The sequence below is a fragment of the Castanea sativa genome, chromosome 12 (assembly GCF_040712315.1).
Source record: "Castanea sativa cultivar Marrone di Chiusa Pesio chromosome 12, ASM4071231v1".
In the NCBI taxonomy this organism is placed as follows: Eukaryota; Viridiplantae; Streptophyta; class Magnoliopsida; order Fagales; family Fagaceae; genus Castanea; species Castanea sativa.
In genome coordinates, this window is record NC_134024.1 from 33,489,898 (window position 1) to 33,561,986 (window position 72,089).

General features: G+C 34.3%; 3 protein-coding genes and 1 non-coding gene across 4 annotated transcripts; all 4 read left to right on the forward strand.

The window, feature by feature from the left end:
* The first annotated feature begins 7,480 nt into the window (after positions 1-7,480).
* On the forward strand, positions 7,481-8,613 carry LOC142620558 (uncharacterized). Its single transcript, XM_075793916.1, has 4 exons — positions 7,481-7,571; positions 7,657-7,781; positions 7,974-8,118; positions 8,273-8,613. The coding sequence occupies exons 1-4, from the start codon at positions 7,481-7,483 to the stop codon at positions 8,611-8,613; spliced, it is 702 nt and encodes a 233-aa protein (XP_075650031.1).
* A 476-nt stretch (positions 8,614-9,089) lies between these two features.
* LOC142620559 (uncharacterized) lies at positions 9,090-10,205 on the forward strand. Its single transcript, XM_075793917.1, has 2 exons — positions 9,090-9,314; positions 9,468-10,205. The coding sequence occupies exons 1-2, from the start codon at positions 9,090-9,092 to the stop codon at positions 10,203-10,205; spliced, it is 963 nt and encodes a 320-aa protein (XP_075650032.1).
* A 9,176-nt stretch (positions 10,206-19,381) lies between these two features.
* Positions 19,382-24,170, forward strand: LOC142619877 (phosphatidylinositol 4-phosphate 5-kinase 1-like). Its single transcript, XM_075793226.1, has 8 exons — positions 19,382-20,844; positions 20,936-21,100; positions 21,306-21,471; positions 21,675-21,785; positions 21,875-22,068; positions 22,170-22,300; positions 22,394-22,487; positions 23,273-24,170. Exons 1-8 carry the CDS (start codon positions 19,700-19,702, stop codon positions 23,580-23,582), a joined length of 2,316 nt encoding a protein of 771 aa, XP_075649341.1. The 5' UTR covers positions 19,382-19,699; the 3' UTR covers positions 23,583-24,170.
* A 32,448-nt stretch (positions 24,171-56,618) lies between these two features.
* TRNAN-GUU (transfer RNA asparagine (anticodon GUU)) lies at positions 56,619-56,692 on the forward strand. Its single transcript has one exon. It is a non-coding gene; the product is annotated as a tRNA-Asn (tRNA).
* Positions 56,693-72,089: the final 15,397 nt, after the last annotated feature.

Here is a 72,089-nt window from a genome sequence, read left to right on the forward strand (position 1 = left end):
TATACACCCAACCCAATGTTATTCTTTTTTTCTTTTCTTTTCTTTTTCTTTCTAAAATGTAAACACCACACTTTTTTACTAGGAATGGCAACGGGTCGGGTTCGGGCCTGGTTTTTGCATACCCGGACCCGACCCGCGGGCCAAGACCCGGAACCCGGACCCGGCTCGATTATTAATCGAGTTTTTTTCCCGGGGTCCATACCCACCCCGCCGGGCCCCACGGGCTCCGCGGGCCCCGTTTATCTTCTTGGCCCCAAATCTAGCCTAACAAATTTTTTTTTTTGAAGCCCATTAAATTTTTTCCCTAGATTCAAGCCTATTCAAGCCATTTAACATGGCCCAAATGCCAAAATTTGGCATTTAGGCCACATTATAGGGCAACCAAATCAAACCAAATTATAAGTTAATCATAAATCAATAAATCACAACTAAGATTTTAAATCAACAAATCACTTAAAAAGCTACAAAATAAATCCCACAAGTCTAGGAAATTACAAAATGTCTTATCCTCCAACTAACAAATGAAAAAGACTAAGAAATTCTTACAAAATGTCTTATCCTCCATAACCGGGTTTTTATCCGGGGCGGGTTTCGGATTTTTTTATAAAACCCGAACCCGCTTCGGGTTTTTTAAAAAAAAACTCATACTCGACCCTATTCTTTATCGGGCCGAGTAAAATCCGGCCCATTAGGGTCGGGCCGGGCCGGGTATCCGCGGGCCGGATCTAAATTGCCATCCCTATTTTTTACCCATATGTATTTCAAAACACTACAAACAATATTACTCAAATTCCTCTACCGAATGTACCCTAAGTGAACACAGTCAAACAAATTAGGAATTAGAAGAACAAATGGGTCAGCTTAATTGAGAGACACGTGGAAAGTGTTGGCGAGGATTACCGTTGAAACCGGCAAAGTTGGGGCAGAGGACAGCGTCGCACATTATAACTGACTGTTGGAAAGCGACACTGCCTGTCCCAATACAAGACAGCTAACAACACCTGGTCAAGTCGGGCCCCATCTCAGCCCAGACCAGCGGTCCAATTGTTATAGCGACAGTTTGGCCTCTATTATAAACCCTTTTTTTTTCTTTAAAAAAAATCAATTTTAAAACTGTGGGATGTAGACTTGTAGTTAGTTTAACTAGTACAAGATTCAATTTCTCTACCTACATCAAAAATAAAAAATAAAAAATCAATTTCAAATAAAAATTACGTAAGTCATTTCTCCCTCATTATTAATAAGAAGCTGAAGACATTAAGTTGATTAGTGCTTTATTTTTTGGGATGATTGATTAGTAGTTCGATTTATATAAAATTGTTGATCAATCAAATATTTGGAGGACATAAATTTATTTAAATATTTGAATTAGCTATCAAAGATCCCACGACGTACACTTGTCATGTTTCATATATGTCATTTTTGAAGCTCTATACCAGGAAAAATTATAAAGTACATATTACAACTATTTATGAAAATTTATTTATTTTTGAATATCAGGATAATATAAATTATAGAAAGTCGTTGTTGAATGATATAAGTGATAACAATGGCAGAGACACGTAGGGCAAGAGACCATTTTCTTCCAACGTTTCAATTAAAAAAATTATAAGATAATAAGATTGTATAGGTGTATACGAGAAAGGTTTGATGTAGTCAGCTCAACTTGTAAATTCTTTGATGGTTGAATAAAAGATTTGAGATTCAATTTTCGGCTACACAAAAAATCGAGTGGTATCTTGGTTTAATAATAAAGAGCAATCTCTTGATCTGACAATAAAGCTCTATCATAAAAAATAGAGCACATACCTAATTCAATTGAAATACAAAAGAAAATTAGAAAAACAAGCACATACCTAGGGTCTGCTATTTTATGTTGTAATTCACGCTGTCATGACTTCAATAATTGTAGCTCACGGTGTTATTTGCTTTTAGAGTAAGGCACATGAAATTCATGGCCAAAGAACCATGTCAATGAGAATCTAAGAGCTTGTCTGACCGTGAAGAGGAGGAGACGAGGAGTTCCTTCATCTCTTTGCATTAGTTAGACAAATGAGTTAGTAAAAGGCCAAAATGGGCAAATGCCCATTTCGCGCAAAATATACAGCGTTCTGCCCTCATTTTCTAAACTAATTAGGGAAATGTCTTTGTTTTGAAACTCGATTTTCTAAAAATTGAGTTTCAACTTAAAATTCGATTTTTAGACTATCAAGTTATAACAAACTGAAAATTATTTTAAAAAAAATTGCTGGAACTCGAGCTCCATGAACTCGAGTTCCATGCAATTTTGTAAAGCCCTATAATGGCGTTTTAAAGCCCTATAGTGTCGTTTTAAAACATGCAAGTTTTTTCTTAAGTCTGATCACTCCATCAGGAGCCCTATAGTGGCGTTTTAACATGCAAGTTTTTTTCTTAAGTCTAATCACTCCATAAGGAGCCCTATAGTGGCGTTTTAAACACCTATAGTGACGTTTTTTTTATGGAACTTGAGCTCCTTGAACTCGAGTTCCATGGAATTTTTTTGTTTTTTGTTTTTTTTTAAGTTCTACCTATAGTTGCGTTTCATAGAGGCCTATAGTGGCGTTTTTTATGGAACTCGAGTTCCATGCAATTTTTTTATTTTTTATTTATTTTAAGTTTGATCACCCCATACTCGATTTTGAGAAAATTGAGTTACAAATGAGGGGCATTTCCCTAATTAGTTTGGGAAAGGGGGCAAAACGCTGTATATTTTGCATGAAATGGGCATTTGCCCATTTTCCCCGTTAGTAAAACAAACGTATTCGTTACAAAAATGGAGTTACAGTGTTACACCCCCTTTTGTAACACACCCCCTTTTGACTCTATTCACCTCGTTCTAACCTTTGTCGCACAATTAGATTTGGAGCTCTTCCAAATGGATGTGAGGACATCTTTATTAATGGAGAATAGAATGAGGAGCTCTATATGAATCAATCTACTGAGGTTTCGGTCAAATAACAAGAGTACAAAGTATGCTGCTTTAAGCATTTCACTTATGGTCTAAAGAAAGCGTCTACAAAATGGTACTACCAATTTCATTAGGACATTGTTTTGATTAGCTTGAAATGTTGGAAGAGGATCATTGTGTGTATGTTAAACGATCGAGGCAGAGTTTGCTTATTCTTCTTTATATGTTCATGACATCTTGTTGGCTTAAAATGATATGGAGATGATTGCCACCACCAAAGGGTGATTGTCCTCTACTTGTGAAATGAAGGGCATGGGAGACGTAAATTATGTGCTTGGAGTTGAGTTTCTAAGGGATCGCTCTGGGAGGCTTCTTGGATTCTCCCAAGAGAATTACATAAAGAAAGTTTAGAGCAATTTCGTATGCATAATTCCAAACTCCTAAGCACTTCAATTGAGAATGGATACACAATGAGCCTTGACTATTGCCTTATATCTAACAAGGAATAGAGAGGCCACTAGAGGTTCCTATATGGATGCAGTTGGAAGTTTGATGTACTCTATCGCTATGTTAGGTAAGAAAGATATTTGGTTTAGGAGATACTTGCGCCTAATATTTGATTTTATATTATTATGTTAGCTATGTATGCACCAACAATGCAAACCATTTACCACATAAACAATTCTTGTTAATGAATTAACGGTAATTACTAAATTGACTACACGTTGAAAATAATAGAAACCAAATTGATTGTAACCCCAAAATGTAAGGACCAAAATAATATTTTTCATTTTGTAAAAACTGATACCGTATACATTAATCTTGTTTATTGCCTAGTTCTATTCTCTTTAGCTTTATTAGTTTTACATTAAATTTCTATTAAAAGCTAAAATGAACAATTAGGACCTTGTATAATATATACTTCTCTATTCTTTTTTCTTTTTTTTTTGGTAATATATACTTCTCTCATTTCATACTTGAAGTTATCATAAAAATGTTAAGAGAATTGTAACTCAATTGGTATTTTTTGGTGTTTTCAATAGAGACATTAGGGTTAAAATCTTCCCACCCTAACTATCAATGTATTAAAAAAAACTATAATAGAATAATTATATTAATGAGCAATTCAACTGGTAAAGTCTTCGATAGTTAAATAAAAGATTTAGGGTTCAATCCCTACTTACAGCAAAAGCTAATTAGTGTCTTGGTCTGATGATAAAAAGTTATCATTAAGAGCGGACGCCGTAGGTTGAAACTTTCTCTCTCTCTCTCTCTCTCTCTCTCTCTCTCTCTCAATATATATATATATATAAGATTGGTTCAAGTTACACCTGATGTAACTTTAAAAGAATTACACATTTTTTACGCCATTGACTTTTATTAGATCTAAGGGTGGAAAAACACTAATAGTCATATCATTTATTGTCCTAAAAATTAGTGATTAACTGCATTAATTCTCTCTAGTATTTTAAAAAGTAATAATAAATAAATATATATATATATATATAAAAAATCTCTCCAGCCTCGTTATCTTTCTTCATCTCTCTCTTTTAATTTTTTTTCTTTTTTGAATCTTTATCTCATAAGCTACTTCCATCAACTCTAACTTGCTTGAAAAATTTTGGGACCATGAAAAGGGGGTAAGTAGTCTTGGCGATTACCTGGTTCTCTTCGCTAGCAAAAGTTGGGCTTCCATCTTCTCCTAGGGTGTAGAATAGCCGTCCCTTCTCTCGAAGGAGTCTTTGTCCCCCAAGGTAATAGGTTTACCTTGAGGCTTTGATGTTTTTTTTTCTTTTTTCAGGGGTTTGGGAAATAGATACTAGTATAGGATGGAAGAACTTGCAAAATCTTGGAGCTGTCTAACTCTTTCAGAATGTGAAGGATCAAACTTTCGCATAAAGGAGGAATAGGCGGCGACAGAGTTTATTTTAGCAGCAAAATTCTTGAGTAAGCATGCTCTTAACATAGACGCTATAGCTAAAACCTTCACACCTCTTTGGAGATTGACAAATGGTTTCAAAATTAAAAAGGAGGGTGATCATGCAGTCTTGTTTACATTTGATGATAAGAGTGAGATGGACAAAGTCCTTGCAGCTGAGCCTTGGAGTTTTGACAAACATCTAATGGTGCTACAAGGTTATGATAGGGAAAAGGATGTGGGAGATATGAAGTTTAATAAGGTGACATTCTGGGTGTAAGTGCATGATCTCCTAGTCAGATTTCGAACAAGACGGATTGTTGAACAACTGTGTGAAGCTATTGGAACAGTGAATGTAGTGACGGAGGAAGAATAAACAGATGGAGAAAATTTTATGCGAGTCCGAGTCATAATATATATATATCTCAACCGTTATGTAGGGGACGAGTTTTTTCACTTGACAATGGTAAAGAACTGTGGGTGTGTTTCAAATATGAATGGCTTCCTAACCTATGCTTCTAGTGTGGATGTATGACGCATGATGATCGTGATTGTGATCTATGGATTGAAAGAGAAGGGAGTCTCTCAATTGAATCTCAGCAATTTGGTCCTTGTATTAAGGCAGCGTCATTTGTGCTGACTTGAAGAAATATGATCAAAATTCCTGGTTTCTTTGCTAGTAAAAAATCTGGTGCGTCGACGACAAACTCTAGATTAGCTTAAGAAGCCACCAGTGGTGGCAATTCGTATAGGCAAACCTTCACCGAAGATCATAAGGCCTGGAAAGGAAAGCTTCGATGTCTCCCACGCTAATAATATGATCCCAGATTTTCAGGAGGAGAATCCGCTGAATTCAAGGTTGTTACCTAACGAGGGAATTATGGGGGATTTGAATTCAAATCAGAAGGATTCAATGGAGAAAAATCTATCAGCAGAGATCTTTAAGGAGGTAATTGGGGAGATTGATAAGGAAATAAATAAATTTGATTCAGTTACCACAGTAATACCTGAATTTGGAGTTGGTACAGGTAAGGAAAATTGCATGGAATTCCTACGCATTAGTGACTCATGTGAGCCGAGCCACACAGCATGTGCACCCCACATTCCCTCTTCACCATGAGTTCCACTATCAATGCTACCTGCTTCACTCAACAAACATGTGCAAGCTGAAGGTACATGGAAGAGGTTTACTAGAACAGAGGTGGGATCAGATGTTGTTATGTCCGAAGCAGTGGGGGAAAAAAATGTAGGAAGTACATCAAGCCAAACTAAGTTACCAAAGAAAAGAAGGGTTTCTTAGGGAGGTGCAACAAAAAATAAGATATTGGTAGAGGCCAGTTACTAGCCTTGCCAGAAGCAATGAGTCTATTTTTGTGGAATTGCCGTGGGCTTGGGAACCCACGTATAGAGAATGAGCTTGTTAGATTGATATAAGCAAAAGATCCTTTTATCATGTTTATAGCCGAAACATGGACAGATGAAGCAACGCTAGATCGTACTTTGAGTAAGATTAATTTTGACTAGAAGTGGGTGATCCCAAGGCTGAATAGAGGTGGTGGTCTAGTTTTATTCTGGAAAACTCTATTAACATTGATGTTGTTGATTCCCACAGTTATTATATTGATACGATCATTAATGGAAACACTGAAAATGCATGGCGATTCACAAGTTTTTATGGAGAGCCCGAAACTCATAGGAGGAGTGAAGCATGGAGTAAATTGAGAAGCTTGAATTCTAGAATGAACATTCCTTGGCTTTGTGGTGGTGATTTTAAAGAAATTGTTTGTCAAGAGGAAAAGTTGGGTGGGGCACCAAGAGACCATAATCAAATGCAATAATTTAGAGATGTGATCGATGAATGTAGCTTCACAGAGTTGGGTTATGTGGGTCCTAAATACATGCGGGCTAAACATTATGATGATGGTCATTCCATAAGAACAAGATAAAATCAGTGCATGGCTACAAATTCTTGGTTTCAAAAATTTCTAGGAACTAGAGTACATCACCTTTAATGCATGTCTTCGAATCATACTCCTCTATTGATTAATTTGTTGGGGCTGACTAAACCTAGGAGGAAGAGATGTTTCAGATATGAAGAAATGTGGTTATTGGATCCAACTTGTGGTGAAACGGTTGAAGAAGTTTGGAGTAGTACATGGGAGCCGAACCTAAGCATAGCCATTCTAAAACAAGTGACTAAGTGTGAACAAGAATTAACATGGTGGAACAAACACAACTTTAGGCATGTGAGGAGAGAATTAGAGATTAAAAAGAAACAGCTTGCTTTCATCGAGAATGAAGCTATTATGAGTGGGAACAAAGCTTGTATTAAAAGTTTAAGAACTGAGATTAACTTGATGCAAGACCGTGAATCAAGGATGTGGTGTCAGAGATCAAGGGTGTTGTGGTTGAGTAAAGGTGACAATAATACAGCCTTCTTTCATAGCAAGGCTAAAAAGAGATTTACGAAGAATTTGATCAGAGGAATAAGAGATGGTAATGGAGCTTGGCTGGCCGAACAAGAAGAAATTGGGCATGTGATGGAGAATTATTACAAATACCTTTTCTCCACCTCCAACCCGAATCTAGATGTTGCTTCTCTTGAGAAAATTCCATGCTTGGTGACTGATTAGATGAATGTTGATTTGGTGAGGGAATTTATAGAATTGGAAGTAAAGGAAGCCTTGAATCAAATGACACCTTTAAAAGCGCTAGGTCCTGATGGTATGCCATCGTTGTTCTATCAACATTTTTTTGTCAATAATGCAACATGATGTTACTTCAGCCATTCTTTCATGGCTTAATTCAGGTATCCTACCCAAACCCATCAACCATACACTTATTACTCTTGTTCTTAAAGTAGCTAATCCTGAACTTGTATCTGAATTCCGCCCTATTAGTCTTTGCAATGTCCTTTCTAGGATATATTCGAAGGTCTTAACTAATAGGTTGAAGAAATTTTTACCTTCCTTAATTACAAAACATCAATTTGCTTTTGCTTAGGAAAGACTTATTTCAAACAATATTAAGGTTGCTTTTGAGACACTTCATCATATGAAACACCATAATTCAAGAAAGCATGGTTTTATGGCTATTAAATTAGACATAAGTAAAACCTATGATCAGGTGAAATGGGTGTATTTCGAGAGGCTTATGGAGAGAATGGGTTTTTGTTCTAGATGGATTACTCTTATGTTGAGTTGTGTGAGAACGGTAACGTACTCTATCATGGTGAATGGGGAGCCTATTGGAATGATCCACCCTAAAAGAGGTATTAGGCAAGAAAACCCCTTATCTTCTTTCCTTTTTCTCTTATGTACAGAAGGACTTCATGTTGTTATTAAACACTGGGCGAGGAATGGAGATATTAAGGATTATTCCTTGTGTAAACGATATCCAAAACTAACCCACTTGTTTTTTTGCAGATGATAGCTTGCTTTTCTGCAGGTCAATCTTTGAGGATTGCAATAATGTGTTGAAGTTGTTGGCTGAATTTGAGTTTTTATCAGGGCAAAAAATCAACAAAGATAAGACCGCAACCTTCTTTAGCAAGTCAACCACGGATGAAGCAAAAACAAGCATAAAGAATCTCTTCCAAATTCAAGAAGTGAAGTCCTATGAGAAATATTTAGGCCTTCCTTCCTTTGTGGGTAGGGGGAAGAAGGCTAGTTTCAATTATATCAAGGAGAGGGTTTGGATAAAACTTCAAGCGTGGGAGGGTAAATTGCTATCACAAGCCGGGAGAGAGGTCCACATCAAATCGTGATCCAAGCTATCCCTACTTATGCTATGGGTTGCTTTAAACTACCTTTGGGACTTTGTGATGACATTGAGACAATGATAAAGAAGTTTTGGTGGTGGCAAAGGGGAAATAGAAGGAAAATTCATTGGATTCGGTGGAGTGAATTGACTAAGTCCAAAATGGTAGGTGGTATGGTCTTTCGTGACTTGGCTCACTTTAATGATGCTTTCTTGGCAAAGCAAGCATGATAGCTTTTGCATAACAAGGAAACTCTCTTCTATAAAGACTTCAAGGCTAAGTTCTTCCCTAATTGTTCCATTCTAGAAGCTAAGGAATCAAGCTCAGGATCCTACGCTTGGAAGAGCATATTATAAGGTCTTGATGTTATCCTAGATGGTGCTTGTTGGAGGGTGGGGAATGGAAAATCAATAAAAATCTGTCAACACCATTGGCTGCCTCGAAAACATCCGACTAAGGTACTCTCCCCTATGGTGGAAACAATGGAAGTTGCCACTGTGGATTGCATGATTGATGAGGGAACTAGAACGTGGAATGCTGAGATGGTGAATGAGATTTTTGCACCACAAGAAGCTGAAGAAATAAAAAATATTCCTTTGGCTAGAGAAGCTACTGAAGAATCTCTATATTGGCCTTGGGAGCATGATGGGAGGTTTAGCTGCAAATCGGGATACCGTTTTTTGAAGGAGGATGAAGATGTTCTTCAGGTGGCAGAGCAACCAGACCATGAGAAAGGCCTTTGGAAGAAGATTTGGGCTCTTGAATGCCCAAATAAAATAAGGAACCTAATATGGAGAGCTTGCTGCAACTCACTTCCTTCGAAATGCAACCTACTACATTGAACGATTATTGCAGAGTAGCTACGTGATCGTTGCAAGGAAGATAACGAAGATGTTGTGCATGCGGTTTGGAGTTGCAAAGAATTGGATGGCGTTTGGGGGATGAACAATATATGGAGTCTTCGAAACCAACAAAGATTTACTAGCTTCAGTAAGCTCATGGCATGGGTGTTTCAACATCAACGAAACCCGGACTTGTTTGCTTTCTCCATATGGTCAATTTGGCATCAAAGAAACCAGGTGAGAACCCAACAAGCCTATTGTCCTCTCAATCAACTCTCTCAACTAGTTCATGATAGATATGCAGAGTATAAAGCCTTCAAACCTCCACCATTTCCTAGCAGGCAGAAGAGGAGAGCTTGGTGGAAATCACCTGACCAGGATATTTTCAAAATTAACTTTGACGGTGTCATTTATGCTGAAGAGAAATGCTCAGGTCTTGGTGTCATCATTCGAAATCAGGAAGGCCTTGTTATTGCTTCCATGTCTACTCGGGTTCCTCAGCAGCTCCAGCCAATAGAGATTGAAGCCTTAGTAGCCAGCAGAGCACTCGAGTTTGCTAGAGAGGTGGGCATCTCTGAAGCTGTTCTGGAGGGAGATTCCTTACTAGTGATAAAGGCCCTGGAAACCAAGGATGCTAAGTTGGCCCCCTTCTATTTGCTGATACAGGATTCTATAAAACTCTCTTCAAGTTTTTCCAAATTGTCCTACTCTTACTCTAAGAGAGAAGGCAACCTAGTTGCGCACAGTGTGGCTTAGTTAGCAGTTAATAATCCAAATTGTGTAATATGGATAGAAGATGTTCCATTGGATGTACTTTCTTCATACCAAGTTGATTTAGCTGGTAGTTCTTAATAAAAGCATTGCAATGCTCCTTCTAAAAAAAAAAAAAAAAAAGTAGTCTTGGCGATTGCACCAATGGTTAGAAAGTAGGGAGGGAAGTTTTTGTTGATGCCCAAGCAGAGCAACCCATGAGAGATAAGTTCTAGAACAAGAATTAACCATGGGGAGATTGGGGTCTTTTCGTAGTTGGTACTACTTGTGTTGAACGGAGGAAAAAAGGACCGTGAAGGACAGAAAAACTGAAAAAGATTACAAGAAGCAAAACATTACCAAACTAACAACCTCCACTATTAATGTCACATTCTACAATTGTCATGCTTCAATTGTATTTTAAATTTAACCTCAAAAGCATTAACCTCAACAGTTTCATTTAAGGTACTAATAATAACATTTTCAAATTGGCTCCATATCTTAGCCTCGACTCTCATCAGCTATCTTATAAAAAATGTCATTTTGACACACCAAAAGCCTACTTTATTATTTTAACACACCATTTTACAATTCACCATTTATCACATCTTCTATTCTTTGATTCTAAACATTAAAATAATATATACAAATATTAAAATAACATTAAAAAACTAACAATAAAAAAAATACAAAAAAAAAACCATTTCAACTACTTACCGCCACCCCCACCACAGGCCTCCCCACCACAGCCAATCACTGTTACAAACCCATCACCATAACCCACAACCCACCATTGTTACAAAAAACAACCCAAATGCAAAACAAAACCAAAATCAACCCAACCACATGCAGCAAACATAAACCCAGCAAACCACAATACCACCGGCCAAAACCACCACTAATCACCACCACCTCAAAATACCAAACCTACAAAACTACAATCCAATTTCTCAAACCAAATCCAATCCCCAAAATCAACCATAATAAACAATCCAAACAAATAAGGGAATTTGGATCTTAGTGAGATCGGGCGACGGGTTGCTTGGCAAGCGCATCGCCGGAGGCGAAGAGAGTTGTTTGGTGAGTAGCAAGCGGCGTTGGCGTCGGAGGAGATGTGAGCTACTTGGCGAGTGGAGGAGGCGAGCTCTAGCGAGTGGAGGAGGCAAGCTTTGGCAAGTAGAGGAGGCGATCTCTGGCGAGTGGCAGAGGTGATCTGCTGGTGAGTGGCAAAGGCGAGCTACAGGTGGAGAGCACTGTGGCAGATTGTGAGAGGCTGAGATAGAGAGAGAGAGGAGAGAGAAGACAGAGATGAGAAGACAAATGATCGGCGGCGCCTAATGGTGGTCTTTGGTGATATTGGCGGTGTCGAGTGGTGGCCTTTGGTGATCGGCGTGCTGTGGAAGAGGAATAGAGAAGACAGAGATAAGAGAGGTGAGAAGACAGAGAGAGAAAGAGATATCTGTGATGAGGAGAGAGAAAAAGTAAATAAAATAATAATATAAATTTTTGTCATTTCTGTCCGTATTGTACTGTAGCGATGTGCCAAAATTTTTGGCATTTAAACACTTTATGATGGTTTGCTTTTTGTGTTTGGTGTGCCAAATGCCAAATATTTGGCATTTGACACACCTGATGAGAATGCTCTAAGGTGATAAAATTGCTACCAATTTCATCAAAAGAATATAAGAAAGGATGCTTAATATTCGTATTGTGTCTCTCAAGGTTGTGGCCTTTGACGAAGAAAGGCATTAGGATAGGTAGTTAGGATAGGTACCAGCTGCTGTTCATTATTATTATTATTATTAGAGAGAGAGCCGATGGAGGTAGGAAGCCATTTGTGATTTTTTTTTGAGAAACCAGCCATTTGTGATTACGAGAGAGAGAGAGAGAGAGAGATGATGAGAGATTTTTATTTATTTATCTATTATTATTCAAGATAAATGCTGGAGAGTAAATGCAATTTATTACTAATTTCTAAGAGTAATAATGATTTGACATGAGTGTTTTTCTACCTTTGGATCTAATAAAAATCAATGGTGTAAAATAATTCTCATTAATGCTAATACTCTAATTGATCTTATTTATTATTCCTTATTTATGACATCCATACTTATCTCTAAACCCAAAAGAAGTGTTTACCTCTCTCTCTCTCTCTCTGCATGTTTAAACCTTGAGTTTGATGAGAGGGAACTTTGATTTGCAACTAATCCTATAATCTCGACCGTGGTTATTTTTTTGAGTAATAGACACATGTTGTGGTTATTTATAGCAATCGTATGTCCAGGTTATTTGTAGCTATTTGCAACTAATCCTACCAATGACGCTTGTTTATGTCCAATAACTTTGCTGGAATCACTTTGACACATGATCGTGGTCACAACAGGCCATAACCTTATTGTTTGATCATGACGGTAGTAATGGTATATAAACCTTTATTGCATATAGCTGATTGTGAAAGACTTAAAACTTACACTTCATTTTATTTTGCAGGGACTAGATTGGTCATTGACAAAACTCAGAAAAAAATTTATAAACTCAAAAAAAATTGAAATTGAAATTGAAAGGAAAATCGGTGGAGGAGAGAGAGAGAGAGATACGTATACACTTTTCTTGAGTTTAGAAATAAATATGAAATGTCATAAATAAAGAATAATAACTGAGATCAATAAAAAAATATTAGCATTAATGAGGTTTTTTTTAAATATTTTATTATTAGATCTACTTAAATCCAATGGTTTAAAAAATGTATAACTCTTTAGAGTTACACTAGGTGTAACTTGATATATATATATATATATATATATATATATATATATATATATATATATATATATATATATATATATCTATATATATATATATATATAGTTAGCATTCTCCATATATATAAACACATCTTTTTTGACCATGACTAAAGTCCACGGAAGTAGTCATTATGGATGTAAAAAATAGTAACTAGAAATTAAAAAAGATAAATTGTATAAATTGGTTAACGTAAATGAGTATATCATTAATCCCATTTATATTCCTTAGTTAAATACTTGAAGTTATAGTTGAAAGATTATATTTATGAGCAACTAAAATTAACTTTAATACATTTTGCAAGAATTGAAATCCAATAAGTACCTTTCTTGGGTGGGTTTGTTGGTTTTTAACTGGATGGCTAAGTCCATAAGGTTCTTCTCAAAAAAAAAAAAAAAAAAAAGGGTCCATGAGGTCATTATGTTAATAGATACAGCGAGCTTATTCAGTTTCTTGTTTTGTTTCCCATTATTTTTACCTTTTTGTTAATTATTTTCCCAGTTTTTCAATAGATAGTTAAATACAGAGGGTCTCCTAAATAATATAAATTACCCCCCTCCTGCAAAAATGGATTAATCTTTTAAGGGACTTAAATTTTTTTTATAATATCTCATAAAAAATAATAGCACTGTTAATAGATTATACAAATGAAGTTAACAAATAATTAACAAAAAAGTAAAAATAATGGAGACCATATTTTTACGGTTTTCATACTTGATGGGTTCGACTTCGGTTCAAATGGTTCCTTGCATTTTTGGCATATAACAATTAATAGAGTTAAAAACTATATTGGTGAGAGGTTCCTGGTTAACTGAGTAAAACCGTATGGTTAGATCCGAGTTTGAAAACCTTGAGATAAAAAAATAAATTGAATCAAGAGGTTCTCTATATTTTTAATTTAGTTTATATTCCAACAAATATGAAAATTTTCAATAATTTTTCAAGCCAATAGAAAAGTAATACATAATTATGTTTGAGGTTGTGTGTCTATATGATTTGAGTTTCATACAATCTTATCTTGGTTCTAAAGTTTCAACCTCCACCAGAAAAGATTTTCAGTTCCATCCCTAATTACAATAACGAAAAATGGAGAGTTTGAACCATAAATGCATTAGAAAGTGTCAACTCTTGGCTCACACACTTATAAATAGTAGAATTTCATCTCTTTACATTAAAAGCGTAGAAAAGCACCCCCTAAATATAGGTTATCTGTATCTAGATTTTGAAAAGTAATAACATCTATATCCTTATTCTTGTTAAAGAAAATCACGTATCTCATCATTCATACAAAATAAAAAATGACATATCATCCATTCAGGGGGGAAAAGGGAGACCTATGTCATCTTAATTATTCTTGCTACAATGTTTGTTTCACATTTCTTAAAATATCTCACAAATAAAAATTTTAATGACACATCATTTTCATAATAATTTCAAAAACGAATCTTGAGTGGCAAACTGTTTGTTGTAAGTAAAAAAGTAGTGTTAATAGTAGACCAAAATAAAAACCAATAACAAATTATCATTTTACTTTCTTGTGAAAATATTGTGAACATAACAATTCTCATTTCACAAATTGTGACCCAGTAAAACAATTCACAAATCATAGCCTAGTAAAACAAACCAATATGAGTGGGTGTAATTTAATTATTGGGTAGTTGAAAGTAAACATCTAACTTCATTCTTTGCCTCATTCTAGAAAGAGAGAGAGGGAGAGAGAAAGAGAAAGATAGAAACCTATCATTCTTTGGCTCATGGTCACAAGGCAATGCAAGGACATTGTTCATTGGGAGATTCACAAAGAGTAAGTTGACCCCTTCTCCTGAAGAAGGAGATGGATTGGACCGCTCCTCTCAATGTATTCCTTTTGTTTTTCCTTCAATAAAACCTTTTTTTTTTTTTTTATAATCCTAAGGGGGGAAAAAGGGGTGGTCATAGTCACAAGGCAATGCAAGGACATTATTATTACTTTTTTAATTCGGGCGATTCACAAAGAGTAAAGTAGATTGATAGCAATTTATGACTCACAAAAATACTGTGAGAGGGAAACACGTTAAAAGGATGATGCATGGTTTAAAGTTTAAACGGGTCGGTCATCAGTCAAGAAATGGTGTAAAACCTTCCTAAAATTGTTGGACCTAATTTGTCTCTTCCTCTTCTAGATTGATTAAGATTTAAGATTACAGTATAAACACGTGCAATGAAATACAATAGCTGATCAAAAGTCAAAAGCAAACGAAACAAGTATGATATAATTTCTTTACCAAAATTATGCACACAAGGTTTTCTTTGTTCATGATGGAGGATTTAATTAAAGAATGAGTTTTTAGAGATCGAGAAAATCGACCATGCATCAATTGATGCATGTAATACCACCAACTAGGGGTCATTTAGGAACATGACGTGATGAATCAATGCCAAAATTCAAGCTTTGAGAAAACTTATATATGGATTATTGCCTTTCAATCTATTCTTTGAAACCATTGGTGCTATAGGTGGAGCTTAGTTTTTTTTTTTTTTTTTTATAAATAAAAATAAGGAAAAGTTGAGCTTAAAGTCGTGGGATGATTCAACACATTGGAGGGGAATGTTTGTGGTATAAACTCCAAAGTAAAGCAAACTTATATCGTTCCGGTTTAGTTGCGAGAATGATATATTTGTTATAAATACAATATATTGTTTCAGGGTTGTCATTGTATATGAGACGTGTCTAAGTTACTTTCAGTATTATTTCACAAGAGTTGCACAATTTTCAAACTATCTATATTTGTATTCAATCAGAAGGAATATAATGAGTGACTATGTAACCCCTACAATATTACTGGCTAAAATAACAAAAAAGAGACAATTATTTTTAATTTTCTTTTAAAGAAATATGCTCTCATAAACTGAGCTAACAAGTCCCAACATATCTCATTTTTCGCTTGTAATTAAACAATCTCCCTTTTTTTTTTTTTTTGCTGAGAATAATTAAACAACCTCAAATCATAAAATCTTGGCATTGAATTATCGTCCTCTACAACACCATCGGCTTCGATGTTATGACCACCAGCCACTGAACATGGTTCTATTTGGGGTTTAAATAACTTTATATTTTCCCAAAAAAAGTTATATACATTAAAGAAGAAATTTTATTTATAGACAAAATAAAATTAATTGGGATTCATATATATATATATATATATTATTTTCTTTTAAATTTATAATTATGATCTAACCTCTTCTAGTATCATTGTATCAGTTCCTCAATAGGTGGATTAGTTATAATGATCACCCCCCTAGGATTGTCATGACTGGTAGCTTATCTCATTATTTTATATTAAAAATAAAATAAAATAAAAGTACGTTTTTTGGCCCTTAAAGTTGAAGCTGCTGTTACTTTGATTTTTTACGTTTTAAAATTTTCATTTTACCCCTCATTTCATAATGGTTCCACCATTAATTTTTGTCAATAATTTGATGAAACTTGGCATTATATGAACAACATTTTGTAATGGGATTATTCACTTAGTGATTTGATTATGAGCAAAATGAAATGTATGATTAATATAAAAATAAAATCAAACATAAAAAAGTCAAAATGAAAAATTTAAAACTTGAAAGGACAAAATAAAAATAATTCCAAACTTTAAAGACAAAAGAATATTCTCTAATCCAAAGAAAGCCAGGGGAAAAAAAAGAAAGAGAAAAATTATGCCCATATCACCAAATAACTTTTGTATACTACAACATAATATATAACGAGAAATTATTGTGTATTTTCGGAATACCATAAATACATACACACTCCTCTCACATAAATGGTAGTTTCACTAATTAAATTTATAGTGAAACCCACTATTTATATGAGAGGAAGGAGTACGTATTTCTGATACTTCGAAAGTACCTAATAATTTTCCAAATATAACATATTTAGCCATTTATTTACTTAAGCATCATTCAACATTTTGTTTAGTAAATTAAGAACGAAGTAAAGATATCTATTTTATTGAGGGGGAAAAATGAAATTACTTATAGAAGAAATCAATACAAATGAAGACCTTGCGTTAAAGAAATACCGTAGCAAATTAAACACATTGTTCCAATTTCCAAGGTTTGTGGGCTTAGGAGGATCCTCATCCCATAGAATAGAAGGTTATCTAACTTGCACGTAAGTTTACGTCAATTACCTATAATAACAGTATCGAACATTTTGGTGACAAAATCATTCCCTTATATATATACATACACTCATGCAATGGTGAATAGAGAAAGAAAATGATGTGTTCTAGACGTGTAGTATTGTTGCCTGACTCTCATATAAAAATCCGATTCCAAATTTTGGTCACGAACGAAACGACTTCACTCACATTCACAGCACAAGTCTAATTGGCCGACGCACTACTTCAAATTGGGCCCAGAAAGTGGGCCACGCAAGCTACCTAAGGTCCACGCCTTTATGATTCACCTTGCACCACCATTTCCAATTTCCAAAGCTCAATCACCACAAGTGGTTGTTGATCAGATCAGCCTGCACTGTTTTTGTCTAATTTCTTTAATTTATGATTAGCATATTTGGTGTAATTTGAACTACTTAAATCACAATTATTTTCCACAGTCCACGCGTATTTGTGTATAATGAAAAAATAAAAAAAAGGTTCGGATTTGGTTTCTAATTTTTTAAGCACCCCTCCTCATGAACTCACAATTTGTAGAAGAATATCTACCTACCTGATATTATTTATTAAATACCCAACTTCCCAAATCAGATTGCAGTACGAAATTATAGATATTCTTGTGAGTTTGCATTGTTGCAAACCAAACAACATCTAATTAATGATAAAATTTAATACACTGAAGTACTATCAGATTCAGAAAAGAATGCCATTACGGTGGGGCGATACTATTATTTGTACCAACTTAAGACAAGTAGGTTCTAGTTAGCTCAACTGATAAAGTCTCTGATGATTGTATAAGAGATCTGGATTCAATCATCGTCTACACCAAAAACTGATTGGGGTCTTGGTCTAATGATAAAAAGTTATCATTAGGAGCGGACACCATAAATTGAAACTCTCTAAAAAAAAAAAAACTTTAGGCTTAATAATGTATTATAAAGTCGGTTTAAAACACTATTGTTAGTTTCGTGTGTGTTCTCATAAGTACTACTGTTTACTAAAAAAAAAATAATTCTTACTTCTTATTCATCCAAAAAAAAATTTCATACTTCTTAGAACACTCATATCATTCAATATAAACTTGTATAAATTTAGATTGAACGCTCATATTAGTCAATGGCAAACTCGTGTAAATTTAGATATAATACTCATATTAGTAAATGCAAAATAAATTGTGTAAATTTAGATTGAATACTCATATCAGTCAATGTAAATGTAAACTTGTATAAAAATTTAGATTGAACACTCATATCACCTAATCCAAACTTGTGTAAATTTAGATTGAACACTCATATCAGTCAAACTTGTGTAAATTTAAATTGAATACTCATATTAGTCAATATAAACTTGTATAAATTTAAATTCAACACTCATATTAGTCAAACTTGTGTAAATTTATATGGTTGTTACCGTAAAACTTTCTAAATTTACAATTTTACTATTTATTTGCAATTCTATTGATAAATACTTCTTTATTCATATATATATATATATATATATATATATATAAAGCAATAGATGATTTAAAATAAATAATAAAATATAGTTTAAAATAAATAATATGATGTAAATATTTTTAAAAATAATGATACAAAATAAAAAAATTAAAAAACTAAAGTAAAAATTTTAGCAGCTAATGCAAATGTTCTTAACCAAGAATTTTTTTTTTTGGGGAGAAACAACCAAGATAATTTGAAAGCATAATAATTTAACAAAAAGTTATTGAATCGTCAAAGCCTTGGACAGGTCACCGGAACAGTAGAGGGACCACAAAGAAGCCCTTTTTGGAACAGAGAAAAAGGAAAATTATTATAAAAAAAAAAAAAGCTGATTAAAATGAAAAGACAAGGGTGAAATGAGAGTAAGTCCAAAATTACATGCTAATACCCTTTCTAATACTTAGGTGATTCCGTCACGTCACGATGAAACCGGAGGAAGAAAAACGAACACTTACTATTGTCTCAGACCAAAAAAAGATAACAGATACACACGAGGGTATATTCGTCATCGTGTTTTTTTTAAATTTTTATAAAAATATATATTATTGCAAGCGAGACTCAAAAAGCTGAGCTGGTGGTATATTACTTGCATTGCATTATAGCAACGTTTCCCTAGACAAAGCCGGCTCTCATTAATTTCTCTCTCTCTCTCTCTCTCTTTTTTACTTTTTTAATAAAATTTTTGGCTCAAATATTGATATGATATAGTCACAAGCCCATTATTGTCTCTCTCTTCTCTTCTCTTCTCTCTTTCTTTCTTTCTTTTTTTTTTCTCTCTCTTCTTTCTGTGTTAGTGTATGTATGTTTTTGGATTCCCACCTATTTTTCCCAAACACAAAGCAGGTGGTACTAAAGAGAAAGTTTTGGAGAGAGAGAGAGAGAGAGAAATAGAAAAGTCTAGAGTCGCCGGAAAATGTTCAGCCAAAGCTCCGAACTCAGGCGAGTGAGTCAATGCGGCGGTGATTAGTAATTTATTTTATTTTTCGAACAAAAGAAAGTTAATCTGGAAGTGGGTTTTTGGTTTTATGAGCCAGAACAAAAAATGCGTGAAGCACTACTGTGTGATGAGCCGAACGACGTCGTATCGACCACCACGAAGAAGAAGAAATCCGACGAAGTGATATTAACAGTCGCGCGTAGTCGATCCCAAGCTGGTAGCACACGAAGGGTAACGCCAACGACCTTAACTAGCTCTCCTTCGCTAACCGCCGCCGTAAACGTGGCCGTAACTGTGGCGGAGAAGCCACTCGCAAACGGAGATCTGTACATCGGGGGTTTGTCAGGGAACGCGCCGCACGGATCTGGGAAGTACTTGTGGACGGACGGGTGCATGTACGAAGGCGAGTGGCGACGTGGCAAAGCGTACGGGAAGGGCAAATTCTCGTGGCCATCTGGGGCCACCTACGAGGGGGACTTCAAGTCGGGTCGGATGGAAGGCTTCGGTACTTTCATCGGATCCGACGGGGACACCTACCGCGGCTCGTGGAGCTCCGATCGGAAGCACGGCTACGGAGAGAAGCGATACGCCAACGGCGACTTTTACAAGGGGTACTGGAAGCGGAACGTGCAAGATGGGCAAGGGCGTTACGTTTGGAAGAATGGGAACGAGTACGATGGGGAATGGAAAGACGGTGTGATTTCGGGTCGCGGGGTTTTGCTTTGGGCCAACGGAAACCGTTACAGCGGCGAGTGGGAAAACGGGGTTCCGAAAGGGAGCGGGGTTTTTACTTGGCCTGATAGTAGTTGCTATGTTGGTAGTTGGAACAAGGACCTCAAGATTCAGCAAATGAACGGCACCTTTTATCCGGGAAGTGGGAAAGAGAGGGGCTTGAAGAGTGACGGTAATGGTAATGGTAATGGTAATGGCGGTGGGTGTGACAATTTGATGATCACGATGCGGAAAAGGTCGTCGGTGGACGGAGCTAGAGGGAGCGTGACGGAGAGGAATTTTCCAAGAATCTGTATATGGGAATCGGATGGGGAAGCAGGGGACATAACTTGTGATATAATCGACAATGTGGAGGCTTCCATGTTTTATCGCGATGGTACTGGGATGGATCGTGAAGGGTTTCGCCAGTTTAGACGGAGTCCGTGTTGTTTTCCCGGGGAGGCGAAGAAGCCAGGGCAGATGATTTCAAAAGGCCATAAGAATTATGAGTTGATGCTTAATCTTCAATTGGGAATTAGGTATTGTTGCTTTAAATGGATTGAGACGAGGTTGTTGGTTTTATTTGTTTGTGGATCTATCTAATAATATATGTTGATGATTGTTGTGTAGGTATTCTGTAGGGAAGCATGCTTCCATATTGCGTGATCTAAAGGAGAGTGATTTCGATCCCAAGGAGAAATTCTGGACGAGGTTTCCGCCAGAGGGATCCAAGATTACGCCGCCCCATCAGTCTACTGAGTTTCGATGGAAAGATTATTGTCCCATGGTGTTTAGGTATTGTTTTATTTTTCTGTTTACTTATCTAGTATGTGTGGTTATGATTAAACGTTTGTGGGTTATGTACTACGTAAGAGGATAAGAATGCTATGTTTTTGCCGCATTGCTTGCTTTAACATGTTTAATACTAGTGCCATTTTTTTTTTCTTTTTTTTTTGTGTGCGGGCTATGGTTGTAAGGAATATGTATCTATTTATTTCAGACGTTTGAGGGAGCGGTTCCAAGTAGATCCTGCTGATTACATGCTGGCTATTTGTGGCTCCGATGCCCTTCGGGAGCTTTCTTCTCCGGGGAAGAGTGGAAGCTGCTTTTACCTTACACAGGATGATAGATTTATGATCAAAACAGTGAGGAAATCAGAAGTCAAGGTCTGTTGCCACTCCCTTCTCACTTTTGTCTTGTTAATTTTGAAAATTTGCCTGACTTGAGTTATAAATGCATTTTGATAGGCTTTGTTAGCATATTGGAAATTGTTTTTTCGTAGTGACCACTCTACCTTAATAATTAAAACGAGACACGTTAGAGGTGGGGCAATTAGATTGAAATCTCAAGTTTGGTAATCTTTTTATAGGTGCTAATAAGAATGCTTCCAAGTTATTACCAACATGTGCGTCGGTATGAAAATTCCCTGGTGACAAGATTCTTTGGAGTGCATTGTGTCAAACCGATTGGTGGCCAGAAGGTAATGTGTTGTGGGGACAAATTTGAGTTCGTTTTGGTTCACATGGGTTGTTTGTTTTCTGATTTTTGTGTATTGTGATTGGAAAGCAGACCCGGTTCATTGTAATGGGCAATTTGTTCTGCTCAGAGTATCGGATCCATAGGCGATTTGACCTAAAAGGATCATCTTTTGGCCGCACAACTGATATGCCTGAGGGTGAGATTGATGAAACCACAACCCTTAAGGACAACGATCTTAATTTCGTGTTTCGCCTTCAACGAAGTTGGTACCAAGACCTCATCAAGTAAGTTCACAGTGTATTTGCATCTCCTACTTCAATTTGCTTCATTCAGAGTCTCCATCTGGTTCTTGCATCTGTTTTAATGTGCTTCAAACCTGGTTCAGACAAATTGATCGAGATTGTGAGTTCTTGGAATCGGAGAGAATCATGGACTACAGTCTTTTGGTTGGTCTTCACTTTCGTGATGACAATACATGTGACAAAATGGGTTTATCGCCGTTCCTTTTGCGTACTGGTAATCAATTATAACATCGCTCCCCAATTAATTCATGAATAGATAGATTTGTGGAGCCATAAGAATGTTGTGCTGAATGCGTGCCCTTTGCAGGTAAAAAGGATTCTTATCAGAATGAAAAGTTTATGCGTGGATGTCGCTTCCTTGAAGCAGAGCTGCAAGACAGGGATAGAGTTTTATCTGGCAGGTATGTTCTCTGACCTTTTTCTTTTGTTTTCTAGTTTGAGCTAAAGCTAAGTATCAAGTGTTCATAATCGTGGTCTCTAGTTCATTATTAATGCTTCACAACACTGTCACAAAGAACTGTGAGAATGGATTGTGGTTGGGCTTTATCTTCCTATTTCTTATGGTATAAATGGTGGCCAATAATTTCTTCGATTGTATTTGAACGTGTTTGATGGGGCTATTGAAAGTGACCTGGGGTGTCTTGGCGATTCTGTGGGGGTAGTTCAGTAGACAACAGTTGTATGTGGGGGGCATTTACAGGGTATGGTCCTAAATTTTATTGATAAGAATTAAAATTTCCTCTATGTGTTTTCTTTGTGAATGGTTGATAAAATTTGTTGTGATGGATGATCAGAGTACCGATTTCATTTCATAGTTGCCATTATTAAAAGCAATTATATTGGATAGAATTCATTCTAACTGAGCTGAGTTTTTTCAATCAAACAAGATTAGCATTTACAATTATTCATTCTTCCCCCTTGTGTTTACTTATTGGGTAGAAATGATACCAGGGGATAAACCTATTTATAGGGATGTAAAAAATTAAAAGGGATCTTTTAATATGCATTGGCACGATGTTGTCTTCTTGTTTACTTGTATTTTTTTCTAGTAATGACATGATTTGATCTTTCATTTCAATTGCATGTTTATGTGTTTATATTGGTTAGAAAATGAAACTTTCATGTCTATTTTATGGAGGAACTGGGGAAATCATATGTACTAATTTAAATTGAAACTGTCTATCAGGAAACCTTTAATCAGGTTAGGAGCAAATATGCCTGCAAGAGCAGAACGGATGGCTAGAAGGAGTGACTTTGATCAGTATACCCCAGGTGGAATAAGCCGTTTGACACCTTCACGCAGTGGTGAGAGCTACGAAGTAGTCCTATACTTTGGGATCATTGACATTTTACAGGACTATGATATTAGCAAGAAATTAGAGCATGCCTACAAGTCCTTACAAGCTGACCCAACTTCTATTTCAGCCGTTGATCCGAAGCTCTACTCAAAGAGGTTTCGGGATTTCATAGGGAGAACATTCATAGAAGACAGGTAGCTCTAAAAAGGAATATTGGTAATGAAAACCAGTGCCAGAGGATTGAGAAGCATCCTCACTTAGATCTGAACCCCTCTAGAAAAAAGGCTGTGAATTATACAGAATTTCCAACAGCTGGAGCAAATACTACTTGATGGGTCAGAGGCCAGGCCACTGCAAGCGGCTTATGGAAGGTGCTGAATTGCTAATGGCTGATTTTGAAGATACAGCCGTAGTAATGGGATATTGGAAGGTCAGAAAACATGTACATGCGAGGGGAGGGGAGGGGGGGGGGGGATGGGAAATGTGGATTTTGATATGCCTTTTTCTTTTTTGGTTAAATTTTTGTGGTAACCAAGGAATGTGAAGATTTGAAAGATAGGTATGGGGAACTGAGAAAAATGTTCCCTAGAGAAAAGATTCAAAATGGGAGGGGAGACTTGGAATAAGTGTACAGTATCATAGAAAGGATCGGATAGTTTATGGAATTCCATATTTTCCATAAATTCTTTTTTTTTTTTTTCTTGTAAGATATTTTTAAAAAATACTTATTTTGAATCACATTGCCAGAGAGGACCCATGGGGTATTTTCTCTCTCTCTCTCTCTCTCTCTCTTTTATCAGCTGTTTATATATAAATGGACTCTCTCTTACATGTGTTTATAGAAATGGGGTCATTGCCTTTGCTTTTGCAATGAAAGGGTAAAGACATGAAAAGGAGAGAAAGCAAGAGAAAGATGCGCTGGCGTTTCTTGTTTCTACTCACTTTTGTTTACTCTCCTTTTTTAAATTTTTTTTTTTTTTACTGTTTTTATAATCAAAACTTATTTTCAAAGGCAGAGAGTAAAAATTAAATAATGGCGGTAGTAGTACACTTTGGTTTGGAAAGAACTGAATATGTTACTATTTAAATAAGGTAAAACTAAACTTGACAACGCAATTGAAGTGTCGGAACAAAAACTATTTGGCCAAACAATGGTCCCCTCTCCATCTTCATTCTCGTCTTCCTTACTAAGTTGAGGAGGAATCTATACAGTGCCAAACAACGTGACAAGCAGTCATTAATAAATTGTTATTGTTCAGTGTTTAGGAGGGTAACGAAGTCATTTTGTGAGAGTGACACGATTAGGGCATTGGGACTGGTGCAAGAGTTTTTAACCTTTTACTGCATAGGTCAAAGACAGTGGCAGAGAGGTGGGGAGAGAGAGAGCTCTTCCAGTACCGCCCTTTGCTTCTCTTTTTGACCTTGTTCTCTTTTTGGGAGCTTCTATTGTCTGATTGCTGAGATCCAAAGCACTGGTATATCATCCATCACCGTGAGATTCATTACACTATGGATTGCAATTTGCTGCCCTGCAGACGCCCTTCTTCTTCATCAAAGTCGACTCGGGTCTTTTACAATTTTTGAAAAACAAAAAAAAAATGCTGTCTTTATAGTTTAGAGATTAACAACTTATACCTCGATAATTATGAGATAGTGTTAGGAAATGGTAATGACGCGCTATTGTGTGTGTGTGTGTGTTTTTTTTTATAATGATTTTCAGCCATTTAAATGTGTCAAAAATTTCATGCTTCTAGAGTTTTATATTATTTGATGAATCGATCAAGCAGCCAAAGTTTATTTTATTGTTGATTGGCATTGTGAAACAGGATTTATTTTTAATAATCAAGGTATAACTATCTTTGTATACTCTATTGCGACTTCAAATTCTATTTGTCTGATTAAAGGAAAATTGTTAAAGAACATTCTTATTGCCTAATCATTAAAATATTGAGTGCAAATTCTTTTGATCTTGAAAGGGTACATGGAGAAGAAGCCAGGAAATGAAATGAAACATGAACTGTGAATTTTTTTTTGTTGAGGAACAACATGAATTGTAATTAATAGTGAAAGTAGAGAAACTTTTTTGTAAGTCACTGTGTTTTGATTATATTTGTTGTCAATCCTGTAAAAATGGCTTTAGAGAAATTGAAGATTAAAATCGTTCTTGGAAAGATTGTCCATCACTGTTTGCCTGAATGAATTCTACCTTTACATTTGAGTCACACCCTTGGGGTTCGAAGTTAAAGACTCAGGCAAAGTTCCACACACCTTGACCAAGATGAAGTTTGCATTTCTCCAAAAATGACACCCTAGACAAGCTTTCCTTTTTGTTTGTTTGTTTTTATTTTTAATGTGTGAGTGTAGCTTATGCAATACCTTGTATTTTGCTCCAAAGTAGGACAAAGTTGACCCCCCAAAAAAAAGGAAGGAATGATGATACACCTAATCTCTTATATTTCTTAACATTTAAAACTCCATTGAGACTTTTATATATTTTTTAATTATTATATTGAAGACGATAGCTATTGAAGCTTATTGATGCATATATTAAATTAAAATCCGACCAAATCAATGCACTTTTATTTGGATTGCTTAGCTATGCAATATTTTGGAGTAATATATAAAAAAAGAAAAGAAAAAAGAATTGCATTGAACCACACCAATAGGAGATATATAGGAAAGATTATTATTAGAACCTCATATTTTAGAACTTTGTCTTTTTTTTTTCTTTTTTTTTTGTGTGGTGCCTAACACATGTTATAGCAGAACTGAGGTAATTACAAATAGTATAATATATCAGTAGAAATGGCATTTTGTTCTCTATTTAAAATAAAGCTCACAGCTGAACGTGGTCGTCATATTCAAGATAAGAATGGAAAATTATGGACATAATAATAAACTAGTGTGACTTTGTAATATTTAAATTTTTTTGAGTCAAACTCTCACTGACCTCCTAATCTAAAAAAGGTCAGGGAGGTGGGTATTTTTTTTTTTTTTTTTGGTGTTGAAAATGAGTCATTTTGGGAGGTGGGGATTCGTGGAATAGAGAAACATAAACATGGATTAATGCGTTCAACACTTGAAATGGATAGAAAGTAGGTTGCATTACCTAGTGATGCAGTGGGCTACTTGTCAGGAAAGCAATAGATTTCATCAGTAGTAATGTAATATAATTCTTATTTATAAATAAAAGAATAGATTTCACCAGTTTTTATTAGAGCATTAATTAATTTTATCAAGATAAAAACTTACATAACATAAAGTTTCAATATAAAGTGTTACCATTTTGTTATTTATTTTTATGGAAATATTTTTCATTAGCATGCCTTTGAATGTGTTTTTCTGATTTGTTTATTTTTACTCAAAATACCATCTTAGACTTTCTTTAAGACCAACCAGAATAAAGCTTTAAAAGAAATGGCCTTTTGAGTTGCCAAATACACAAGTCTAATTAACGCATGTGTCTTCTTCTTTTTTTTTTTTTTAGATAATAGGTAGGAAAAAATACATAGTTGAAGGTATGGTCACTGTGTTCCTTCACCACTTAATACTTGCGTTGGATTATAGCATGGGATCATTTGGACTTACTTAGACTCACAATTCTCTCCTGTGCATGTGTGATTAGGCAAAAGTACCTCCTACAACTAATGCTTAACCTACCATGCATTCGTCTTTACATTACTGTTTTTTTTTTTTTTGTTAAGCTTCCGTCACACTAGCAAAATTAAGGATTCATTTGGAAATAGTTTATTTAGTTGAAATTGAAAATTTTTTAGTGAAAATACTATACATAAAGATAAAAGTTAGTAGAAATAAGATAGTGAGACGCATAAATAGTATCAAAAAGTGTAATAAGACTTATGAATAGTAACAAAAATAAACTAAATAATAAAATAAACTGGTTTTATAATCCATTCTCAAACATAATCTAATATGGTTTGTAGCAAATTCATATATGTCATTGATGTTTAAGGAGTGTTTAGTATGGTTATTTAAACAACAATTTTCGTTGCTTAAATTACACAATACCTATTATTATAACATTTTTTCCTTCAGGCGTATTTTCAAAAAACATAAACAACGTTACTTTACCAAATGGAATTTTAGTATTTGTAAATTGTCAGAGCAAAATTTTTTTTTGTTTCTCTTGTTTCTCAACAGTGTTCTTGACATCCAAACAGTAGACTAGGCAGAGAGAGTAGTAAAGAAGCGTGGTAGCACAGTTCTCAAGAAACTGATGGGTGGGTGGGTGGGTGTGGTACTGAGATTTAGAGTGGCTGAGTACATAGTAGTAGGCCTGCTATGTATCACAGAAGGTTTACATTGCTAGCTAGGTGGACAATACATGCCTTAAAAGCGCCAAAAGGAAAAGAAAAAACCATATATCCTCACATAGTCTTTTGATTGAGAGATCAAGTTTTGGTCCGACTTTGGGTGCATGTGTTGGACCATTGGAAAAAGAAAGAGATTTTATTTGTTTATTTTTATAATTGTACTATCTGTCGTTTTGATTCAGACATACTCGCTGCTTCTGCCCAACATGTATTGCGCTTGCACCCTTGCACGTACTCAAGTTTAATGGCTCTGTTGGCAAATTAGGCTGGCAGCATAGTTTTAACATATTTTAAATAATATTATAAATTTTTTTACTCATATATATATCAAAAATATTTATATACCATAGTTCAAATTGCTCTGCCTAACACTTCTTTAGTGATTAAAAATAATAAACTAGAATAAAATATAAATGGTGAATTTATATGAAAATCAATAACAATTTATTAACTAATCAATTGTAAGGGAAAAAGAATGTATGAGAAAAAGAAAGAAAGATAATAATGTGTAAAAAGAAACTTTTATTTTTATTTTTATATTTATAAAAATGTATGTAACATTAGGCATATGCATTAAACCATCAATCCCACAAAACCAATCCAATCAAACTCAACTCTCAATTGTAAGTTGATTTTTGTTGGTTGTTGGGTTAAGTTGGTTTGAGTTGTAACTCTTTTTTTAGGTCATGGGTGGTTTTTTTTTTTTAAGCAAAAGATAAGTAAGATTTATAAATGAACTAAAGCATTTTGAAAACTATTTTTTCAGGTCTTGGGTGGGGTTTAGGTTGATAGTTTCTTCAAACTCAACTCAATCCAATGGTAACAAATACAAGTTAATTTAATTACACTTATTTAAATAGTTTCTTTTGATTTATATTGGTATTTTAGAATTAGTTTTGATAAATTTGACAATTTAAAATATAATTTGAACATATCATGTAAATTGTAATAACTTATTAGGAAAAACAACTTATGGTTAATAAAAACACATTCTTTACTAGAGACTAGAGATGAATTTTTTTTTTTTTTTTTCCTGAGAAGAGACTAGAAATGAAATAGAGAATAGGATATAGGGTGTATTAATTATTAAGGTGATTATGTAAAGTAAAAATAATAATAACTTTTTGGTGATCTAAAATAGAGAATTTTTGCAAAACTAAATGGGGGAAATGTCCATTAAATGCAATCACTTTCCCTTTTGTACCCAAAGTTTTCTACTTTAAATTCTATAGAATTTAAGACTTGCTTGATGGTGATTGTTTTTTATCCTCATGACAATACATGACTTGCTACATAAGTAAGTAACGGTAAAAGTTATGATTCTAGCATTTGTCAATAAATATATTTATGAGAGAGAAGAGAATCAAAACTTGCTAATAGTTAATACCTCATTGAATACCAGTCTGAATTGGGGGCACAGAAAAGCTCTTAAGTCTGGAATTTAAAACAGAACTACCACAGTTATTACTACGAGTCTACGATTCTATGTAGCTCCGTTCTTATACTACCTAGCGTTGAAAGCAGCTGAACGGACTTTTCTTGTCTTGCTTTCAAGTTTCAAATGCTGGGAAGGTTCCACCCTACAATAAGAAGCTGCAAAACTCAACAGTCCCAAGCAGACTAATAATGCTAACTGAGGACCTGCAATTTTCATATTCTCTGTTCTTTTCTGCTGTTCTCCTTGGAACCAGACATGCAGAACAGTTTGTTTACATTTATGAAAAAAATGGTCCAATTACATTTGTCTGTGTCTGGCCAAGCTAGTTTGTGCCTTCATAAAGTGCCTGTGTCCTTGCTTACATTTTGATCCGCACCCTAACTACAATCCCTTCAGGGAAAACAAAGATCTTCACACATAAAACCATTTTTAGCCCTTACTCCTAATCCACCAAAACATTTATGATTCAAGTACGTTGCACGCAACCAATCAAGTGTTTTCCACGCAAATATGGAAACATTTCTGAATTGTGACTTTAATTGGCCTACGTTCGGTATGTAATCTAAAATGACCAAGGCTCTCTAACTTGTGCTGTCTACTTTGTTCAGTAAATTGTTTATAGTTTGGAATAGCTTTTGTGCTGATTTGTCCTTTTGACAAAATTAAGATCATGTGGGTGGTGAGAGAGGAAAGATAATATATAAAACATAGATATTTACAGACAACTCGTAAGTAGATAACAAACGAGAACACCGTCCATTCTTTGGGTCTGTTTGTTTGGAAAGATTTTAGAGATGATGGAGAATTGAGAATAGAAAAGTAGAGAGAAAATATTTTTAGTGGGTATTTGATTGAAGAGATGGGAGAAATAAAAAGTGGTGGGGTTTGAGTGTTTTCTTCTAGACCCACCAAAATATTTTCTTTCCAAAACAAAGAGAAAAACTCATGGAAATGAGTTGCCAAAAATGTCTCTGCACTTACATATTGTTCTTCTTTGCCGACTTCTCCCCCCCCACCCCCCCGCCCCCCCTTTTTTTTCCTTTGATTTTGTCTTTCTTTGTTACTAAGCTTTTGGATGTGTTGGGCATGTTGGCTTTTTTTTTTTTTTTTGGGAAGTCTTTTGCTAGGAAAATTCTTACGAATTCCAGAGTATAATGAAATGGTATTTCCTCTTTTTATATTCATATTTCATTGTGGACCATACTATGAATTTAATAAATGGATCCCACTATCAATATGAGAAGAAATAACATCATTCTTCGTGCTCTAAGAGTACCTACAAATTACTCATTTTGCTAGCGTTATCAAATTGTTTCCTTCTTTTTTTGTTTTTTGTTTTTATAAATCTTTGTTGCTCATATGTTTCTTTTCTCATCATTTTTTTTTTATAGAGTTTCAACCTATGATGCCCGCTCTTTATTATAGCTCTTTATCATCAAACCAAGACACCAATTAATTTTTGGTGTAGGTGAAAATTGAACCTCCAGATCTCTTATTCAATTATCATAGACTTCACCATTTAAACTAATTGAAACTCATAGCTTTTGTTTTTTGTTTTTAGAAAATAGTTTTGGCATAATTTCTCGTTCTCTTTTTTTTTTTTTTTAATGAAGTTTCTATCTATACACAATATAAAAAAAAAAGTATAATGTGTTTCCTTTTGTAATATGGACATGATAGTAAATTTATATAAACTCTATTTTCAATTCTCACATTTTTATTCTCAATTAAATAAAAAAGTTTTTCATCCCTCCACTTTTCTACCCTTTTAACCAAACACAAATGAAAGAAACTAAAATATAACTCTTGATTTATTTTCAATCCCTGATTTATCTATCCTCCCATTGTGGGATAAATCCAACCTAGAGTATAAATAAATCGGGGGTCTAAGCCCAAAAACTCAAGGTTGTTGGGAGAGGACCTCCACAATCACTATGCCTCACTTTTTAGTAGTGAGGTAATGTAACTTTATTTATATTTTAAATGCAATTGGTGCACCTAACAAGCTTGATAATGTGATATGGTCCACATATGATTTTTGTTCTTCTATTCTTGTGTGGTGTTGACAAGACTAGTGAACAACTTTGGGTTGTAAGACCTTAAGTATTTTATATATTATTTCACTTGGACATTGTAAATTTTAAATTTTATGAATTATTTAACATTTTATTTTATTTTTGTTTAAATTTATTTATTCTCTTATTTGTATTAAAAAAATATAGATAATATAACTAAGTCTTTATGAAAAAAATAAGGGTAAATTTCACTAACTACCCCTAAGGTTTGGGGTAATGCCAAGCAAGTCCACAACTTCTCAAAACTAACTAATTTAATCCTAAGTACAACTTAAACTCTAAACAGACTTAACAGAACGTTATTTTTTAACTCTTCTTTCTCTCACTTCTCCTTTCTGACCCAAACACCATCACAAACGTTTCTTCTCTCTTCTCACTCTATCTCAACCCACCAACATGACCACCACCAAACCACAACACCATAGGCCCACAACCCATATACGCCGCTGATTCATGACACAACCCACAAGTCCAAACTCAAATTGCACCCAAAAGAAAAAAAAAACACCACCACAACCCACAAATCCACTTGTTGAGACCATAACCACCGCCTCACCACCATCGTCACAAAGCCCACCACCACAAACCAACACCATAAATAGGAGCCCAACCGCCACAGATTTACAGTCACAGCCACCCAAATCAAACCAATTCAAAAACCCAAGGTTGAACCAAACCAATTTCAGCCACCCAAACCACTAAACCCACGCACCACAGTTCACATACACAGAAAATACCCACAAACCCAAACTCAAAGTTCACAAACCCCACCCCAGAAACACCAGAAAATTCAACAAAAGCCACCTTTTCTCAAACTCAAACCCATAATCAATGAGACCCACAAACAAAAAATCACCACCACCAATTCAAAAAAATAAAAAAATCCAACCCACATAGAAAATACCAAATCAAACTTGCAACCAAGATTTACCACCAAGATTGATGAGAATCAGCAAGCATTCAAGGATCTATTGCATGTTCTAGTTGGGCCTATTACAAGAGCAAGATCCAAGAAGATCAAAGAAGCACTTAATGGGCTAATTCAAGAGATTTGGGTTGATTCTAACACAGGACATTCCAAACTTGGCCCAAAGGAAGATAAAGGCGTAATAAATTTAATCCAAGCTATTGAGGGCTGATCTGGCTTAATTGGGCATGATTTATGGCGTGGATTAATGGCTGATTGACTTTCCAGCTCTATATCAGTTAATAGAGATTTTTCCTATTCTGGAGCTGCTATTTCAGACCAAATCTACCTGAATTTAGGGCTTTTATTATTTAGAGCATTTTTTTTAGCCATTTTCCTATTTTTGATATGCTAATTTCAGACCAAATCAACTTTTAATTAGAGTTTTATTATTTAGTACGTTTTTTTTTTAATAAATATTTTCTATTTTCAATCATGCCTTATAAATAGCATGCACTCATTGTAATAGAGGATTATTGAATAAAAATCAGAAAATGTGAGGCTTTGCTCTTCTTTTGGTTCTTCAGGAACTGTGAAGTTATCAGGAATTCTTCATTGTGGCGTTTAAACTTCATACCTTCGGTTTGTGATTCAATTATAATCATTGAGTCAAGGTCTATTACTTAAACTTTTGGTTCGCGTTTCACTTATAAACGTTGGGTTATGGTTCTATCAAAATCTGAATTTTAGCTTTCCTGGGCAAATATTCCAATATTATTTGTTAGGTCTCAAAGCATGTCGATTGAGGTTCGCATCAAAGATTCGCCCATATCTCTAGCAAAAAGTGACATCACCGATTGGATCGGCGAATTAGAGGTAGCTCATGCATGGCACTCCTTGCTCACGGAGCGGCATATTGGAAAAAAAAAATCAAGAAGAAAAAGCCCATTCCGCAACCTTCTGCTGTAGGTCTCGTTGATTATGTCTCGGTGGTTATAGTGGTAATTTGAGAGAGAAAAGAGCTTTGAGTCAGAGAGGAGAAGAGAGAAGAAACGTTTGTGGTGGTGTTTGGGTCAGAGAGGAGAAGAGAGAGAAGGGAGAGTTAAAAAATAATGTATGTTAAGTCTATTTAGAGTTTAAGTTGTACTTGAGACTAAATTGGTTAGTTTTGAGAAGTTGTGGACTTGCTTGGCATTACCCCAAACCTCAGGAGTAGTTAGTGAAATTTATCCAAAAAATAAATATGGGTCACTCATATTGGATGAACTCAATTCTTAAAAGACAGTGTTAGGATTATAGATTTGATAACCCATTTAGGATTACTCATTTCTAACCCAGACTCAACCAAGTCAAATCCGATTGCGACCCAATTCGTTTACCAGATCTACGTGTGAGATGGTGCCTTACAAAATGATTCTAAACTAATTTGTTATGTTGATTGTGTGTGTGTGTGTATATATATCAGCAGCACTTATTTGTAGTCTAAACTGCTTTTCAACTTCAAGCATAAAAACCCTGGGCTTACAATTTACTCTAGTTCTACAAAGTGATTTCCTTTTCCACCCTCCCTTCGATAGTTCGATTTTTATTCTTGAAATTGCTGTGTGTGATGTCTGTGTGCGACTGACTATATAGATGTGGTCCCTTCGATGACATTCGAGAAAATTAGTACAACTCAGAAACACATGGATATGACATATATGGTATATATATGCCAGTGCACGCGTTACGTCCTACAATATGGATTCATAATTCACATGCCCATTCTTTAACAAAACGTGCGTGCATGCACCTCTCTCTCTCTCTCTCTCTCTTCTCTGACTGTGTCACTATCAATATATATTCCGCAGAATAAGTTCTTCTCTCTCTGATGCGTGCTTTGGTAACCACGTATTAATTTGGTACTTGTCTACTTGTACACCGAAGCCATACATGTATTCCTCTACCTCTTCACTCATGTACGTTTATGAGTTTCCTTCATCACAAATCTTTTTGCATTCGGGGATAATATATAAGCCTTATCACACAAGTTCCGCATGTGCGATGAGATTTTTATATTTTTTAAGTTTAATGTAATTTTTCAATTTGAATTTATCTATTGTTAGTGATCTTACAAAAGAATAAATTTTTGAGAAATTAAAAAACTGTTGGGTTTAGTGTGTGCTAGTTTTTAGGAAAAAAAAAATTTTATTGGGTATTTTTTTTTTATGAATTTTGTTGAATTACAATTTTAACTATATTTTTTTATTTTTTAAGAATAAATATTATCTAATTAGATTAGGGGTATTTTTGACATTTTTTAAAGATATAACTAATTTTCTAAATCCTTTTAATACATGGAGATATTGTCTCAAACTTATATTGATTGTGTGTTCTACGGGTGGGAATATAAAGTACCTTTTTATTATGAGTAAATCCCTTGTTCTCATGTTCAATAAGTGGCACTCATTGTAACCCGTGAGACCTTAAGTAGGGAGGGGGATTGAAATCCAAGTTTATCCATATTTCATATTAGCTACCATGTTTGTAATTATGTCAATTAAATTCTTAAACTTGTTAAGCTATTTTGATTTGAAGTCCTCTTTTTTTTTTTCTCTATTTCTAATTCATTCCTATTCACTACTAAAAAATACTGCCTATAGCAGCCTTTTTTAGTGGTGTTTTTAGAAAACGCTGTTATAGCCAATATTTTTTTTTAAAATATAGAGGTTTATAGCCGCGTTTAAAAATAAATAAATAAAACCCTAAATGAAATGCAAATTTTAATTCATCGTTTCCCGTGTTCATTTGCTATGTTACTGCCCAGAGTAATGGGAATGAATAATGAAAATTGGCAAATGCTTCGAATTTCATAATTTCATAAATTTGAATCTTTATTTAACAAAATTACTAGGACCTAATTTGAAAAAAAAGATAAACTTTGAGCCCTTTTATGTAACTTCCCCTAAATATTATTTCACTCTAAGTCACACTTTGTTGTTTAATTTATGCATGTTTCATAACGCTCTATATATAATAGGCGTGTCATTTTAATTGAAATTTTTTAAATATCGGGTTTAATTTGGAATAAATTTTAAATTACGTGACAAACCTTAGGTGAAAAAGGAATTTTAGTTCATGGTTTTCAGCTTTTCTCTACTCAATTACTTTTTTTTTAAATAAAGGAAATGAATAGCGAAGGTGGACAAATATTTCAAATTGAATTGATTTGATAACTTTTAGAACTTCAATTGACAAAATTATAATCCTTACATATAATTTGAAGCAATGTATTAACTCACGCCTTTTTACGTAATTTTTCAGTAAACACTAGTTCACTCAAAGTCACACGGTGTAATCTAATTTAAATATAAATATTTTATCATTCATTTATATATAATAGGTTCGTAGTTTGAATTGAATCATTTTTTTAAAGTATAGAGTTTAAGTTGAAATAATTTCGAAACTATGTGGTTTAAAATATTGTTTATCATATATATCTATATATATATATATATATATATATATATAGCAATATCCCTCATTTTATAGATTAAGAATGTTCGACAAATCAAAGCTCTCACCCTAGTAATTTGACAAATGTAATTGGCCAAGCTCTTAAAGTTCTTATTTAGTGTGTGTGTGTATATATATATATATATATTATCTATGCTTTTCGAAATATTTGCCATATATCTTCCTGTTAATTTCGGGGATAAATTTTCTTTGTGGGGCCATGTGTATTGTACACTTATGAATTATAGAGAGAAAGAAGATAATTTCTTTGATACAAAAAAAAAAAGTTCAATAATGACGATTGAATAGGTTGAATGAATGAGATATAACTGGATTAGACTACTTATTCCAAAATAACTGCCAAGAAGTCAATATCTATGGTACAAAGCAAAAGCAGAAGTCTGTTTAAAACTTTTAGGACATTATTATAGTTTTCATGCAGATCAATAAATACAAATGGAACACTGCATTATAAAGGTTTATTTTTTTGGAAGAGAGAGAGAAAGTTTCAACCTATGACGTTCACTCTTGATGATAGTTCTTTATCATCAGACCAAGGTACCAATCGATTTTTGGTGCAGGCGAAAATTGAACTTCAAATCTCTTATTCAACTATCAGAGACCTTACTAATTTAACTAACTGAAATCCACCCTGCATTATAAAGTTGTGGGATGAGTTCAACCAATATTCACGGTACAACCAATATAAGTTTAACTTATTACAGAAACTCGGGTGGTTGAGCTTAATTAAGGTCACGTCACGTGTTTCCATTCTCAAAAAAAAAGTCACGTGTTTCAGTTGATGCAGTATATTTTGTAGCACTAATCAGTCCTATTGATTACAAATAATTCGATTTAATAATTTAATGAAAGAAGTCACGTTATAGAATAAAGATTTAGCAAGATAACATAAAGAAACCTAGGAAGGAGATGTTATATATGTTCTCATTCTTTAAGGTCATCCATACAAAACTATTGCTTCTTATGTACAAATGTGTTTGCATTTGTAATCAGAAGTCGACTCCATAGTTCATAGATTTAAGAATGAATACGTTAAAGTCTGAAAGATTGTTTATTAAACTTTACATTTTATTGTGTTGTATAAAAACACACTATGTATAGTACAAGCAGTATAAATATATGTGGTAAATACGATAGTACAAACACAGTACTATATATGTATAATGTAATTTCATGAAACTTTAATGCATTTATAACACGTATAATTTTTTGCAAATAATTTGAAAAAAATTGGGGTCGAGTATGAGAAAATGAAAGCAGACCCCCCTAGTCCACTCTATAATTAAAGATAAGCTTACCAAACGACAATGATGAGCCCCTATCAGTTCTTGGCCTCTAAATTTCTTAAATTGGGTGCGGCCACATGTCGGGAAAAGGCATAATCATACCCAACATGGGGCTTCTTTGAAGGGGAACAAGTTCTTTTTCATAATTAAATACTTTATACTGAAATTATTATTCAATTTCCCCAACGAAGATCGTGAAAGAAAAGTAAGTATAAGCCCAAATTAATTATGGTGTCTTAAGTTTTCCAAATGGTAGGTTTGTTATATCAATATATACTTCTATTATTAGGTAGGGTGGCTTGGTAGACACAATGGATTTCCTAGGATAAAAAATAATTTTTACATGTACTTCCAATGTACTTTTCAATGTGGTTAAACGTAGTTGGAATAATTTTGCATGATTTCATGGAAGATTTGATTGATTTATTATCTTCTTTTTATGTTTTCAAATATGAGACACATAGTTTACCAATATATATATATATATATATATATATATATATATATATATATATATATATATATATGAGACACAATAACATTTGGACATTTTCTAGAACATGCTACTTCATTCTCATAATTTACCATCCTTTTTCCGCTAATGCTGTTGTTGTTTTGATAATTGAATTAAAAAAAAAAAAAAACGATTTTACCTCAAACAAAATTCATTAGGTTGAATTTTGGAGCTTACGCATCATTTTGCTCAATATTAACGTCAAATGGTCAAGTTTTGCTGTTGGGAAATAATTGAGATCAGAGAGATTTTCTAACTGAGTTAAAACTTAACCCACAAAATGTTATCATTTTGCAAAAAAAAAAAAAACCTAAATTTTCTTCTAAATTGTTGCAGCTGGTACAAGAAAGTTGATTACCGTATGTGCCATGAAAGAAGGTGGTTGATACTTGATATTGATAATCATGTCAGAGAACAACGTGATTTGCAGCTAGCTAGCAATAACCCACACAAGAAGTAATAATAAAATGTGGGGACAGAATATATATGCCATTGTCATCAATAAGAAGTAAATTTATAGTGTCAAATTGTCAATGATCCTTGTTGGACGTATATACTTTCCTTCATATGCTGCTTCGAGGAAGATGATAAGAGAAACATATATTCTTGATAGAAGAGTCAAGCCCACTACTATCATTAAGGATCTGCGCAATCTGTAGAGAAAATTACTTGAGTCCCAGCCCTTCTGAAGAGGCTATGGTCAAAATGATTAAGTGGGAAGTGAAGAACAGAGTTGAATATAACAATTACTAAAATTCTTTCGTCAATCTGTGTTGACGGGTATACTTTCCAGGCCTAAATGGATTAATATATGCCGAAGATTAAGTGAAACTTTGGTACACCTTCCTTCTTTCTTTCTTTTTCTTTTTCTTTCTTTATATTATGAATATTTTCATTAGAAATATCAGAAAGTGTCAACGTTAAATTATAAGATTCTTAACACGTGACATGTAAGAAAAAAAGAAAAAAGAAGTCAATTTCTTGTCTTTACATAGTAATAATAATAATAATAATAATAATAATAATAGTAGTAGGTGAAGCTGAGAAAAACTTAAATTAGAATTTCAAATTGAAGTTATAATTTTGGGTCATGTGTCCTAAATTATTTATTCTTAAAAAGTTTTATTTCTTAATTTTAGAATCAAATGTGAGACTACATCATAAATATTCATCCAAGTGAATTATTAAGTACAAAAACTAAAGAGTCTAAAATAAATAAATCATAAAAAAGTATTTCATAATAATTTTAAAAAAACATGGACAATTTATATTTTATACCTAATAATATCCTTACAAATTTTTTTAAAAGAGTTAACGAAAATATTATAAAAATGACTATCAATAGTATTTAAATTATATATATAGGAATTATATTATGCATTTTATTATATACATTTAAGTGTATCCATGCATATACATGGGGTTACAAGTTAGTAATAATAATTTTTAGGAATCAACATTGTTTAGGAAAATCTTAATTTGTTTAATTTTGCATGGGGCCGGAACTCTGAAGTCCTGGGGCCTATTGATGTGGCCACAAGATATCGATCTTGCTTTAAAAATTAGAAACACATACTTGCTAGCCACCAAACTATGCAATTGATCACACAGAGATTTTGCCTTGATTTTCTTTTATTTTCTTGCTGATTTTTTCAGAAAGCAATTTTAAAAAAAAATGCATCTTTCTTTCACAGCCTCAAATTTGTTGAGTTTCCAACCTCCAATGTTCATCATCATAAGTATCAATGATCATAACATAATTCAGATAGACGTACAACTTAAAAACCTCCTGCTCTCTGAGAAACTTATATTGCAATTTACAAATTAACCTAGCACTTGAAACTTATAAAAATAAATAAAAAGGGTATGTACGAGTATGATTGTATTCCCTCTTGGGCAAGCTGTCCAAACTTCGAAATTAGAAATGCGGCCATTGGTCAAGAAGAGGTCCATATCATGCCCAACATTAGGTTTCCATTGGAGGGGACACTTACCCAACTATTTCTTTCTTTCAGTTTGTAGGTCAATTTTTTAATTAATTCCTTTGTTAATTAATTATTAACCAACCTTTATACGCTTATAATTTCTCTGCACTACCTAAACAAGTTTAGACAATACAACGTAAGTTTAACTATTTTGTCTGAGACTCTGAGGTTCCTTAGAAAGGTGTGCTCTAGCTCTCCTAGAATTCAAGTTTAAGATAACAATAGTGATATTAAACCAAAAACAAAAAAAAATCTTTTGGGAAAATTCAAAACTTGACAACTAACTGCCTAACTTAGATAAGTTCTGAATTTCTAAAAGCTTTATGTAACGTCAATTATAACATTTGATATCCAAACAGAATAAAGTTCTGTGTGACAATTAGAGACTCCATTAGTCCATTTATACATAGCATGAATTGATAGAAAACATTTGTTTTTCCTGGTCTTAAATTCTCAAGAAGCAAGCCATTTGAGTGGCATTAACACATAGACAATTTGAGATATATGATTTTATAGGATTGTGAAAGGAACAGAACAGTGGCTTTTGTGGTTCATAATTCGTGGAAAAGAAAGGAGGTGTGGACCATGGCAAGTTGATAACTAGCTTGGACATTGTTGTGGTCTTTTTAATTTTTATGATGGATAGTGATGGAAGTAGCTTAAGTGCACTACTTGAATTCGGACCTACATGTCTTAACTCAGAGTGTATGGTCACAATTATTCAATTTTTTCCAAAGTGATAAATACGAATTTCTTCTACTCTTCTTTTTAATAAATTAAAAAAAAAATCAATTTTTTTGGTTATGTTATTTAATTTTTTCCTGGAATGTAAACTGCAAAGTAGTTTTCTGATGGTAAAGAGTTTAGTGTATGTGTTTCGGATAGTTTATTTTTATTGGTTTACTTTGTTTGAAGTGTTTATTATGTAAAAGTAAAGTCATATTTCATTTCATTTTTTAAGCTTAGGCAAATGAACACATGCAAACATTTTGAAGTGGTATCATGGTTCATAGGACTGTACGATACGGTTAGTCTCTTTGTTCTCCCATGAAACCCTTTATTCCTCCGAGTACAATATTTGACCTGAGCTGACTAGCATTTAACACCAAAGAACTTTGTTAACTAGAGCTAGTTCGAACCTCCGAATTGCATTTCAATGGAGTTTATATTTATTTTCTTTATCCTTTATCTCTCTCTTTTTCTTTCTTTTTTTTCCCCCTTCAAATCAGAGTGGAGTGAAAGAGATTTTTTTGAGATTATAAACGGCAGAATTTGTATTGCTAAAATCAACAACAATATATGTTGGGAGAGAACAAAACTCTCAAAGAAAAATTACATATAATAGAATCAAAATCTCATGATAAAGCATCAATACAAATTGAGAACCAAAAAACCAAAGCTCTCCTTAAGAGGAACCCATAGATGCTCGGTAGCCACGAGGAGGAACCCATTTGGTGCTTGAACTCCAGCTTCTAAATCCAAACATTTTGGTGCAAAGGAACTTAGATCCAAACCGGTCTAAGGCATATCTAGACTGAAGAAGCATAGATCTGGACCACCACCTACGAGAGAGAAACAACCCTACAAGGCTGGCTCAAGATCCACGAAGAGGACTACGAAAACTAGCACAAAGGACAGAAAAAGGCCCACAGAAAGGGTAAAAAAAAAAAAAAAAAAAGATCACAGTAAGTGGCGGAGCTAAGATTTTAGTCTAGAGGGGGCAAAATTAAAAGACGATATTAAAAGTGAAATTTATCTAAAAAACATTAATCAACAATAATAACAAGATAAATAAACGATTGTAAGCAAATATGAATATATTTCATATTATTAAAATAAATAAACAAAAAAAACCAATTCATAGCTACTAAAATGTTTGAAATATGATTAGTGTTACTTAAAAAATATAATGAATAGATGTTTGAAATTATTTTTTGTGATTGATAACATGCCAATTTGTAAGACATAAGTAGTAAAATTTGTAATATCTCTAGCATCATTCAAAGATAAAATGCTATGCAAAGTATCATAAATAGTAAAAATTGTGTAAATAATGATATAAAATAAAAATAAAAAAATAATGAAATAATAAGTGGTTTGGTCACTTTCAAGTTTCAATAAGTAGAAGTCTTTTTTTTTTTTTTTTTTCCTCCATGTGACTACTAATACAAAAAATAAAAAAAAAAGAGTCGGGGGGGGGGGAGGTGCCCCTCGCCCCCCTCTGGCTCCGCCAGTGCCAACAGGGAACAGAGGGGCTCACGCTTGTCCAATGCAATAAAATAAAGAATAGAAAGGAAAAAAGTGCATGGTTTTAATTTTATATCATTCACTTTTTATTTGTCTTTTTTAAAATAGGAATAAAATTGACACTTTACCTCAATCCCATTAATATAATGTTTAATTTGAGAAATTCATAGTCCCTTGGCATCCAAATTCTCAAAAATGTGGTGCACTAGAACTTAGATGTTCAAGAATGTAATTATACAAATATTAAGTTCATTCTTAAAATTTTGTAAAATGTTATGTTCATAACATTTTTACAATAAATTTTAAGTGGCAGTTTGTTACATGTTGTTATTACTGTGGGAAAAAAGTAATGTTAGTAATAGATTCAAATTATAACTAATAATATAACTAAACACCTATAATTTGTTGTGAAAATATTAGAGACATAACACTTCTCTAAAATTTTATAGAAATTATTTAATCATCCAAAAATATCTTTAGGTTTATATATAATGTAAAACATGTTACCCACAACCTTTATGTAGCTTTCTACCAGAAATAATAATAATAATGACGATGCTGATGATGATTCATAAATTAAATCAAATCACTTAAAATAATATTCTCACATAGTCACCTCAATCACGTCAATTTCTTTCCTCCACCACTTAACGGCAGAAGCTATTTTAACACAATTTTAAAATGTTAGCGACAAAACTGACACATGAAATGTTAGGAACCAAAATGTTAATTAAAACAAATTTTTATATTAGCAAATATGGAATGTTTATGTTTGCAAATTTTTTATTTAAATATTGTAAAAAAAAACGGTTCTTAATTTTTACAATTCTAACCTTTAAAAAAATTAAAATGTTATATGAAACACAAACATGATTCGTTAAAGTTTATTACACATATTATGGAAAAAGATTACAACAAATTAAACATTTAACTATTAAAAAATAAATGTCATATATATATGAAAGTTAGACTAAACTGGAAGATTCATTTGAAATAAAGCTTTATATCTAGCCTTTGCTTTAAACCCAAGGAACACTTCATGTTAAATACCCTATAATCAATATAAACGTTTTCCATATTGTGTAAAGAATTACAACCAAATCATCCAAATGATACACAAACTTGTAGCGCTTTCTTTTGCCAAAAAACTATATTCAAATCTAAGGGGGGTATTTGGTACATGCATGGTTTTAAAAACCGAACCGAAAATAAAACCGTTTTTTTTCAAAATTTCCGGTTTTTGACCGGTTGTTGACCGGTTTTGAGGTATTTAACCAGACTGGACTGCACCGGTTTTCCCGGTTGAACTGGCCGGACCGGCCAATCCGGTCCGGTTTTTAAAACAGTGGGTACATGCACTTAAAAATTGAAAACATGTGTGAAAATACGTGTGGGTGAAAAAGTGTGTGGAAATACGTGTAATGTTGTTTAAAAACTGAAAATATGTGTTTGAGTGGATGTACTAAACGGGGCCTAATTCTCTCGATTTCTTTTAAGAAAGATAATGATTAAATAAAAACTAGTTGATAGATGTCTACAGATACTGGTTGATAATGGGTCATGTAGATAGAACACGAATACTGGTTGATAGGTGTATACATATATTAAATTTAAAAAGCTATCAAGGAGAATGAGTGTTTAAAACACTCTTTTCCATTATTTGTTTCAATTTAATGCTTATAGAGATAAAGTTGTTATACAAATAGAGACAATAGAATGGTAAATTTTTTTTTTTTTGATATTTACATCAATTTTCTTATTGATGTGATTAACAAAGAGATTTGAAATCCAATTTGTTAGGGGCTAATATTGCTGCCAATACTCCTATACCAAGGTAAATAGAATTCTAAATTAAATATCCATGACACCATGGTTGTCAAAATCGCAATCAAGATTGTAGGATCGCACGATTTTACGATCCCACATCACCAAAACGTTTAGGATCGCACTAGGATCGTAAAAATGATAGGATCATACGTAGGATCGTATTAGATTCTACCAATCCTACCAAAAACATAAATGTTTGGTTTTATTTATGGGATAATTTTTTTTGTTTTGATGAAGCTGTAAGGGTTTTTATTTTTTCATATTGTGATGGTATGACTTTTTTTTTATATGTATAAAATTATATTAACCTAAGCAAATATTTTCTAGTTTCTAGTTCACTTGTAATCAAAATGAATGAATAATTCATGATTTTCAAATGAAGAATTTGATGTTGGCTTTGCTGTCTTTTAAGTTATAATGTTGTTAAATTTGTTTGACCAATATACTAATTTGTGTTCTAATATTACTAAAATATTTTTTTATATATAATTTTATCAGTTATGCTTGTATTTGTATATTGATTGATTGATTTTTTTGAGCATACTCTTTAATTGTTGCTGAGTGGTATAACTTAAATAGTTAAGTGTAAAATTGTATTTTGATATCTTTTGCAGTTTTAGTATACAAATATATAATGTCTAAATAGATGATGAAATGGATGATGATGATTAGGAATTTAGGATGGTGGTTATAAGAACCTTAGAATGTGAATAATTAAATATTCACTTCACTTTAGTATTCATCTTGCTTTTAGATTTCACATTGTAGTTAGCTAGTTTCTATTTGCTAACTTATTTTGGATTTCAAATTTGGAACTTAGAACTTGGAAAATATTTTTCATATGTTTTGATAAATATTTTGGTATTTGGTTACTAATTAAACATTTATTGAACTTTTTAGATACATTGGATTAAAACTTAAATATATCTGTTTCGTTAGTTTAAACTTAGCGAGGTATGACATGCAAATCACATCATGTGATGCAAATCTTAGTTTTTTTATGGATGAATTTATAATTTACGTGATTATTCAACATACAAAGTCATTATTAATGTGTTTTTTGCTTTAAATATATAAATATGTAGGATCTTACGATTTACGATCCGATCCTCTGATCTATGATCCTACCTACCTTCATCGATTCTACGTAGGATCGCGATTTTGATAACCTTGCATGACACTGCCTATATGATGGATTTAAAAATAATAGATGATATATAAAAGTAAATGATAATGTAGTTACATCAGCTTTTTTATCTACCATTTAACAACAAGATCTATTTGTACACAATACTAAAATATTAGGGACTAATTTGACATATTACTAAAATGTTATGGACCAAAATGATAACTAAACCTAATTTTTTTTTTTAAAATATCGTTTGTATGCATATGCATATGTAGATATATATTTTTTATATTTATGTTTATTTTTATGAAGTTTTAATTTAAATTTTATAGAATCAACTAGTTCTTATTTAATTATTGCATTCCTAACCGTTTAGGATTTTTAAAATGGTATATGGAAAGTAACCATGATTCGTTTAAGAAACTTATAAAAAAATATTGCCACAAAACATTTAAATATTGAGAAATAAAATTCCATTAACCACAATCTTAGTTAAATTGCATTATCTATAAATACTATAAATTCGAAGAAATTTGACTATTAGTTGACTTCCTCATGTTATGAGCCTTGTGACATATGCTTTGAAACTTCCACAATTTTCTATATTACCAATACTATTTTGCTTATTTATTTTAAATTTTGTATTTTTTTTTCAAAATGCAACCCATCTGTGCTCGAGATTACTCTTCAAACATGATTTTCATCTCTCCCTCTTTCTTTTCACATGGTACACTGAGAAAATCCTTCACCTCTCACCTCTCTCCCTTACACAAAGCCCTTCAACTCTCACATCTCTCTCCCTATCAATCCCCTCAAACCCTTCTCTTTCCGTTCCACCAACATTGACATGTTTCCGCACCAACCATTGCTACAATTTCATTCTCTCTTTTCCTCTATTTGTTGAGTTGTCATTGAATTTTTTTTATAACATAAGTTTTACTCTCACTCCTGGAAAACACAAATGCAAATCCAATAGATACACACACACTCTCTCCGATGAAAAAGTATTTTGTGTCAAACGATACCATGTCATTTGTGTCAAAATTCAATAAATGTGAGATATGTGTACAAAAATAATTACTCACTAAGAGCAACCACATCAGCTCGTGTAAAAGATTCCGTCTATTTTACACAAAAAACCTACTTTTAAGATTTTACACATTCACTTTTACAAAACACCCACATCAGTTCATCTATTCTACCACCTCTATTAATTAAATAATCAATTTTCTCACTTTTTTATTATTTCTCACAACTGCCAGACTATATACGCGCGCCTCTCTCTCTCCTTCTCTTCATTTTTGATTCATTTCTCTTTCGCGCGCTCTTTCTCTCTCTCTCTCTCTCTACCCATTTCAGATCAACTCTCCCTCTCGATCAACTCTCCGATCCGCCCCGATCCGCTCTGATCCATAAGCTCCGAGCTCCGATCTACTCTCCCTAGCTCCGATCCACTTCGATACGCTCCGATCCACGCTCCAATCTACTCTCCCTAGCTCCGATCCGAGCTCCGATCTACTCTCCCTAGCTCCAATCCGCTCCTATCCACGAGCTCCGAGCTCCTATCTACTCTCCCTAGCTCCGACCGCTCCGATCCACGCTCCGATCCGAGCTCCGATCTACTCTCCTTAGCTCCGATCCGCTCCGATCCACGAGCTCCGAGCTCCGATCCAGTCAAGCTCCAATCAAGCGCCGATCTATGTTTGTGTATCTATGTTTTTTTTTTTTTTTGAGCAAGTGTATCTGTATGTGGATGTGTTTGTGTGTGGGTGTGTTTGTGTGCATCTGAGGAAAAAGAAGAGGATGAGGAGTTGAGTTTTAGCTGGGTTTGTTGAGCACAGAAAGGAGAGGAAAAAAAAGAGCGAACAGAAATGATAAAATAATGGGATAAACGAGCTACAGTAACCATGTTAATATACACGGTTACTGTAGTTCGGAGATGGATTTACAAAATTTTAGACATTTTTAAACCCACTGATGTGGGTGTTTTTTTGCTCAAAATGTGTAAAATTGGTAGTTATGTTTATTTTAGAAACTTTTACATCAACTGGTGTGGATGCTCTAACATCTTTCATTTGTTAGTAAGGTGGTGTTTTTTTTTTTTTTTTTTTTTTTTTTTTTTTTTTTTTTTTTTTTTTCTGACATATCTCATACTTATTGGATTTTGATATCGTTAACATGGTATTATTTGATACCAAATACCTTCTCCTCTCCAACACACCATATTCTCCAAAACTCACCATCTTATCCATCCTTACAAAATCACCCAAATCTTTCAATTTTGAACAAACCAATTTGCTATACGTGGTTTCATTGTGAACACCACCTCCAAGCCTCAAGTTTGAACACACTGATTTTCAATTTTCTTAGATGATAATCACTGCCCCTCCACTCAAATTAGCGTTGACAAAGTTGTGTTTTCGTTAATAAGGGGCTATTTGGATCATCAATTTCCATAACTCATAACTCTGTTTCCATAACTCATAACTCAAAAATAGTGGGATCCATAGCGAGAAGTTCGTTTGGGAGCACCATAATTCTATTTCCATCACTCAATTCTCTAATTTTTGAGTATGAGTTATGGAAACTGAAAACACATTTTGACTGTTTTCAGTTCCATAACTCATAACTCAATGGCATTTTTGTAATTAAACACACATGGGGGATCCACTAGTCATAACTCAGCTGCACCTTTTAACCAACTGACTTTTTCTTCTTCTTCTTTCACTGGTTTGGTCTTCACTCTTCAGTTCTTTTTTTTTTTTTTCACTGGGTTCGGGTTTCTAGATTTTTTTTTCTTCTTTCACTAGGTTTGGGTGATCAGGGTACAGGGTACTAAAAACAAAAAAAAAAACAAAAAAGCTGCACCGAGTGACAGGTATGGGACCCACAAACAGTGTGAAAAATATTGAGTGATGGGAAGTGAGTGATGGTGCCAAACGGGTGTGGTATTTTAAAGTGATGAGTGATGAGTGATGAGTGACGGAAATTGAGTGACAAAAAAAAACATCCAAATAGCCCCTAAGTGTCCTTTTTTTTTAAAAAAATTATGATTTATCACCAAAAAAAAAAAAAAAATTGTCACCATAACCAACACATCTTAAAAAGCATTCCATTTCTCGGACAGCCGGAGTGGTAAGGCCTTCTAATACTTGAAAATTTTCAATTTGTTTTATTTGCATAGTTCTAATATCTGTTGTTGAATTTCACTAGTTTTTAGTTAAATTTTATCTGCATGGTTTTTTTTTTTTTAAATTTTATCTGTTGAGTTCAAAATTAGGGTTTTTGAAATATCAATTTTTATTATTCAATTACTGGAGATTACTGGTAATTTTACCAAGCGCAACATTCAAAATTTCCAACCCCTTTGGTTTCAAGTACAAGTTTAACCTAGAGGTATTGTCAATTGTCTCTGTTAGTTATTATTTGTTTTTGTCGGTGATGGTTCATGTTTCTCTATTTTTGATGGTGGTTTTCATGTCAAGTTAATTAGGAATGGCAACGGGTCGGGTTCGGGCCGGGTTTTTGCATACCCGGACCTGACCTGCGGGCCAAGACCCGAAACCCGGACCCGGCCCGAATAATAATCGGGTTTTTTCTCGGGGCCCAGACCCGCCCCGCCGAATCCCGCGGGCCCCGTTTAACTTATTGGGCCCAAATTTAGCCCAACCAAAAAAAAAAAAAAATTTGAAGCCCATTAAATTTTTTTTCCTAAATTCAAGCCCATTCAAGTCATTTAACATGGCCCAAATGCCAAAATTTGCCCTGTTATATGGTAGCCAAATCATTTACCTCCATTTATATCATTATATGGCACCCAAAATCATCTTATATGGCAATAAATTACTTAAAAAGCTACAAAATAAACCTCACAAATCTAAGAAATTACAAAATGTCTTATCCTCCATAAATCAACAAATTAAAAAGACTAAGAAATTGCAAATGGTTTAGAATAATTACAAACCAACAAATTAATCTAACAAGTCTAAGAAATTAAAACGGCTACTAAATTATAACAAAATGTTTAATCGTCCACAACTGTGACACAACTCCCTTCCTCTTCATTAGGCTCCTTATTATCAAGAATTGTTTGAAAATCACAATCACCAGACATAGTTGAAGAACCTACAACAACAAGGAATTAAAAAATGGAATAAACTTCATCAATTTGTAACAAGCAAATATAAAAATACAATTTGTTTGTGTTTTCCATCTCCGTTTTAGGCTCTGCATTCACAACAAACACAAAATCATGTGACATGAATTACTTGATAGACTAATAATTTTGAAGTGATTTTTTATAGGGTCATATGTGTAGCAGTGTAATTATATGATATAATTATCAATTGGGATCAGTAAGCAAAAAATTATCAATTGAGATTTTTTTTTCTTAAAGACATTTGAAACAAGGATTAATCATGGTACTGAACAATGACATCCAAGTTTTGGCGATGTGTATACTGAACTCAAGAGACAAGTTAGGAATTCGACAACTTCTTACACACTAATGAGCGGTGAGGTGCACCTACAAGCACTTTGTCAAAAAATTGGCTAGACATGGAGTTACTAGCTCTCTGGCACTTAACATGCAGAGCTGGCCATCTACATGTGTACCAAAATGACATCCAACTTTTGGTGATGTGTATACTGAACTCAAGAGACAAGTTAGGAATTCAACAGCTTCTTACACACACTAATAAGTGGTGAGGTGCACCTACAAGCACTTTGTCAAGGATTAGCTTGACAAGGAGTTACAAGCTCTCTGGCTCTTAACGTGGTATTCAAAAATTTTGGACAACAGTGAACAGTCTTCCAAATGCCACCAATGGTGTACTTATAGACTCTCTAAGATTCAACCTAGGGGCCTAATTAATGGAGAGAGATATATTATACAACCCAATGATACTTCGCTCTGAACATGAAAGGGAAGGGACCCAAGATTACAAACACACAGGATTTTCATGATTCAGAAGCATCACTACCTTTATGCTGGAGAAAAGAATGTCAATATTCCTTGCAAAACATAAGGACACATCTCTTGCATCTCTACAATACCTAACTATCTCAAATCATACTAAAACTATACCACAACACATTTAGAAGCCAGGTAGCATGATTCAGTGCACAGTTTGCCCTTGTTTAAGGAGAATCAGTCAGATAAAAAATTACCAATCACATCGGAAATTACATGAATACTTCCCATTTTAATAGATAAAACTTCATATGTTGAGGATTTTTCAATGGATATCTACAGAAAATCATATCATCTCAGCTAGACTCTAAACAATATAAAGCTCTTCACCCCTAGAGTATACCATTTTCTAGTGCAAACATGTTCCACCATAATTACCAGAGCCTTACAACTGTAGAAAGGAATACACAACAATTGGGATTTTTTTTTCTTAAAGACATTTGAAACAAGGATTAATCATGGTACCAAAAATCAGAGCAATTACTGGGAAAAAAACTAGTTGAGTGGCAAAGGAATACACAACAATTGCTTTCAACTATATAACTATTTACTAGTGCATCTGTTTACTTGTTGAGTAGCACGATAATTAATTGTATCAAGAAGCTCAGTGGGGGAAAAAATAAATGAAAATATTCAGATTAGAGATTCTCTTTTCAATCCTAATCCAACAAGCTTATCATTTGACATTTAAAAAGATGAAAAAAAGAGTGCATGTAAGTCAAGAATATCTGAATATATCACAAACAGGTGACTAGAAGGAAATGAACTACATCTTCACTTGAGATTCTATTGGAATTAAAAAAATAAAAAAAAATTGAACAAAACCAAATCAAACCCAGATCATAAACAATAATCACAAACCAAAACATGACAAAATTGAACAAAACCAAATCAAACCCAGCTGAGCTTTTCAAAAGGCAAAAACAATCATTACCTCAAATCTGTGCTGAGGCAAGGCGAGGCGAGGCGGCGAAGCGAGGCGAGGCGAGGCCGCGAGGAGAGGCGAGGCGAGAGCTGCGACTGGCTGTGAGTGTGAGAGAGGCGAGGCGAGGGCTGTGTGCTGGCGAGGCGAGGCGAGAGCTGCGACTGGCTGTGAGTGTGAGAGAGGCGAGGCGAGGGCTGTGTGCTGAGGCAAGAGGGCGGCTGGCTGTGAGTGTGAGAGAGGCGAGAGGGCAGGGGCACAAGGCTGAGTGTGAGAGGCGGCTGGTGTGAGTGTGAGAGAGTAGAGAGTAGAGAATTAGGGTTTCTTACAAAATCATAAAATATATATATATAAGGGGTATTTTAGTATTTTCATATTCCGGGTATTTAACCGGTAATTTATCCGGGTCGGGTTCCGGGTCGGGTCTGGATTTTTTTGATAAAACCCGGACCCGCTTCGGGTTTTTTTTTTAAAATCCATACCCGACCCTAATCTTTATCGGACCGGGTAAAACCCGGCCCATTAGGGTCGGGCTAGACCGGGTATCCGCGGATCGGATTTAAATTGCCATCCCTAAAGTTAATGCAGGCTTTGTAGCTCAGTGCATTACTGCGAAATAATTTGCTCATGAGTGTGTGTGCATTGTATGGCAATCAGTTATTTAATCAAGAATTATAATATTTTATTTCAATGAATTGAACTTTATGATTTCTTCTATATTCAACAACAGAATTTACAAGTTAAATAACTAATTACTGACACACAAAAAAGGTTAGCTACCTTCTTCATCAACTACGGGCAAATCGAGTAAGAAGTCAGCTACCAAATTAAAGTTTCTTTTGCCCCCTTCTTTTTTGATTAATACAAATATCACATCTTTGTGAAAATACTTTATTTTTAGTTTTTTATTTCAATTATTATTGTTTTGGTGTTTTGATATTTCTTCATTTTGTAGGTTGATGCAGTTCCTAACTTCCTATTGGACCGTCCAAGTCTGCCAAGAAAGGTACCCAATTTATTTATTGGGTAAAAATACTATTTTGGGTACTCAAATTTGGAAAAAAAAAAAAAAATTCATCAAGAGTTTTTTTTAAAATAATTTAAGGACAAAAAAATGGTTTAAAAAAGAATTTTTTTTCAATAATTTAAGAATGAACAAAAATAAGAAGTAGATATTTTTTAAGTTTAAGGATGAAAGTGAAACGTTTTCAATAATTTAAGGATAAAAAACAAACTTTTCAATAAATTGGAAACAAAAGATAAACTTGATAAAGTTTACGAACAAAAAACAAATTTTTGTTAAAATTTAATAATCAAAATAAGATTTTACCCTTATTTATTTATTCTATATTGTGTGGTAGATATTTGGCTGTTTATTTTCCGATGTTTTGATTTCTCGAGGTAGATGGTTTTTGAAGTTTTTGTGTTGTAAACGGTTAAAGTTTAATGCTTTTTTGTTTCTTGCGCAGTAATTGAACAGGCTATGATTTTTGTGCGTTAATAACTTAATATTAAACCATCTATTTTTAGAAATATTTTTTTGTAAATTCAAAAAGTTGTCAATACTTTTTCAATTCTCAAGAAAATATTTTAAAAAATGATTAATTATTGTATGCTCTTAAGACACACATTAGTAAAATTCATTACTAAGGGTCAGGTTAATGTGTGCCCTTAGGACTGTCTACTTTATTGGTGCTGATTTTGGTGTATTTTGTATTAGGGCAAGACTTAAGTACTGTTCCTTAGGTTCTCTTTTTAAAATTCTGTCATGTGGATTTTTTCTCATTGAATGAAAGTGTATTTTTTTTAGTTAAGTAACCACATGGTAGAATTTTAAGAAAGAAACCTAAAGAACAACACCTAAGATACTGTATCTAAGTTTTGCCCTTTGTATTATAGATTTTGCACTTGGTTTTGTTTTTTTTTTTGGTCATGTTATGACTTATGATGTTTTGAAATTCTGGGTTTTTGATGTTATTGAAGGCAAGGGAGAAGCGGAACTAGAGTTAGAGATTACATTATTCTAAAACTTTTTTAGGTGCCGGAAATTTGTGCTTACCTCTATTTCAGCGCTAGTAGATTAACCGAGTTCTATTATCTTGGTTGTATCTGCTAGGTGTTCGACAAAAGTTCTCGGAGAGCAATTGGTGTAACTTGTACCTGTGGCTGAAATTTGCATTGTTCTTTGGAAGCTCAATTTTGAAATCTTTTCTTTTATGACCATGGTTTTTATTTTAAGTAATTTCTCTCTTACTCCTGCCAAAAGCTCTAATAGTATTTTTTTTATCAGATAATTGGGAGTAGTTTGTGAATTTAGTTTTGTTAACTTGATGAGTTTTTCTTTTTAACATTGCAACATTGTTTGGATAATTGAGGATATTAGGGATTGAAATACTGATATGTATCTAAATTTTTGATTAATCATTATTTTCCATTTAGTAACTACATGTTTCATATCGAGCTTAGAGATTTTTAAGATTGGAATCCTAATGTCTAATAAAAAAAAATCTATGGAAGTTATGTTTGCAAAACATTTATATATATATATATATATATATATATATATATATATATATATATATATATCTTTAAAAAAATTCTAAACATTGTGTTTGTGGGGATAAAAGGCTTAAGATGCGTTTTTGGGCTATGGGCTGTGTCCGAGGATGCTTACCTGTCTGAGGACGAATTGATGGTAATAAAGATGTCAAACTTAAAGGCCCACAAGCAAATTGTTGCGAAGGAAGTTGGTGGAAGTAGTTCGAGGAGGAGTATCTTCTCGGTTAAGTGAAGTGAAGGTCAAATGGTACGCTATATTGACTAGAATGATATTTTAGAAGGTCTTGTGGATGAATATATGTTTCACAAGGGCACAGAGATGAAGAACGGTTGGGAAATATCTTAGAGAAAGCTACTACCATGCATTGAATACTCTGTACCTAAGTCTCTGGTCACATTAATGAGGAAATGATATCTGAACAGTGATTTTCAGCCTTATAGCTATTACCTAAAGATTCCAGGAAGGTGCTAATGGGACAAGTATCTATGTTAGCCGCCTAGATCTACAGGTGGAGAGCAAGAATGAAGGGGGAGATGAGGTATAAGAAGGAGGAAGGTCTTGGAGAAAAAATGATTGAGAGGGAAGAAGAGAAAACACTGTAAACTAGATATTTGTAATTAATCTTTAAGAGAGAAGAAAGATAAGAATCTGGTCCTTGGCTTGAGTCCGAGGATAAGTTTCATCATATAAACTCATCCATCTTTGTCATTTTGTAATCTTGGGTCATTGTTGTTACCGTTTAAGCTTATTAGAAACAAGATTTCTGACCCACTCTCTAAAAATTTATTGTATTAGGCTCTTTGGGCCTATACCATTCCTTTTGTTTGGGCTTAGGTACAAATTGCAACCTTACAGTATTCATTTAAGGTTCATTCCAAAAATAGTTACAATATTTGTTGGATAGTACTCATTTTCTATACTAATAATCTATGTTCAATTTTATTTTGCATTTCATGTCACATACTCAATAGCAATGCATAGATTGAAAACTCTACAGCCCAACCCAACCCATGATAGTTCTAAAAACCATCATTTACAATTAGAAGTTAAGTACTTGAGCTAAGGCCATTTTGTTTGGCCTAGTAAAAAATTGGGTTGTCATTTAATTATTTAAGTAATTATTCAATAAATGATTATAATTTACACATTTGAACGTAATATTTCAATTTTAACAAAATAAGTCTCAAAATACTAAAATAAATCAAACCAACAAATTAAAACTAAGTCTCAAAATTAAAATAATATATATATATATATATATATTTAAATCAATGGGTTGGATTACTCATATTGAAAATTTTGCAAACCCAAATCGACATACCCCCGAATTTCTAACAAAAATTAGAACCATCCCAACTCATCAGCTCACAAAAAACTAACCATGGCCAAGGCATTAGTTTGGATCAAGTTTATGGTTTTTTTTTGGCTAAAAGGTTAATGGATTGAATGCATTCAAGTGACAACTACTTACCACTGAACTCCCTAACTAGGAAATTGATGGTATATTACTTGAAACCCCATATCAATCAATTTCATTCCATTCTATTCATTGTTCCCAAACAAGATGTAAGTTTGATAATATATAATTTAATAAAGGAATCATTACTAATTTGGTCTTTCAATTATGGAAAAAGTTCAATTTGGCCCATCAACTTTTGATTGTGATAATTTTGTCACTCAATTTAAAAAATCAATTAAATTTTATTCGTGATGTATTTTCGGTTAAAATTCTTAAGGGGATTATTTGACTTCAGAAAGAGATCACATGCATGCGTGTTAGACGCACACTTTATAACATTTTTTATCAACTTCACTATCATATAGTTTGCTAAGACAATAAAAGAGAGGAAATCTAAAATAGATTTGGTTTTGAAAGTTAAGCAGTAACATTGACATATTAACCGATGAGAGACTAAATTGAACTTTATATAATAATTAGAGGATCAAATTATTAATTGAACCTTTCAAGCTTTAGATGAGTTACCACTTTCTTCAGTTTCTTGGATTTTACCCCATGGACCTTGGTTGATTCAACCGTTAATGTAACGTACTTTTCTTTATTCTTTTCTTAAAAGTAGTCCATTAGCGAGGTTTATGCAATGGGACTAAGCTGGGTGACCGTGGGCCAAACCTGTTCAGCCCGTTGGATTTGGCTTCCCTAGATATCATTCCCCCCCCCCCCCCCCCCTTCTCAATTATATACATAATTGCTACACATACCTCGTACAAATTACAGTTACATTTTTTTACTATTAAATTATCTTCTTCTTTTTTTTTTTTAACAATTTTTTTTTTTATAAAACCTGAGTGATTGTATGCTGTATTCTAAAATGCAGTTATTTATTTGTATACCATAATCACCTTTCGACAAGAAATTGTTTTAGCGTGCTCAAATCACGACAAAAATTTCTAGCCCAGAAAACTTGGGAACTTGTTTCCAGACAGTACTTCTTTTGTCAATGAAATTATACACCCATGACCCATGTGGTTGAAAATTTTCCCATGCCTTTGCCATTAGGGCTTAAGACAATGCAAGCAATGTCATACCTCAGGTCTCCCATGTTTAATGCACAGACACCCCACATCAAGTCACCTAACATTAATTCAAAAGGACAGCTTTAATATGCAAGAGTTGTGGTAGGCTGTGATGATGTGTTTTGCTCAATAATTTGACAACCCCTTTCCTCTTGTGGTGGGGATCTCTGGTTGTTGAACCAAATATTGTAGTAGGGTCTATAAAATCAACCTGCCCAATTGGTGATTTAACTTTGACATGTGGCACGAAGTGTTTTTGCACCTATTTCTGAAACATCTTTGAGCATGAAAGTGATTGCAAATTAACACTTCAAAATTTGCCACCCCATGTCATTGACTCGTTGTGTTCCATGAACATGTTACACAAAATTATAGTATAACTTTTGTCTGAGGTACACAATTAGGAGAAGAAGCAAATTTGGGGGATGTTTGTACTAATTGCCGTGGGTATATGTCTGTCTATCCAATCAACATTTCTTGATGTCTAGGACCCCTACTGGTAGTTACTCAATATAGATAATATGCTAATTATCTAGACTACAAGATCAAATTATTTCAAGATTAATCCTTCATAGTTAACAACACCACAAAATTATACGATTTATATTTACACATTTAATAGATAATTGTACTATATATCAAGATTCGAGACCACTCTTATACAATTCAAACATTTAGCAAGCCTCATTCTGTTAAATGAACAATTTTAGTAAGTGCTATAATCTTTGAACGTTTAAATAATTAGTTTCTTTTGGTCAATTCAATTATTTTGTTTTTCCATATAAAATTTTGGTTAATACTTTTTTTTGGGGGGCTTGAAAGCTAGAAATAGAGGGGAAACTACTCCACCCCTTCACAGAACTTCACACACAATTTTGTAACTTCTATTGTTCTTTGCAAAAAGTTATTACATAAACTAGGCCTTGTCCAACCTACAGTCATTATGAAACATTGTTATTATATTATAACATCACATAAGAAACAAAAGCTGGAATAGCTCAGTTGGCTAGAGCGTGTGGCTGTTAACCACAAGGTCGGAGGTTCAAGCCCTCCTTCTAGCGCCTTATTTCATTATTATTTTTATTTTAAAGTTTTGAGAAGATACAATTTCACTGTAAAAAAAAAAAAAAAATACTCTTTTTGAGCAGGGATCTGGAGGAGCCCAGCACTATAACACCTTCAGTTGGAGCGCTAAAGTAGATGCTCTTTTTGAGTGGATCAACATTGTTAAAAACCTAATATTACACATAAAGAAAGAAGAAAAAAAAAAAAAATAGCGAACTCCAAGTTTAAGTTGGTCATGCAAATAAGTAAACAATCATGATTGGATAATAGATTTGAACTTCCAAGCGTGAACTCTAAAAAAACCATAAATTGATTCCATAAAATTCAAGAACTCATCTTGTGATTACATCAATAAGGATTTACGAATGGGTATGCTACTAATCACAAATGAATGGGACATATTAATCAAATCGCAAGTGATCCTAGAATTAAAAGGCATGTTCATTGTGTATGTATAAACTTAGAACTAAGAATCAACAGGTGTTCGTTGGGAATCAAAATTTCATCCAAACTTCAACAAACTGAGGCCAAACTTTGGGCTATCCGATGCCAAATTTGGCCAAAATTTGACCAAATTTTTAAAAATGTTTAGAAATATTAATTTTGGTGTAAGATGATAAAATTTAGTAACTGGGTAGAATTTTGACTTCATTAAACTGTCGGTTAACTTGGTCAAAGCTTGGTCAACAAAGATTATTTTAACTCTGATCTTGCAAAATTTGGTGATCTGATATTCAATTAGGGTTAATAAATTTTTTCTTTTTTACTTTCCCATTATTCCAAGGTCAAAACAATAATTTTTATACTATTTTTGGCTCAAAAAATGACTTCGGCATATAAAAATGACACTTAATAAGTGGTTGCATTTGTAAGCAATCCTGCACTCCATTGTCATCAAAAAAAAAAAAAAAAGTGATTCCACATTTCCACCTTTTCTTGTTCAATTTGTATAACTTTATAATAAAAATATCATCAATTGTTTCATATAAAAACGTATTTCAATTTAAAAAAAAATAAATTTTAATAAAAATTACCTGAAAGCAACAATAATATTTTTATTATTTTTTTCTCACGCTATTATATTTTATATGTATTTCTCCCCAAAACAAAATTAGCTTTTATAATTATTTATATAAACATAATGCATTTTAATTAAGATTGTGCTAATGGAATTTTATTTTTTAATATTTAAAAGTTTTGTTATAATATATTTTTCATAGGATGTTTAAACAATTCTAACAAATGCTTCTACAATATTAATAAAAACCCCCCATAAACATAAACTTAAACATATAAATATACACACTCATATTTTGAGAGGATTTGGTTTCAGTCGAGAAGGAGGTGTTTTAGAGAAAAAAGAGAGGAGAAAACATCAGAGAGAGAGATAAGAAAAAAATATTTTAATGAAAGAAGAGAGAGACATGGAATAAACAATATTTTTTTATCAATTTGTCGCTATAGTAGACTGCCAAAGATGACAGTTCACTGTAGCTGGTATGTAAAATTTTTTTAACTATAACACCACCAATGCATCATGCTTTTTAGTGATTTGGGTGCTAAAATAGCATTTTAGCACCACAAATGGGAATCCTATCAAGTGTTCTAAATGCTAAATATTTAGCATTTAGCACACCAAATACCAAAAACACCATTATATCAGATGTTCCAAATGTAGAAAAAAATAGCATTGTAACAATGCTGCTTGCGCTACCAATAATACAAGTATATGGTCAAAAATTCTAAAACTAAATATTTTTTTTACTCTCTCTCTCTCTCTCTCTCTGGTTTGCTAGTGGGTTTGCCAATGGAGATCAGCAGACATCAACGTGGGTTTGTCAAATTTGGTGTCCTTGTTAATGAGTTTTGATGGTGGTGATGATGATGGATTGTGAGTTTGAGTCTTTAAGATGATGGTGGTGATGATTTTTGTAGTGATGGTGGTTGTTTGGTTTATGAGAGAGAGATGTGATTAGATGAAGGGAAGAGAGAGAAAAGAAAGACGGAGTGGAAAAGAAGGAGAGAGAGAGAGAGAAAAAATAAATTAAAAAATAATAGCACGTGAAAAATAAAACAATTGATGTGAAGTGTACTTTCAAATGTTATATTAAAAATAATTTTTTGTATGTTAAAATAAGATTGGGATCTAACACCTGATGCTAGTGCTCTTATTCCTTTCATTGATTTTTTTTTTGTTGTGGTAAACTACGTGTTTGGTCCCTATCCTTTACACCATATTTTGATTTAGTCTTTGAAATTTTATTTGTGTCAATTTGGTCCTTAATCTTTTAGTGTCGTGTTAATTTAGTCCCAACTATTGTCTTTTGGATGAAAATTGCTGATGTAACAAATAGTCAAAATAAAAAATTAGTTTATTGTCACATCAATGGAAACTAGTTTATTATTTTGGTTGTTTGTCATGTCAGTAATTTTCATCTAAAAGATAATGGCAAAGATTAAATTGACATGACATTGAAATGTTAAGAATTAAATTGACATAATTCAAAGGTTAAGGACTAAATTGAAATATATTGTAAAAAGTAGAGATCAAGTACGTAACTTACCCCTTTTTTTAGTTGGTAAATAATAGGGTAGATGACCTAGGATTAGGTAGGCTTCTTTCATAAAATTCCTTTAGGTGAAGTTCATGATACAAGTGCACTGTAGGCTTCTTTCATAAAAATCCTTTAGGTTATTTATTTAGGGTAGTGTTAGCGGGTGCCCTTAGGATAATTTTTAATAAACTATTTTAGGAAAGTTTTTCTACTACTTTTATGATAAATAAAAAATTATCAAAACATTAATTACTTTTTTTCCCCATAAAAGCTTTCATAAAATAGTTTTTTTTTAAAATAATCTTAAAGTATCCATTAACTTTTCCCATTTATTTATATGAGAACCCTAATACAATTGGCTTAGGAAGTCACGAATAAAACTACCACAATTACATTCTCTACCCAACCTGTAAGTCCTATACCAAATACCTTGGTTGGGAAATTAATATTTCTTATCTGGATGCAACTTATACATAGGAGAATTGAAATTTTAAAATTTAAAATTTATTAAAATAATAAAATATACTTAAGAATTTCTAAAATTTCATTAGGTTATGTAGGGACCAAACAGTCTAACGGCCCAAGCTCACTTAGAACAATGGGTTGGTATAATTCAACTATAGCCCAAATCAATAAATTTGTAAGAGAGGGAATCAAACAACAAGAGAGAACCTTGCCCGAGGATAGAAATAAGTAAAAAAGGGGGTTAATATTATAAAGTATGTGAGGAAATGTCTAAGTACAAGATTGCCCGAGGAGGCCAATGATACACAGAAAAGTACACTGTTCACTTTCTTCTCTTTGTGTTCTTATTGTTACTTTTCTCTTTTGTGATATTTGTTGTCCCCCCCTTCTCTAAGAACCATCTTTTTCTTATATACTCCCTCCACTTCACATCCTGACCCCCTATCATTACCTACCAAATTTCTCCTAGCGACATCTGTCCTTTTAAACATCTGAGGAACGTGGTAGAAAGAGTTGCTTAGCTATGAATTACATTGTTCAGATCACTTCCTCATCAATGCAGCTGATAAAGTTGTTGCCTCCTATTTAATGCGGAGGCACCAAGCTACATTTCGCTGGAAACTACTTCTACCCTTCATGTTTCTCTCTCCTCACCCTGTCCTTCACAACTGGATCCCTCAATAGTCCTTGGTCTCTTCCCTTCCTCGGGTGGATTCCCTCCTTAGGCTTATAATGCCCCAACAGGATTAACAATAGCCCAACAATTCCTTCCTCGGTCCTTGGACCCCCACAAGTTAAATTTTATTTCAAATTCGAGGATTTAAAAATTTAAAATTTTTAATTAATTTGAAATTTTAAATTCTTAGTCTACTTAGACTATTCAAAAAAATATTTTTGGATTTCACACAAATTAATCTAAATCCTAGTTCCCATTGCCCAAATTAGCATATTTATATAAACCAACCCTCATCAGTTTACACATAAATGGGTATATAGAAGGGAGCACACTAGCATATTTGACATCTGGGGGCAGAGGGACCGAGGCATTAAATATGGGTTATCATCTATTTGTTGTAGGGAACTTTAAATTTCTTCATTGCTACTTTTGCTTTCAATCTTATAATTATGTTTTTTATTCTTTGTTGGGTTAAAATAGATTGACCCTAGTTAATCAATTCAATTACCTAAGTTGATTAAGGAGATCAAATTACATGCATATTGTGGAGACACCAACAAATTACCAAATCAACTAAGTGCAACAAATTACCAAATCAACTAAGTGCAACAAAAATTAAATTGACACGGTGATTTGTTAACAAATGGAGAAAACCTATCGCGGGGCAAAAATCACACTAGTGAATTTAAGGTCACCACTCCTAAGAATTCACTAATCAATAATCAAGTGATTACAAGTATAAGGAATCTTATCACTACCCTAACCTATCCAAAAATACCGACCTACAGTTAAACCTTTGCCCCAATACCTAGTTGGACTTGATCTTGTAGTAGATTTCTTTCTTTTGTTGCACAAATCTCCAATCTGTAACTAACTCCTTTGCATGGATCTCTATACATGACTAACTGTAGCAACTTGATTGATTATTGTTGGCTGCGAAGTTGTTCACTTCATAAATGATGAAGATCAGGAAGCACTTGGTTACAAAACCCTAAGGTGTACAAAGACAATAACTTCACACAGAGTATATGAGTTCCAGATCTCTGCTTTCGTACTTGATGACTTTTAAAATAATCTTTATATATGACTAGGGATTTATGAAGAGAAACCCTAATCATTCAATTCATCATGGTTCAAGGCATCAAATTTAGGTTATCATCTATTTGTTGTAGGGAACTTTAAATTTCTTCATTGCTTTTTTTGCTTTCAGTCTTATAATTATGATTTTTTTTTCCTTTGTTGGGTTAAAATAGATTTACCCTAGATAATCAATTCAATTACCCAAGTTGATTAATTAGATTAGATTACATGCAAATTGTGGAGATACCAACAAATTACCAAATAAACTAAGTGCAGTGAAAATTAAATTGACACGGTGATTTGTTAACAAATGGAGAAAACCTTTTGCAAGACAAAAATCTCACCAGGTAAATTTAAGGTCACTACTTCCGAGAATCCACTAATCAATAATCAAGTGATTACAAGTATGAGGAATCTTACCATTACCCTGACCTATTCCAAAATACCAACCTACAGTTGAACCTAGGGGTGTTCACCAAATAGCAAAAATTACTCCAAAATGGCCTGTAAAATGGCATAACCCCACTGCACCGCAAGTAATAATGCATTGCATTGCATGGTGCAGTGTGGTTTGCGGTTTTATAATAAGAAAACCGCATAAACTGCACCGCACTGCATTCTCTCTATATATTAATATATTTATTTATTTTTAATATTAAATATATTATTAATAGTTTAATAACCCTAGTTTTCAAAAAAAAAAAAAAGTTTAATAACCCTAGTAAGTGTTAACTAAAAAAGCCAGCCCCAAATATAGAAAAACTCGCTCAATAGTTTAAAACTTAGCCTAAAACAAAGGGAAAATTTAGTTTGAAACTGGGTACAAAAAGCCCAAAATTTGAAAAATGTACCGACTTCAAACTTCAAAACGCATCTTATATATAGTACCGCACATGTGACCACAAAAATGAGGTGTGGTACAGTTATGGTTTTGGTTAAATTCTAAACTGCCCAGCACCACACTACACATGTGACCACAAAAATAATGTGCGATTCAGTTATGGTTTTGGCTAAATCACACCACAAAGTGCGGTGCTAAAAATTGCCCAAAACCGCACCGCACCACGAACACCCCTAGTTGAACCTTTATTCCAATACCCAATTGGACTTGATCTTGTAGTAGACTTCTTTCCTTTGTTTCACAAATCTCCAATCTGTGACTAACTTTTTTGCAGGGATCCCAATATGTAACTAACTCCAACAACTTAATTGATTATTGTTGGTTGCAAAGTTCTTTGCTTCATAAATGATAAAGATCAGGATGCACTTAATTACAAAACCTTAAGGCGTCCAAACGCAGTAGCTTCACAAAAAGCATATGAGTTCTAGATCTCAATTTCTATATTTGATAGGACTATCCACGGGTCGGTTTTGGCCTCAACCCGAACTTAACCCGCTCAGGTTGGGTGGAACAAGAACAAACTGCAATAGATCGCCGACCACCACGGGTCGAGTCGGCAGAGCTTAGGGGAGTGCATGGTCGGTTTAGATTTGATCTCGACCCCATGGTCTTGGTCCTCATCTGTGCACCTTGGCCCATATCAAAGGGTTTGGATCATCCTTTTTTGGATGTCTATGCTTGCTAGCTTTTATGCTTTATGCTTGTGTTAGTCGCTCTAGTTCTAGGCTTTGCCACGCTTGACACCCTTAGCGGGTTTATGGTTGTATGGCTACATTTGACACCTATGAGGCCTTACTTGGATGTAATCGCTTGGGATGCGTCTCCAAACGCCAGGTTGCTTCGCGCATACCTTTCCCCTTTTTCGCTTTGTGCGATGATATACTTGTCATGCCTGTTCTTCACCCGTTGGCTTTCTTTGTATATTTACACGCTTGCTGACATGTCCATGCATGAGTCTTGCTTGCCAGTGTGTCGTCCATACTTCAACACAATGAAGCTATGGACATTAGATCCAAACCTACATTTGTCCCTCATAGACACCACCTTTTGTTTGCTTTTTTTTTCTTTTTTGCCTTCTTGCTTGTTTGCATGCTTCCTTGTTCGTGTACTTTCCATGTCTTTTACACTTACTGCATTATGCCTCTTTCATATGCTCTGCACATTTTTCCATGGCTTGTCTGCTAGTTTCTTGTTCTTCACCTTTGCATGTACACACATGGAGCGAGGATGAGTGGAGCTAGGACACGGTCTCCCAGGTGCAAGCAAAAAGGGGCGTGGAGTCAAGCATGTAGATTTGAGCCAAGCGGCTGTGTTTAGTAGGTTTAGGAGCCTAGTTTATCCCTTTTGGTTATGTACTCCTTTAAACCCCCTTTCTCTTTTAGATGGTTTGTATTAGGTATATCATGCCATGTACCATTCATCCACATCTCTAGAGTATGACGACTCCTGTTTATTTTCCTGCACATATATTTGGGCCATGGTCTATGGATGTAGGCATTTACTTTCTTGCCCTGTGTGCTTGCATTGTGCATGATGTATGTATATATATACCTGCTCGCCTCTTTCGGCGTGATTGTCACAGTCCATGTCACCTAAGGCAAGTGATGCCTAATTTCTACCGTGAAAGTAAGGTGACACGTCGCCAGGCTTTCAATGTGGAAATTTGGTATTTCGGCCGAATGCCTTAGGAAAGCATAGATTGGGACCACACCTATTCAAAAGCCAAACCTCAAAGCCCCATGCATGCAAAGCCCCGAAAGCCAATGAAGAAATCATGTTTTTACTGCCAATCTCCAAAAATTAAGGATTTATCAAAACAAATGACTGTCCTTGGACCGACATTGTGGGGTGCCTAATACCTTCCCCACATGTAACCAAACTTACGAACTCAAGAATCGAGATTTTTTGCCATCCACATTAGATTAGGAAAAATGACATTTTTCTTAACCTAGGATTGGTAATAAAATAAACTAGAAACAGGTAACCAATCACACCTTAGAAGAACCCAATGATTGGTGGCGACTTCACTCACCTTTGGTAATCCCTTAAAATTTGGCCCAAATTCCGGCCATAACGCCAAAGGTAGACATACCTTCCCTCCACTGAGAGATAGAGCACCTGAAACTCCGCACAAAAACACACAACCATCATCGAGAGGGGCCCTCCATAGAGGCCCCGCCGCACGCGGGTGCTTCGCCACGGCGGGTTGAATGAAGGCATGGTGGCAGCGGTTTTTCCGCTATCGATCAAGGCCGGGCGTCAATAGACTAGCGACTTCACTGGGGATACTTAGAGAGTTTAGCCTTTAGAACTTTTGATAAAACCATAATCTTTGGACATTGGCTTTCAAAATCATAGAGATTGGCATTGGCCTTTGGGGCTTTCCTTTTGGAAATGACTTCTACTATATCCTAGTAGACTATATCAAAAGAGCAAAAAAAAAATTTCCAAAAAAAGCCTTTTGTAAGAAGGGTGTGAGGTATTTTCATGGGGCTTTACCACTTTCTTCACATGCTTTACAACTTTCCTTCACATGCAAACATAGGGTAGCAAAATTTAATTTCCGCTACACCTTTACCCGTTTTCATATATATATAGTTGCTATGCTTTGAAAAAAGTCTTTCCCATTCATTAAGAATTGCATGACATATACACCCTTTTTTAGCCTAACACGGACTCCGCACTGCTAGCATAGTCACATCTCATTGGGGATTTCATCACCCCAACTGCAGATGCCCAGACACAAATATCAGTAGTGTTACCTATAGTTAGATTTTGGGTTAATGTTGTAGGTACTTTTGGGTCCATGGGTGGACAGGAGTAGCTAAAAAGGCCCCCTCGATCCTTCCTACCCCATAAGTTCCATGAAGGGAGGGGTATGTCAATTGAGTGCCCTAGGACAGGGACAACCTACCAGTTAAGTCCTTGCATACAGTTGGCGTAGTTATGTCAAACCCGTGAGGAGTAGATCAAAGCCAGAGCCTATCAGGATTAGGTGAAACCCAAAGAGTGAACATCCAAGACTAGGAAAGGATACCCTTCCAGGTCTAGAGGTCAGGGGAAAGTGTCATGTAATAGGTGCACTCTTTTTGCTTGCACTAAAGAAATCGTGCTTTACTCCAGGTTCCTTCAATCCTATTAGCACAACATCCATGGTTAAACCCCTAGGGAAAGCAATCTCATTGCTTGTATATGCTAGATCATACCTTATCTGTAAAGGTTTACAACCCTACAAGGGCACTCATGCATACATTAAATGGTTCCGTCACCTAATTGTGCAAAGATAAAACTTATGGCAAGTAACCGAAACTCCGTTCTGGGGGAAATGCTACCGAAAAATTATCAAAATTTCAAAGCATCAAGAGTTCAAAAGCCTTCCAAATCGTCGAAGAGATCCCTAGATGTCAAGAATTCAAGGGTTTCTCCAAAAGATCCCAAGGTCTAAGAGATCCGTGTTGTCTAAGGTCCAAGAGATCCAAGTGTTCAGGAGCTTCCCCAAGAAGTCCACATTGTCAGAAACTGAGCTTTTCCTCACAATTGCATTGTAAAAGGCCCACCATTGGAGCTGATGAACCCAACATTGTAAAAGCAAATCTTGTACAAGCATGTAATCAAAAGAGGGTCCATCATGAAAGTTTTGGTTACTTGCCAGTCTCGTGCATTAATCTTGCATCATAGTAGAAACTCACCATGATAAATACTCGATCAAGGGTCCAAGCTAATTTTTTGAAAATGATAGGAACATGTCCTTAAGCATTTTGTTGGCAGGGTAGCAATTCTCCAATAAAGGTATGATCTTTACCTGCTTGCATAACATTAAGAAACCCTAGGAGAGATGGTTCCAAAACCGCTTGTGCATTAGAACCCACCTAAGTCCTAAGGGTCCCTAACCCTACAAGGGCATGCATGCATTTTCTGATATCTCCCACCTAATTGTGTAGATAATAAATTGGGTGGCAAGCAATCGAGTTTTTCCATAGAAATGTACAAGAGGCTAAGTTTTCTTCAAAATTGTCAAAAAGATCAAACTTGTTTTCCTTGTATCAAATGTCTTTGCATTAAAATTGGTTTCTTTGTCCAAGGACCTTTACGAATATCATTACAAAAACCTTTGCCATACAAATTGTGCCAAATTTTTTCCTAAAAGGACAAGGTGTTGCACCTTAAAATTTTTCATTATGTAAAGGGGTCCGTCCTAAGACTTTTCAAAAACCTATGCTAATGCTTAGTTGCTTGCCACAATTTGGTCATGTTAAGATTTGCATCACTTTAGAAACTCATTCAATGATGAGAATTCCAAATCATGGAACATCTCCCCCATAATTGCAAATGAAATAAGGGCATAAGACTAACATATGCTTTGGTTTTTATTTCCACCATGAAAATATCCCAATCCATCTTGAGGTGTGAGAAGAAATGTGGGAAGATCAAGATTCTTGTATCTCCTAGCTTATACAAAAGGACATGGGCAAGAACAAAGACTGCGAACCGAAGTCTCGGTTCATGTTAGCTAGGAATCGTTAAGAGGCTGTTTAGACGATCGAAGGACTAGAAAAATGCCATACTAGGGCAGAATTTTTCTCGATCCTTCTCCTATGCAAAAAGAGATGAAGCCAATGGCAATAAAAGCATCATGAATCCCAGTGCAATTTAATTTTCATAGGGTTGTCTCCAACAAACCAAAGGGTCATCCATGTTCCTTAAATTCACCTTAGTCAAGGTCATGATAGAAGCTTATGGAACCATTTCTGAATAAACAAGCCCTGAATAACTTATTCAAGAACTCACTCCAAGGAGTTGAAGATTGCAATAACCTACTTCGAGTTATCTTATGGACGCAACATCTCCATCAATCAATATGAGACACCTTTGTTGGACATGAGAATAGACAATTAAAAGGATGCATAAGGCCACTCTATTGGAGGAGGGCCTAGGTATTTCCAATTTTTTCGAATCCTCTTAGGGCCAAGATTCCCTACTAACTTCATTCTTTTGAATTTCCTTTTCAGGAACTGGCTTTGGCCTATCAAGTATCAAGAGAGGCATAACCTGAGTTGCCTACTCCAATGAATTTTGACCAATTTCTTTCAAGGAAGCCATCAAGGACCCTAAATTCCCTATCTCAAACATGATCAACAACCAATTCTATTAAAGCATGAACAACATGATTGATGAGATCAATGATCCACATGACGTCCATATGGATCGGAAGAAGGCCAAGCCTTTAGGAGCTCTCAATATGATATTGAGGTAGATTTTTAGTGGCCTTATTCCCATAAGACCACTAAAAATCCATCTTGTGCAACTTCCACATTATCCACGAAAGCTAGCTACCGCAAGCTTAGAAGCAGAATTTCGCCAAAAATCAGAGTTGATCTGTATAATTTGCAAGCTCCTTTGTCAAGGCATCTCAAAAGGGTGAAAAGAACCCAATATCTCTTAAGCAAGATCAAATAGCTCAAGTTTCGTTAGCATTAACTTGCCTTAGTAGGCTTTTCCTTTGAGTCTTCCTTAGAAAAATCTTCTTTGGCCTTTGGGTAATTTGGGTGTTTCCTTCGGGTATTCCCCTAAGACAAAATTTTTCTTTCCTCTTTTTGGGTAGATTAGGGAGTACCATCGAATTCCCCTCAGAAAAAAATCTTCTCTCCCCTTTTGGGTAGTCTAGGTGGTTCCTTCAGCTCTTCCTCAGGAAAAAAAAACTTTCTCTCACCTTCAGGTCTTCCTAAAAAAAAAAAATCCTCTCTTTCTCCAAGTATTCTGGTATGTCGTTGGGTATCTTGATATGTGAATCCTCAAACCCTTCAGTTGAAAATCTCACCAAATTGTGAAAGTGATCGAGAGCCCATGGAAAATGCCACACTGGGCAGCTTTTTTCGCACGGTCTCTCCCCTTCGAATGGACTTCTTTTCAATAGCCTCAATAGCATATTAAAATTTGGCAAGGACCACAGTTACAATTCCTTTGCAAGGCCATCAGAAAATATTTTAGCTTGCTCGAAGCATTCCTTGGAAGCCTGACTTCTATGTTGACAATAAAATGGTAAACCAAGGCTGCATTCAAGGAGAATCATGAACTATCTCCACTTTTATCAGATCTTGCCATGAGCAAAGCATTCATTTAACCTGGACCATTTCCTTCTTAGGAGCATTCAAACAGTATTGGGACCACCTCCGTCATGGTGATTCACTTGACAAATCTCAAATCCATGAGAAATCTGCTCCGACTACTTCAGCAATACAATGTCAGAACTTGCTCGTAATGAGTGCCCACATGTGAACCATGGAGCAAGAGTAAAGGGATTAAATTTGGTTGGATGAGAGCCAAAATACTTCCAATTTTATCAGGTTTGTCATAGCCCGGACATGTCACTAACTCCCTTCAATCAATTTCCTTTTCAGGGGCATGCTTTAGTCAAGCCAACGAGACGTCATCTGAGCATTTGTGATAGAGCCATTCACTTGCTCAACATCTGGGCAACAATGCCCCATCAAAATTTCAAGGAATTGCATTAACATCCCTTCTTGTTGTACTCATATTGCCTTTATTAGGTCTCTAATGTGGCACATTGCCTTAATAGGTCATTTCGGCGATTGACATGAAAATGAAGTTTGTTACTTGTGCCTCATACGAATATTCACCACACCGAAAATCTTCATCTCAAGAAGTATGCCAAGCATGGAATCAATCGCCTAAGGCTTCTAAGTGGATCTTTGCGAAAGCTTTTGGATATTGGAAATGCCATCCATCTAAAACACCTAAACCCAATTTTGGCCTTGTCATTACATCCCAAACATTGTCTCAATAAAACCTCCTCTCATTTCGGTTGGCTTAGGTTTGTTGCAATATTGTACACATTTTTCAAAAAAAGGAGAAGAGATTTTTCAAAATAAAATCAAAGCATAAGGTTCAAATTAAAACATCAAATCATGAAAATTTATGTTTTGAAATGCGTGCATCTTCTAAGAGTGGTAAGTTAATGCCAAAACCACTCTTGTGGGAAAAGAGTTGTTTGAGTGAAATGGCTGTCCCTTACCAGGGATAAGGGGCATGTGATCCCCAAACACTCACCTCCTAATATCCCATCTCAACAACTCCGCATTCCTGAAACATTTACCACTTTTGCAAAGTGCACATTAAATGCTTGACAATCAACCCCCCCTGGAGAGGTCCTACCCAAGATTGGTGTAGACCCTAAATCAGTGAATGACCATATGTTCAAGTTTCATTTGTTAGGATTAGTGCCCTTAAATCCTATTGTATGATACTATGTATGTTATTATTTATGACATTATGTATGACTTAATGTTGTGTTTAATAAAATTGTTTTGTTATTATCTAAAAATAATGGTAACATGAATATTGGGACATTATCATATAGTCCATGAGATGCGTAGTATGTGATTTATGTGAAAAATCATAGAAAATATAAATCACAAGTTCTTTGTAAACTCTGAATTTTAGTTCGTAGTCGTTGATGAAATTGGACATTTCATTTGCGGAGACTATAACATATAAACTAAGATGATTTGTCTTGATCATGAAAATGGAGATTTCTAGTTGATATGTTGATATGTTTTAAGAGTTAAAATATATTAAACTGGACCGGTGTGAGATTTATTATTCTTCTAACGACTGTCAAATGAATAATAAACTTACAACTTACATTTGCATGAACTCTTAATCCTGAGAGAATAATGGACTTGATCATGAGGTGTAGGTTGCTTTGATATACCAGGAGTGAGATCTAGAGTTACGGTCAAAATCTCAGTATGTTGGGCAACCACATTTAATGTTGATGGAACATATATTCTCAAGATGGAATTCATAGTTTTTTAACGGAGATACAAAATATTCCCTTGAGATAAGTTTAATGAGTTTGTTATTCAGAATGTTAGGCCTAACTACTTTAGTAAATAGTTACTAGAGTATATATTTATGAAATTGGATTTCATAAATATATGATGAATAACTTAAAAGGATTAAACTGGGTTCTCAAGGATAAGATGTAGTAATTTACAAAGTGGCAGTCTACATTCATGACTTTGTGTTACTACGAATATTTTATAAAGGGGTTGCATGTACAATAAAGTCTTGGGATATAATTTATTGATAAGGCCTAGAGTGCAACTATATTTATATAGTGATATTAAATATAGTTAATGGTAGCTTTGGACTTGTCAAGAGTTGACAGAAAAGCCTAAGGCCCATTAGAGCTAGTGTCTTATTGGTCCCTTTTGGTTCCATTCCAAGCCACACACTTAAGCCCAATTGGAAAAGCCCAAAAGGCCAGCCCAATTAGATAATTGGTTAGACACAAAGGGAAAAAGATACAGAATTTTCTGTAGAGATTTTTGTATAAACATTATTGTGAAGTGGTGTATGTAAGTGTTAGACACTTTGACATTTCTCCCTTTGGAACTAATTGAGAGACCACACATCTTGGGCGTTAGTGGAATTGGAGTGAAGATTGAAAGTGTTCCTAAGCGCTTCTGATCTTCTTGAAAGTTTTTGAAATTCACCGCTCCAAGGTGCACTATCTTGTTCTTAAATTCTAAAACTTATATAGTACATGTTAACTTTTATGAATGAAGTAGATCCGTTATTTTTCTGCTGCGCACATGCATATTTTCATCATCATTGACTAACCGATTAGATTTGAAATGATGGAGACATTTGTTTCAGCTATCCAAACAATTATATCACTTGCTAGCCCTTTTAAGCCAGAAAGAAAATGTTTTTCAAAAATCACCCAAATTTATAATGTGGCATATAAGCTCCTAAGGCTAAGAAGTAAGCGTTCAAGATGACGGAGAAAGGTTTTCATTTCACTACCATCCCGCTCGCAGAGAAATATCCCTTGTTAGCCTGTTTGAGCCTGCTGAATTCTAGTCTTGTTTAGCCCAATCAAGGATTACCCCCCACACTAGGGTGGGTTAGATGGTTGCAAGGACCTTATGCTAGGTGACTTCCAATATTTGAGTTCATCAAATGAGTCTCTAACTGGAGAAAAAAAAAAGAAGAGAAAAAAGCCCAAATCAAATGACAAAAGTCATGGGCAATCAAGTCAAATAAAGCCCCAAGTGAAGAAAGGACAAAAGAAAAAATTCAGCCTAAAACAATCAAGAAACACAGGCCAAAGAGAATCAAAATGAAAGCCCCAAAAATGAAATGGGCAAAATTCGAGAGATTGACTCAAATTGAGGATTTAGTCAAGCATGAGAGGCACCCCAAAAAGATTCTTGATGTAGTGTAATCCTTGACTTTAGGAAACCCTTCAAAGAACTTCACAGCCAAATTATCCTTTCGTGAGCCTAGGAAACCATATCCTTACATTACGGTCCTGAGAAAGTCCTTCTTGACTGAGAGCGACTACTTAGTCTATGGAGCTTATGCCAAATAATAACCCACATGTGAAAGTTTTGAGCTTGATATTCTTCATTTCAAGCACCCAATTAACCCCAAGGCCACATTACAACCTAATGAAAGACCTCACTGATCACTAAGGATAGTTGGTCGTGGCACATTGAACATTTGGTCAATCATTGATGACGGAATCATCTGCTTATGCCAAGGCGTTATGCCTCAAAAAGGGTAGGGTCCTCACCTAACCCACCCAATGAGTTCAAAAATCCAAACACATCATTCATGTTTTCCCTATGTAGCTTAAAAAAGGACACCCATGCATTTGGTAAACACAAGCACTTTGCTCAAGAATT

Bases quoted from the DNA above. Each gene is read 5' to 3' on its own strand.
- LOC142620558 (XM_075793916.1), top strand. From the start codon at position 7,481: ATGAATGTTGATTTGGTGAGGGAATTTATAGAATTGGAAGTAAAGGAA. The intron at 7,782-7,973 runs GTCTTAACTAAT...ACCTATGATCAG, and splicing joins TTTCTAGGATATATTCGAAG to GTGAAATGGGTGTATTTCGA. The intron at 8,119-8,272 runs GTATTAGGCAAG...GTTTTTTTGCAG, and splicing joins AATGATCCACCCTAAAAGAG to ATGATAGCTTGCTTTTCTGC.
- LOC142620559 (XM_075793917.1), top strand. From the start codon at position 9,090: ATGGAAGTTGCCACTGTGGATTGCATGATTGATGAGGGAACTAGAACG. The intron at 9,315-9,467 runs GTGGCAGAGCAA...ATTGCAGAGTAG, and splicing joins AGGATGAAGATGTTCTTCAG to CTACGTGATCGTTGCAAGGA.
- LOC142619877 (XM_075793226.1), top strand. From the start codon at position 19,700: ATGCGTGAAGCACTACTGTGTGATGAGCCGAACGACGTCGTATCGACC. The intron at 21,472-21,674 runs GTCTGTTGCCAC...ATCTTTTTATAG, and splicing joins TGAGGAAATCAGAAGTCAAG to GTGCTAATAAGAATGCTTCC. The intron at 21,786-21,874 runs GTAATGTGTTGT...ATTGGAAAGCAG, and splicing joins AACCGATTGGTGGCCAGAAG to ACCCGGTTCATTGTAATGGG.